This window comes from Cricetulus griseus, chromosome 8, assembly GCF_003668045.3.
Source record: "Cricetulus griseus strain 17A/GY chromosome 8, alternate assembly CriGri-PICRH-1.0, whole genome shotgun sequence".
NCBI lineage: Eukaryota > Metazoa > Chordata > Mammalia > Rodentia > Cricetidae > Cricetulus > Cricetulus griseus.
Genome location: NC_048601.1, coordinates 12,160,832 through 12,221,779, shown reverse-complemented (window position 1 = coordinate 12,221,779; position 60,948 = coordinate 12,160,832). Strand labels below are relative to the sequence as shown.

Below are 60,948 nucleotides of genomic sequence, written 5' to 3'. Positions count from 1 at the left end.
AGAGCACCCGCCACAGCCCGCCGCTTCCGAGATCTAGAGGTCGCAAAGCTGAGCGCAGCCTCCGAGCACCCCCCACGCGTCGCCAGCTTTGTGCCCGGCACCCAGAAACAAGCGAGGAAAAATCATCCACGCAGACCAACAGCACCCAGCAAGCCCGCGGATCACTTTCTCCGCCGGTGGGCGGAGCCACGGGGAATGCCGCTCCAATAGGAACCTGCCCCCAGGCAACCTCATTTGCATACACAATGCAAGCCAGAAACCCAGCGCTCGCTCCCTGGGCGCCCCAGCCTCCCTCCAAGTAACCCAGGCCGATCGCAAGTGTCCCAGCTCCGTCCTGATGCTCTGGGGGCCCTGAAAAGGGCCGTTGGGTTGGGGTTGCGAGAGACCAAGACGGCCTAGAGCCGACAGCCGCGCTTAGCCGCCAAAGCCATAAAGAGTGCGGCCCTGGCGTTTGAGCGCGTAGACCACGTCCATGGCCGTGACCGTCTTGCGCTTGGCGTGCTCGGTGTAGGTGACAGCGTCGCGGATCACGTTCTCCAGGAACACTTTGAGAACGCCGCGGGTCTCCTCGTAGATGAGCCCCGAGATACGCTTGACGCCGCCGCGCCGGGCCAAACGCCGGATGGCGGGCTTTGTGATGCCCTGGATGTTATCGCGCAGGACCTTGCGGTGTCGCTTGGCGCCGCCTTTTCCGAGCCCTTTGCCGCCTTTGCCACGTCCAGACATGGTGAACAAACAATCAGCAGAGAAACAAGAGAGAACTACAATGCAGTGCGCCCAAGCCAGAGCTTATATTCCCTAGGAGCGGACCTGTTTGAAAACAGCAACCCGTGGGCGGAGCTATAGGCCCCACCCCCACCCCGGCTCTTTACTCCCTGCTGCGGTAGCTCCAATCAAGACGGGGAAAGACTCAATGTTCTCCCCCAATCTGGAAAACCCTAGCACGTTTGAAAATTTAAACAATATAAAATAACAACTTATTTTCCTCTTCTTTAGCGCAAATAAAAAGGCCCCATTATGCTTGCTATATTCAGTACGCTCCGAGTTATTTTCTAAGCAGAATGCTTATTCTGACACTACTGCAAAGTGACGCGAAAATGAATAGGAACTAGCAATAGAAATTCAGCTTAGGGTAATGCAATTTACATTTTCACGCGTGGATCTTTTGAGTGGATGGTCCCTTTCTCTTGTGACCGAGCTAAGAAAATGATTTACTCTCCTCTTCACCCTCTGTTTTGTTTTTTCTGCAGTGTGTGGATTTTCTGCTTCTCCTGCCCGGCAAGCACATTAGTATTTTCTTTTCAACCAACTGTCTATTTTTATAGCTACTTAGCTGAGCCATTGTAAGGTGTCACTTAAATAAGCTTGCATCTCAAGCTTGCATTTAAAACCCAAGGGTTCTCTCCAGGTGTGTCTCTGGAGGTTGCAGTAGGAGGATTGCCGCCAGCTGAAGACCAGGCTCAGCTACACATTTCACCCCCTCATTATTCAAAGGTCTTGTAAATTAACATTTGTCAGAAGCGTGACTTCGAGTGGACTTTTACTGCAAGTCCCCAAAACATAAAGGGGCTCTTTCGGTGTCTTGTATTTTTTCCTTTCGGAAACAGGATTTCTCTGTGTAACAACCCTGATTGGCCTGGAACTCACTTTGTAGATCAGGCTGGCCTCAAACTCAGAGATCCATTTGTCTCTGTCTCCCTAGTGCTGGAATTGAAGGCATTCACCACCACCACCCGGCGGTGGCGGTGTTACTGTTTTTAAGACAAGACTGCCCTGAAGTTTACTGCACTGAGAAGACAGCAGGATTTAAGGAAGGGTTCACAGTACTTTCCTAGGTGCTTAATGAGCCCTTAGTGAGTACTGAGCATTTTAGTAAATTGTTATTTTCTGTAGTCTTGAAGATATACCTCCCAGCAGAAAAATGTTTTCCTAAATTTTTATATTTCTAAATGCTTTTAATCTCCAGTACGTTCCAATCTTCATCAATCCCCATAAAGCAAACAGTATTTGTTGTTGTCTCTGTTAAAGATTAATTGATTCCTAGGACAACTGGAGGGAAAAAAGCCTGAGTCATTAAATTTTATCTCATGATTTTAAATCCTTGGCTCTTTAGAATTCTTACAAAAATAAGGCAAACCTGCATCTAGAATACTTTCTCAAACTCAGTAAAGACCCATCTCAAAAAAAAAAAAAAAAAAGAAAAAAAGAAAAAGAAAAGAAAGGACTTTTCTTTGATATAAACACAAATTCAAGCTGGTTTGTAGAAGTCATTCCAGTAACTGCACCAGAGGCTTCCATAGGCATTAGCTCCGTATATATATCTTGCTGAATGCTTAGGAACATTAAATAATGTATCCAAGTCAGCTGTTAGGTGGTAATGTCAGGATTTTGAGGAAGCTGTCTGGCTCCAAGATGATTGATCATCTTTACGGTGGCAGGATATATTGCTCAGATCCAAAGAGTGTATTTAATACCCCAGCTACTGTTTATTCATCCTTGTGCTAGGCAATAAAGCCATACATAAATACATGACTGGATCCTATGTAGCTCAGGCTGGGCGGGGACTCTGTTGCTAACAATTATCTTGAACTCATTCTCCTTAATATTTAAGATCACAGGCAGGCCCCATCACACTTCACTCTGAACTTTATGTCAATGAAATCAAAACGCAATTAGAATAGGCAGAGGCTAAATTTGTGGTCTTTTAACTAAATGGATACTAAAAAAAAATCTAAATGACATTTTAACTAACGTTTGACATTACAACACTTGTGTAATTTCAGAAAATATGGTAAATTGAAGTACTGCAGTGGAAAGTAATCGCTAATCAAATAAAAAAAAAACACCTTATTTTATTGCAAATGTCTCGGGCCTATAATTTGAATATATATAAGAAGAAATCGAAGCATTCTTCTTCCAGTGGCTAGGCCTATTTTAGAGCAGAGGATTCTAACGTCTTGGAGCATTGAGCGACGGCCTTCATCTCCATCTCCAAGAAATGGGATTACAGACAAGCACCATGAGCATGGCTTTCCTTAATTCCCCTTTTTTCCTCCCCTCTCTTCCCTGCCTTCCTCCCTCCCTTCCTTCCTATCAGGCTGGTCTGGATCTCAGAATAGCTAAATCCGACCTCAAGCTTTCTGGCAATCCTCCTGCCTCGTCTATCCTGGAGATGGGATTACAGCCAGTGTCCTCCCTTTCCCGGCAGCCAATTCCAACAGGACGGAGAAAGCCTGTGGACTATGTAAATTAGGACTAGGAATTTGCGCTTTTGATTGGGCCGAATCTGGGAAGGCGGGCGCTGTGCTCGGGCGAGCTGATTGGGAGCGGCTCCTGCCCGTCGCAGGCGGCGGCGGCGGCGGCGGCTGCCGAGTTTGGCGAGCTAGTTCCGGAGTGGCGCACGGCGTCCCGGAACTGGAGCTCGGGGCGCGCGGTCGAGCATGTCGGGGCGAGGCAAGCAGGGCGGCAAGGTGCGCGCCAAGGCGAAGTCGCGCTCGTCGCGCGCGGGCCTGCAGTTCCCCGTGGGTCGCGTGCACCGGCTGCTGCGCAAGGGCAACTACGCGGAGCGCGTGGGCGCGGGCGCGCCGGTGTACCTGGCGGCCGTGCTGGAGTACCTGACGGCCGAGATCCTGGAGCTGGCGGGCAACGCGGCGCGCGACAACAAGAAGACGCGCATCATCCCGCGCCACCTGCAGCTGGCCATCCGCAACGACGAGGAACTCAACAAGCTGCTGGGCCGGGTGACCATCGCGCAGGGCGGCGTCCTGCCCAACATCCAGGCCGTGCTGCTGCCCAAGAAGACCGAGAGCCAGAAGGTGAAGAGCAAGTGATTGCCCCACGGGTGCGCAGCCCGCAGCCAATAAAGTCGGTGAAAAGCGAGTAATTCGGAGAGCTGTGTAGTCGCGGGACCCACGGGTGGCTGGGTGGGGGCGCGGGCCACCCTTGAGGCCGTGTGGGAGCCGGAGGGGACCCGACGCCTCGGTTGGGAGCTCTCCCTGGAGCATCACAGTGGGCAGGAGAGGCGCAGATGTGCCGGAGGCTACTCCGGAATCGACTTTGCCTGAGACCCAGGCTTTCGCAGCGAGCAGTGGCAGGAGAGGTGTTTTGAGCGCATGGACCAGAAGTTGCCTCGCTGGCCATCCTTAGGAAAGTTGAGCTGCTTGGAAAAAGAGAAGGACATAGGGACTTAGTCATTTAAGATCGATAGCCTTCTAAGTAATAGATGCTACGTATTCATGATCTGAATACCTGCCATCTTCACCTCACACCCTGTGTCCAAGTTTCTTGAAAATGAAGTAATTTGTGCAATACGGAAGTGAGTCATGGAGTTTGCTCCCTGGACGGTATTGCATAACATCGGGGCCCTCGGTCTTTAGTGTATGCTTAGCAGCTTTTTTTTTTTTTTTTTTTTTTTTTTTTTGAGACAGGGTTTCTCTGTGGCTTTGGAGGCTGTCCTGGAACTAGCTTTTTGTAGACCATCCTGGACTCGGACTCACAGAGATCCACCTGCCTCTGCCTCCCGAGTGCTGGGATTAAAGGCGTAGCTTTTAAAATTATTTGCTCCTGCTGCTCATAGTGGCGAACACCTGCCATCGGGAGTAAAACGTCATTCGTGGCTAGTGAGTTCGAGGCCATTCCCGGGCTACTTTAGGAGTGTGTCTCAAAATATATACATGTATTTTCCCCTCAAGTTTTAGCTTCTTAATAGCCTCTTGAGCATTGTTTCTGGAAATTGGCTTGATTTTACTTAAAACTTAACCCTACTTTTAGGGATAATTAACAACTTTCCTGGAGTCCAGGGTTTTCACTAGCAGCAGAGTTGTGTAGTGACATGGCAAAGTTAAGAGCAAGGAGAAACCGGGCGTTGGTGGCGCATGCCTTTAATCCCAGCACTCGGAAGGTAGAGGCAGGCGGATCTCTGCGAGTTTCAGGCCAACCTGGTCTACAGAGCAAGTGCCAGGATAGGCTCCAAAGCTACACAGAGAAACCCTGTCTCCGAAAACAAAAAGAAAAAAAAGAAAGAGCAAGGAGAAAGCAGGTCCCTGGGAATGCTCTTCTGTTGGCCATTCCATTCCATCCTCAGGAACTCATTCTGCCCACAGTACCCACCCCAGGGTAGGTGTCCCTCTGGCTTCATGTTTTCCTGGGAGTCAGAGTTGAAGTCTTCCTCTTCATTTGCAGCAGCTGGTCCATTGCCCTCATCCCCAGTGTTGACTGGCCTCTACTTGCATTGGTGTCAAGTGGGGAGAGTACAGCTGGGAAGAGGCGGCCAGCTAGGTTGCCACTGTCCAGAAACATCCCCCCCCCCCATGGTTCTTGAAGACAGGAAAAAGGACAATTAAATAAAAATTACAAATGAGTGTCTGTCAGTATTGCTTCTCTGCTGTTTGTTGAATGGATGGTGGAATTAGTCTTCATGGTCATCTTGAAAGATGTGCAAAGATCGGGTCACACACACCTCTCATAAAGAGGCGGATTGCTCCCTCTGACACCTGAGAGCAGACTCCAGTGGCATTATGGGCAGTTTCTGGAGGTAAACTTAATAATTCCTGTTTGGAGGACTAAGATTTTTTAGTGCCGTATATTATCATTAGTTCCATTGAAATATGCCATCTACACGGACTAAGGGTTTGCCCTGTGAATAAATAATAAACAGGAGTAGGTATTTATGTGAACCGGATATGAACAAATACCTACTCAGCCTGTGGGGCGCTGATGGCAGTTAACAGAAATGTGGGCACCCAAGTGTAGCTTGATGGACTAGTGAGTTTAATTAGGGTCGGCTCCTTTAAAAGGGGTAAGGCCACACTGGAGGCTGTACCATTGAGGAAAAAACAGTAACTGAGTCCTGGGGAGGGTAAGAAAGCAGGGGGTGGGGCTTGGGAGTCCCTCCCCAACAACCATGACTGCATAAATCTTGGGGTGAAAGGTGGGATCTTGAGCCCACCCATGGCAAAGTGGGTCCTGTCTTGTGCAGGTTATCACAAATGCTGAGAGTTGACAAAGGCAGGTCTTGTGGGTGGGGTGGGGTGGGTGGGACAGCTTTCCCAAGCGGTAGGAGTTTTAAAGAATTGTAGCCAAGTGAGGTTTACAACTCTAATTGCAGCACTTGGGAGACTGAAGGAAGACCCTGATTCAAAAGCCAGTCTCAGCTACATGTTCCAAGAAAGACAGGGCTGCACAGGTAGACTGTCTCAACACAGTGAAAGTCACTCTCAGGTGTCATTAGTTCCATTAGATAGTTGTGAGTGATCCACTTGGAGCCAGTATGCCTGCAGTCACCCTTCTGTATCCATGAGTTCCACATTTACAGACTCAAACATAGCTAGGTTTTAAGTGCTGGTTTGACATTTGAGTCTAATTTACTAAAGATGAGGCATCTGGAACTTGCAAAATGTGAAGAAACAGGGGCAAAGGTGGCAACACCTAACCCATCTCTTTTTCTCCTTATTCTTAACATGAGAACGTTACTGGAAGAACACGATAAACAAGAGACAAGATGGCGACTGCCCCCATTTCCACCCAGCCTTCACTACCACTGCTCCAGAAATGTGTAGGATCCTTCCAAACACTTCTGCACTTCACAATTTCTGAAGAGTTTTTAAAAATTGAAAAACGGTTTATTGACAAACAGTTCTGCAGAACTATCCAGCCTGTAGCCCTTGATTAAGTCCTTGAGGCTAATTTAAAAGGCCAGTGTTTCAAGCGCGAGGTGTGATGAAGGCAGCCTAGCACCTTTCCCTATGGCCTGAAGTCAGACTTTGGATCATATACATTGCCTGGTTTTACTGGCACACTGACACTTTCCCTGCAGAGAAATGCCGTTCAGTGGGACAGGGTGCAGTGTGGCCAGGGTTTGTTTGCTGTTTCCCTACAAAGCCAGTTTTGACTTTGGATCCGGGAGAACTGGTTTGTTCAGTTTTGTACTTCTGGAATGCAAAGGTTTAGCCCATGCTGTAGTTGGCACTGATTGGCCATGCTAAATGTGAACTCCATGAAGCCAAAGGGCAAATGTTATGGTGATTAAGAATTTGACCTTGATAGAATGGGACTTAGGTATGAAACTTAGCACAACAGAGCAGAAATCTCCCCTCTTAATGCTGTAGGATCTGTGGGCACTAAAGGTGTGCCTAGCAACACAAGCCTGTCTGTGGGAGTCACATGAGCACTGTTTCTGTGGAAATTGTCAAAGTTCTCCTATCGGATGTTTTCTGTTGCTGTGGTAAGACCATGACCAGGGTGACTTATGGTAGAGTGTATTTAGGTTTACAGTTGCAAAGGGACAGAGTCTATGATGGTGGGAACAGCACGGCAAGAGCAGCAAGCTGAGAGTTCACATCTTGAAACCAAGTACAAAGCAGAAAAAGCAACTGGAAAGGGAACTCTTAGCCTGCCTCCATGACATACTTCCTCCAACAAAGCCAGACCCCCAAGCCTGCCCCAAACAATGCCAAGAACTGGGGAAAAGGTGTCCAAATACAGAGCCTCTGAGGGCCATTCTTACTCAAACTACCATGTCCACAGCTCTAAGGTTCTTCAGAGCCCCGTCTAAACAAAGGGGAAACCTTGTTCACACCTCTGAATTCCTGGGAAGCCAGTATAATCTTGAAGGAATTCTTCCTCTTTATCCATTTAGATTTCAGTTACCTTTTGCATTTCTAATAAAATTCATTCCCACCTAATGAGACGTGGCAGTTCCTGTGAAGTAACGCTGTAAATGTGTGCTTTGTTCTGTCCACGAACCAGGAAGTTTACACATCACCATGAAACATAAGACTGTTATCTTGGTATGGAACATTTTATTTCTCCATCAAACACTCGAGAGTTTAGGTCGTGGGAAATAACTTTAATCCAAGAATTGTACATTTTCTTCCCACATATCCTGCTTTGAAATAGGAAATGACATTGTAATCCATTTCACTAAAAGTAAAATATTACAAAATATTTACAGGAAAATATTAAAAATAACTCAAACACAAAAGTCAAGATGAAATAAACCTTTTTTCCCCCCAGAAATCTCTACTCCAGTGCCCATAGCACGAGTCAAACAAATAACTAAGACTTCTCTGATACAATTCCCAAAATGGAAAAGGGAAGAAAGGGGCTGAAATGGTGGTGTCAAAGGGAACGGGTGTTAGCAGCAGTGCTTCCGTCCTGGTCTATTGTAAAGAAACACCCTGTGCAGGGAATCCCAGCAAGGCAAGCGTTAGGAGGCTCCTGGAACTCAACTTGGAAAACACCCTGACAGTGGACGTTGCTCTTCCTAAGTTTAACCAGAGCCTCTTGTTCCACAAACCAGTGCTCTCAACAGAAGCCTGAGGCAGCATGAGAGGCTGTCACAGCAGCCCTTCCATCTCTTTCATAAACGCTTCGTAAACATCGTCCTTTGTTTGTACGGAGACTGGAACAGAAGGACCAGATCTGGGGGCTGCTTTGGCAACAGGCACAGCAGAGTCATCCTCTGACCTTCTTTGGGGAACAGCAGTGGCCCCCTTATTCTCCCGACGCACTCTCAGTGCAGTGGGCACAAACCGTGTGACCTCTGCCTTGGGATTGGTAATCTGGGGCTTGGCACTGATGGTCGCTGTGGCTTTCTTTTCGATGGTGGCTGCACTTGCATCATCCGCCTTCGGTCGCTGAATGAGACTGGGTGGGGCACTCAACACCCCTGGGTTGGGCAAGGGAGCTGGTGGGAAGAGCCCAGGTGGGGCAGGTCCAAGGGGAGGCACCAAGGGTGGGCGCATCATGCCAGGACGAGGAGGAGGGATACCTAAATGAAGAGGTGGGCAGAATGAGTATAAGAACTAATGACGCTTAACTGCCACTAAGGATGTTTAAACATAGGCTGACACAAGATAATGTTCACCTTTAGTTTGTAGTAACTGTACTCACAAGGTTTTCTTCCTCCTAATACTGTCCTATTTGAAAAGCCTAACATCAAGCTGACAAACTGGTTTCGCACACATTTCCACTCTGGCTGTCTGTCCTAGGATGCTACCCTGGCTATCTAGTGTGATGGTATCAAGGGCAGAGGTGGGGTTGATCACCCTGCACTAGTAACTTAGCTTCTATCACTCTCACATAGTGAACAGGAAAATAGTCTTAGTCCTGGCTCATTAACTGGTAATGGAAGGAGAGACTGTAACTATGCTGTCTTTTTAAAGTTCACAAACTTCTGACAGCTACGACACATACACACCTCATATCAGATTTCTACTTTCTTTTTAATTAAACAGCTGGATCATGTGGCATACACCTCTTTAAAAAAAATTTTATTTTTATGTGCATTGGTGTTTTGCCTGCATGTATGTATGAAGGTGTCAGATCTTGGAGTTAGACAGTTATGAGATGCCATGTGGATGCTGAAATTGAACCTGGGTCCTTTGGAAGAGCTGTCAGTGCTCTCAACTGCTGAGCCATCTCTCCAGCCCCACAGATTTTTACTTTCTTCAAAAGCCACTTAAGAGTGAATTTAAAGGTACAAACTGCATCAAATCTAAACTGCTGATTACCTACACTCACTCTATACACCACCAAGACAAAGAAAAGGCCTCAGCTGCTGAGTTTTAAAAGAAATCTTCACATTAAAATGCAACATTCAATGTGGTAAATAATGTGGTCACACTAAAGCCCATAATGAAATGTGTATGTCTAATTTTGACAATGGGGAGAGGAGGGAGCCCCCCTTGTGATTTAAGCTTGAAGATGGTAATTTTGAGGACCCATAGGGCACAACTGTACCTGTGCTCAGCTAAACTTCTCAGACAGAGAACCTTTGCAAAGTGTTGACTTGCTTGGGGAAGTCAAGCGATGAGAGCAAAAAACTGTAAAAGCTTACTGAAGAACACACTTCCATGTGACCCACTGGAAGAGGCTCTCAGGTTCCCTCAGATACAATGTACCCTATAACACAAACCAGGCTAGTGTCTGCTACAGAAACGGAAAACTTTACCTGGAGGTGCAGGAGGAGGTAGCCTTGGTGGGGGTCCTCGAGGAGGGGGGCCAGGGGGAAGGCCTGGAGGTGGGCCTGGGGGAGGGCCAGGGGGTCGGCCTGGTGGTGGTCCTGGAGGTAAAAGCCGTGGTAAAGGCCCTCGGATTCCTGGCATTCCAGGTGGTCTCAGGAATGGAGGAGCCCCTAAAAGGAGAAAAAAAAACAATGTCAAACAAATCGGCAATATAAAAGCAACTCACGTAGTCATTTCATTCAGAAGTCAGATTGCTTTATAAACACATAAAAGTGTGATATAAAATTCATTCAACATGCATTTGAGCACTAGGCAAAGGGCATCAGATTTGTTATTAATCTATCCCTTTAGGTCCCAGCTCTAACACATGAGAAGGTATTCACTGACACCAATGCAGACTGGCCTGGTCTGTCACTTTAAAGTACTAAAAGATGCACAACCTGTTCAGGCATCCAGCTTACATAACCAGAGATATGGACAAACAGAGAGCTTTGGACAAAAAGGGACAGCTGTCACAACTCTTGAGCTGCCAGCCATGCTCACAGAAGGGGGCGGTTTTCATTCCCCCCTTTGAGAATCCTTGGTAGCTTAGAGATGCAATCAGGAGGAAACAGAACACATCAGTACTGATGACACGTGCTGCTTTGGGGGAATAATTTCACACCGGCTTCACTGAAACAAAATGCTTACCCCTCATTCTGGGAGAGCTTACCTGGCGGTGGCCCAGGTGGGAGGCCTGTAGGTGGCCCAGGAGGCCGTAAGGGTGGGGCGGGTGGAGGTCCAAGAGGCGGCGGTCCTGGCATGGGAGGTGCCTGTATCTGGGAAGGAGGAACAGACTGTGGAGGAGCCTGCTGCTGCGAAGTGGCAGCAGACGCGCCGTCAGAGTGGGAATCCTCCTTGTGCTGCTTCTGCGACTGCTTTTCTGCTTCAGAATCATCAGACTCGTCGTCATCATCATCCTCTGAAAACTCCTCCACTTCCCGTCCTTCCTCAGGGATTTCCTGACCTGGAAGAATATTGTAAAACAGGTGAAGGGGGTGACTTGTGCTGTGGAGAAATCTTTTTGTACACTGTGAAGATGTGTTACTCAGACTGGTTTAATAAAAAGCTGAATGGTAATAGCTAGGCAAAGAGGATGCTGGGAAGAAGGGTGGAGTTGCCAGCCAGATGCAGAGGAAACAGGACGTGCAGGAGAAGAGCAAACAGCCAGAGCCACATGGCAGATGAACAGTAATGGGTTAATTTAAGTCATGAGAGCTAGTTAGAACTGGGTGGCAGCGGCGGCGGCGGCGGCGGCGGCGCACACCTTTAATCCCAGAACTTGGGAAGGCAGAGACAGGTGGATCTCTGTGAATTCAAGACCAGCCTGATCTATAGATCGAGTTCCAGGACAGGCTCCAAAGCTACAAAGAAACCCTGTCTCGAAAACCAAAAAAACCAAAACAACAACAACAAAAAACCCCCAAAACAAACAAAAAAGAGCCAGTTAGAAACAAGCCCAAGCTATTAGCTGAGCTTTCATAATGAATAGTAAGTCTCCATGTAATGACTTGGGAGCTGGCTGGCAGGACAGAGAAAGATCAGCTATAGACTTGTGCTTTGCAGCTTGGAGAACAGTGACCAGAGAATACACTGTAGCTGGGTGTGGTGGCGCATGTCCTTGATCCCAGCACTTGGGAGGCAGGGGCAAGATGATCTCTGACTTTATGGTCAGCTTGGTCTACAGAGTGAGTTCCAGACTCTGTCTCCCCAAACCAAGTAAGTATAATACATAAAAATAAGAAAACTTATTCTTAAAAACCATCAACCCAAAAGCCTTTTTCTACTATTTGAATACACAACAACCAAGTATTCTGTTCATCTGTAACTAGTGTAGCAGTATAACGAGCCCAGGCTGTTATTAGAATAAGATAGACTTGGAATTAGATGTCATTCAGGGCTGGCAAGATGGTTTGCCCCTGAGTCTGAAAATCAGAGTTCAATTCATGGGACCCATCAATGGCTGCAGCCAGCTAGACTCCTCCCAAGTTGTCCTCCCACGTGCAAGCTCCAGCTCGAGAACATATGGGCAGCCAGAACTAGTCGTTTCCATAGCTCGCTGGCAGTGAAACTCTGGGCAGCCTACCAAAGGCAGCACACCTTCAGTTTTATACAATACAGAGCCCAACAAATGGAAGAATGTATGTTAAGCAAGTAGCTCAAGGAAATATTAGAGTCATTCATTCGAGCTTCTAACCTGCCATTCGAAGCATCATGGCTTGAAGAGGAGTCAGCTCCTTCATGTTCTTCTTCTTCTTCCTTGATTTTCCAGGCATATCAGCAAATCGGACACTCAGACCTAAACGGCCAAAGAAGGAAATGAAAAAATGTCCATTACAATGCAGACACTATAAATACTAGGTATGACCATAACCCAAGACAGAAAAGTGCAGAGAGACATATTTAAACATAATCAATGCTGCGCTAATTGGTGGTATATATACTAGGATGATTTAAAACTTACAAATTTTGAAAACATTGATACTTAAAAAATATATAAACCCAGGGGCTGGAGAGACGGCTCAGAGGTTAAGAGCACTGACTGCTCTTCCAGAGGACCTGAGTTCAATTCCCAGCAACCACACGGTGGCTCACAACCATCCGTAACGAGATCTGGTGCTCTCTTCATATGTTTAAGCATGCATGCAGATAACTGTATACATAATAAATAAAATCTTAAAAAAACAAACTGAATTAGCCAATGCAATTTTAAGCTCAAAACACGCACCTTACAGCAACAATTTTCTTCAGCAATTCAGTCAAACATAAGTCATAGGAAAGATGAAAGCTGTCCAACTCATGAAACTACCATCCCACTAACCCAAGTCTATCTAACCTAGTAACCAACACAGAATATAAGAAAACTGAGCCCAACAGTGTTGTGAAAGGACAATACTTCCTAAGATGCAGGGTGCACCAAAAATGCAAGGTGATTTAGCATAGAAAATTAGCAATGTAATTTATGACAAAAGGCCACCTGAAAGATGGGAAAAATCTTAGTAATATCCTATCAGGCACTTAAAAAAATATGATTACTCTCTAATACCACCAATTCCACCACAAAAATCTCTTCGTAAACTAGAAATACACTTCTTCCACCGACACAGGCTACCTACTGGACACTGTCAAGCATTACACTTTCTATGTGTGCCGAACTGCAGTTTTAGTACCCAGGAAAATGGCTTGACTATGATAAAAGCAATAAATGTTTGATGAAAAACAAGACAGGAGACAGCCATTTGAGAAACATGCACGCTGCTGAAACATACAAGAAAATACTGGTGCCACCATCTTTATTCCAGCGCTCAGCAGGAGAGCTTAGTGATTTTGAGGCCAGCCTGGTTTAGCGAGTTCTCTGCTAGCCAGCTAGTGAGACCCTGGCCCCTCCCCACCCACAAAACCCCAACAGCAGCTGGCAGCAGAAGAGGAGAGAAACCATGTAGCCTCTCAGGAAAAAGCAGTCCATGGGGCTCTAGCTTCTCTCTCCTTTATAAGATCAGTTCCTACTGAAGAGTCTTCTATATTTTATAACACCAGGCTCATCCTGTCACTATTTGTGATAGATTTTTTTGATATTTGTAATTATGATTAAGAAACACTAGGAAAGGGATAGAGATGGCTCAATGTTAAGAGCCACTGTGCAATCCTGAGGGGACTGGAAAATCTAGCTCCCAGAGATCTAATGTCATCTTCTGGCCTCCTGGAGCGCCCTGACACATTCATCTGCACACCCACTTAACTCTCACAAATATTTGTAAGAATAATGTATCAAAACTTTTCAAACTATCAAGACAAATGGCCAGGCATGGTGGCTTATATTTGCAATTCCCAAATGTGGGAGGGTGAAGCAGAGGACCACCACAAGTTTGAGGCCAGCTTAAGTAACAGTGACACTTGTCTCAAAACCAAACCAAACCAAACCAAACCAAACTGGGCTTAAAGCTGGTCTTGACTGGCTCAGGTGGATAAGGGTACTTGTCATCAAACAAACTGATATAGTGGACTGAGAGAACCAACTGTGACCTCCATGTATGTGCCCTGGCATACGCACATACACTCTCGGACACACACACACGTGTGCGCGTGCGCACGCGCACACACACACACACACACACACACACACACACACACACACACACACACACACAAATATAAACCACATAGACACCACCTCAAATTACAAACCAAAGGAGCTGGCCATGACTGTGACTCTGTACTGGGCTTATCTGTGTGCTGATCTCACCATGGCACATACCTGACTTCTTCTCCTCAGGGTTATCGCGCTCACTGTCCTCACGGTGCCCAAACTCATCCCCCTCGCTCTCTGCATCAGATCTGTCACTGTCGCTGTCATCAGTGCTGTCATCGTGCTTGTCCTGGTCCATGTCCTCAGGGTAGCCATCGTCTTCGCTGGTACTGGACACGTCATCGTCATGACCTCGCTGAGCTGATGACAAAGACAACAAGTATGATTGTCCTTCAAAGTACCCAGAAATACAAAATTATGCTATTTTTAACTTTATAACATGTAAAATTCTGTATGCAATGTCAGCTGTCATGTACTGTGATATTTTTATTGGGTACTTGTTTTAAATACTTTTGTTTTCTTGTAAGAAGTTCAAACACATCATATTAGAAGCAATTATTTCTGTGTATAGTCACATGCACTGTCAGTAACTCTAGCCAGTTGAAAATAAGCAATTCAATCCAGTCTTAGGGATCTGTAGTGACATCTGTATGCAACAGGCTCTCACCAGGCAGCTCTGGTGGATTACCCCTGGGAACACACAGCAGTAAGTACATGGTGTCCTCACTCCCTTGTGTTCTCATTGTGGTGAACATGCTAAGTATGTTTAACATAGAAACAATCTCAAGAAGGACAAAAGGAAAAGACCCTGCCCCTTCATACCAAGTTCTGGACTATACAGCATGTCTTCATCTCGTCTACGAGGGGGAAGATCTAGAGCAAAACCCACTTTACGGCCATACATCTGCAGAACCTGAGGAGGAGGTGGGCCAGGTGGAGGGCCCGGTGGTTTTCTGCCAGGGGGCAAACGTGGAACACCATGTCCGAGGAGCGGAAGGATAGAAACTGCCCGAGTTGGCGGCCTGTAAAGAGAACTTGATCATGTTATCTATGCCTACAGTGGCGGTGAGAACGTCTAATTCCCTGTACAATTGCAATGCTCCCACTCCACATTTCATTGCTCTCACACTAATGACACCCGCACAGCCTTGCATGTCTCCCTGTACTGGCTGTGGCACCTCAGTCAAAAGCTGCCGTCACGACAGGCTTCCTTACCCATACGCAGAGGTTTTCTTAAGGATGGAGGGTGGCTGGGCACCAGGAAGCGGAATGTCCTGGATCAAGATGTTGGAAGGAGCGTGCGGCATGTCTGGCAGAGGGATGCTGTCCACTTCAACATGCTGAGCATTCTGCAACACAGAGACCCAGCCAGCTGTGCAGCACCCATCCAAACCCAGCCCCAAGAACCCGACATCCTCAATTTGTTTTCCAACTAACACAAAGATCATGAGAAATCACCTCAAGCCAAAACTGCCCAGGGAACGAAAGAAATCTATCATTTCTTCTTAAAGAATCCAAATATAGCTTATTCTTTCAAAATCCCTATAACCAGTATGATTTGAAAAAGCTTCGGTTTTAAAGAAATCCAACCGTGGCAGGGCTACTGCAACACTCTGCTCAGCAACACACATCTGTTGACAAAGAGTACCCAGTCTCTAAAATTCATGAACCTTTCTTGGGATTCTGTCTTGTATTGTTGGAAACATGCCATCTACTTCACCAAAATCATTCCATTTGGGGTTTTGATTTTCTGCCCCAGTAAAGAAAAATTTGTAATAAACTATAAAAGCTCACACAAGTGGGTATATCCTACTCCTCAACCGACTTCTGACACCTTGCAGTCAGCCAGTGTTAACAGACCTGTTTTTGCCCATTTTGGAAGTATAAGCACATGGAATATTAACGGAAAGAAGCAACACCGGCTGGGGCCTCATCCATGTTCTTTTATAGTCTCCAATCCCAGGCAAGGATTAAAGGTGTGCATCACCATGGCTGGCTCACACTGTTACTAATTTTCATCATGTGTTGTTTCTCTTTATTATCAATGGATTACTATACAAATACTTTCTGCTAGAGCATAAGGTGCACACTTAATCTAAAAACACATCTGGTCCTCTCCCAAGAGCAGCTTTACCTTAACAGCATCAAAATACTGGCTCAGTTGAGCCCTCTTCTGTTCATATTCTACTTCTAGCTTTCTCAATTCTTTGTAAATATCTGGATTTTCTTTTTCATAAAGTCGTAGAATTCGTTCAAAGGTTTCCCGCAGCTTTTTACGCTTGTCTTTCAGGACTTTCTCATTTAACTGTGGTTGTTGCACTGGGTTAAACTCTGGGAGAAAAGCAGATTATAGAACTGTAAACAAAGAGCTACTTCATCAATAACAAACTAGTTCCAGATACCACCATTTTATTTTTGAGTCCTCTGTGCTCAGGGGGATAGACCACCAGGCAATCGCATCTTCCTTCGGAACTCCCAGGCTAGCGTGCTATCTCCTGAGTTGCATTCCTAGCCCTCCCTGGGACTGGAAATGAAAGAGCAGCTTTCCCACTATCTGCGTGATGTTATGGCCTTGTCTCCTGGCTACCGCTATCCGCACACACGTGTTCCACTTTCCACCCCATGCAGCTGTTCACTAGAGCTGTGCAGGAGAGCAAGCAGACACAACAGTCCTCTGGAGACTCTCTGGGCTTCCTCCTAGAGACAGCTTTCTAGGGCTGTCTCAGTTATGGAAGCCAAGGCACACCTTTCTATTTTAATTAGTTCAGATTTTTATAAATGGAACTAGGGCCCCGATGATTAAGACATTTTCTCCTTTTTCTTCAAGTACCAGTTCAATTAAATTCTTTCCCTAAATCTTCCTATAACTTGATGATTTACTCAAATCTAGAAGATATATTATTGCACTACTCCTACTGACTAAGAATTTGAGTGCATGTCCTTTTTTATTCTGCTAACTTATTACGGCAAAGGGAAAATATAATTAAATCTGAACAATTATAAAGTGAGCTGGCCAGACTCGGCCTTTGTTGCCTAATAACATTAAGTAATCCCAACTGAATGATGGCTTCTCTCTTCTAGGACATGTGATCTCCAGCTTGCAATGGATCTTATCTCTTCACTTTATTTCCAAAACATTACAACAAAATGTCGTGTCCTATGCCATCAGGTTGCTCGGTTTTCTTAGGCCTATGCTGCTTGCCATTGGGGACCACACTATTATAGCTGTTAATAAATCTGGCCTTTTCATATACTCTTACCCATTTCATCCAATTTCTCCATGTCCCGGATAATCTGTTTGGGATCTTTCATCTTCAAAACCGCAGCTCGGACCATCATTCGTTGTTTTTTGTTCTTAGAAAAACAAAAGAGAAGACTACTAAGAGGCTGGATGCTCAGGACATTATTACTTCAATTTGCCTCAAGAATCTAAATCATTTCACATTTTCCTTTGGTTTCAAATCATGTTTAAACCACCAGGAACAGTTATGAGATTTCTTGTTCTCAACAATGTGTGGACATTGCTAAAAAGGTATGCTTTCACAGAAAGTATTTCTTTCAACCCAGTTAGACTGTTAGCAACTACCACAGGAACAACTTTTTTAAAAACAAAAAACAAAGGGCTGCTGTTAAATTAAAAAAAAAAAAAATACAATGCTGGATAGGGATATTTTTGAAAGACTCGAGAGCATACCAGAGATTATAAAAGCCCTGAATGCATTGAAGAGTGATACCAAATGTTTACCCCTCTAATTACTCTGTCAAAATTCAATAGCTAATTAGATACACAAAGATATCCACCAACACATTTATTGGCATTCATTCAATAGCTTTTAACAAAGCAGCTACATTTTGGTACATGGTAAAAATAATTACTTTCTCAAGACAGGGTCTGATGTAGCCCAGGCTGGCCTTGAACTCCTGATACTCTTGTCTCTGATCTCCACATCCCAAGTGCTGAGATTACAGGAGTGTGCTACCACAATCATCTTAAGAATTATTTCTAAAAGGCATTTTTAAATATAATTTTATATATGGGCGTGTTTGTGTGAATGTGTAGGCATGTGCTTATGAGTTCTTGTGGAGATCAGAATAGGGTGTTGGATTCCTGGGAGATGGAGGAACAGATGGCTGTGAGCCACCCAACATGGATGCCGGGGATGGAACTCTCAGATCCTCTGCAAGAGCAGTACGTGAAGCTATCCACTGAGCCATTACTCCGGCCCCCAACGAATTCTTTTTTTTTTTTTTTTAAACTTATGAGGCAGGAGAATTACATAAACAGTGTCAAACAAGCACTATGAATGGAATGTCCAAAGTTTTATCAGTCATATCAGTTTTTAAACATAGTAAACTGTCTGGTTTTCATGAGAAGTATAAAGCATCTTTTCTAGCATATAATTTACATGTTATTATCATTCATGAATCTCAATCAATATACAGAATGTGTCTGAATTCATACCTTCTTCAATTCTCTTTTCCGGGCTTCCTTTCCTAAAGAGAGGGAAAGAGACCATATACCTCAAATCTTCAACATTAACATTACCACAAGACAGCACACACTTTTTTCTTCTGAGGCTCCCCTATGCAACACCTGGATATGCACTGGCATCGGTGGCTTCGACCTGCAGACAACTGCACAACTGCAGCACTTCTAACCCTAAGAACTCCAGATGCTAAAATGTTTCTTTTCACAGAAATAACTGAACCAATGAGAAAAAGAGATTCTCAAATACCAAACTAGCGCTTAAAACTCATTTGTTTAAAAATTCCAACACAAAAAGAAAAACAATCCAATTTTATCCTGCAAGCCAACAAAGCTTGACAAGAACATGGTTTTAACTGATGTACACTCTCAACATTTTAGTCATGTGAGTTAATTTTAAGAATTCAACATGACTTCACACAACTCCCTTCTACCAATGCTGAACTTGCTTAAGCCTCGGGGAAATATTCTTTGCAGTTTTTAACTCTTCAACGTCATCATTTCACACTAATGGCACTTACGAGCTTGGTCTGTGGGGTTCATAAACTTCCCACTCTTGGTGGAGGATGTTGATCTCCGTCCCATGTTGACAATTTATATGATTTACTTCTTCATTAAAGAAACAAAACAAAAAAACGAAACCTGGAAAAAGAAAAGAACTCAGTTTTCCTGTATGTTTAACATGTCTTCCTTTTTAGAATTCCCATCAATTTCTGGAAATACCCCTCTGATTATTAATTTTGTAAGAACTTGTTCTTTGCCGGACGTTGGTGGCACATGCCTTTAATCCCAGCACTTGAGAGGCAGAGGCAGGTGGATCTCTGTGAGTTCGAAGCCAGCTTGGTTTCCAGAGCAAAGGCCAGGATAGGCTCCAAAGCTACACAGAGAAACCTTGTCTCGAAAAAAAACAAACAAACAAAAAACAAAACAAAACAAAAAAAGAACTTGCTCTTTAATTTTGAACATATAATATGGCTTTACCTTTCTTCATCACAGAAAAGCTAACATCTGTACAGTCAAGGCAACGAGACACATGAACTCTCCACATTTAACACTCTGCTATGGATTATGTAGCACTGTCAACTGAAAAAAAATTCAACTAGGAGTTTGCACTTGGAATGTGGACTGGGCCATAAAAGACTATCTCAAAACAAAACCCAACTAGAAAATGTTTTAATAATGTGATACAAACCTGGAGTGTAAGAAGTCAACAGTTCATTTCCTACACCCTTCCCCCTTTATATATAAGGTGAAGTCAAAGAGAAGTAGTGATAATGACTCTAGGCTCAAAGACAAATATATGTTCTCTACTTTTCTCCTTGGCATAGGCACTGTTCATTCAAAACCCCACAGATGGTAAAAGGTAATTAATTTAAACATACTTAATTTAGACTCAATACCAAGTCAAATATGACTCATGACTTTCAAGCAAAAAAAAAATGAATAGAACTTCCCAATCTTAATATTAACATACATACTTTTCTTACTAACACATATGACTCTTGATTTATTTTAAGGTAACTAAAAGTGGCAGGTCACTGTAGGAAAATAATTTCAAAGCTTGTATTAGTATCAGTTCTTCTATTCAAAATGGATGAATGTTAACTTTAAAATTTAACCTTTCCAATAATACAGTAAAGAAATGTTAGCCGTTGAAACGATGTGACATTTGGCTACAGGTATTCCCCCTTTGCACACCCAACCAGTCGACTTTCTTTCTTAAAAAAGACACCTTTGAAGGTAGGGAATAGGTAGATCCCGAGACAACTTTAACAGACTCCCACAATTGTAATTCCCTTGGCTCCTCTGTGAAGACTTCGTAGGGTTTTTTTTCTGTTTGTTTTGTTTTGTTTTTCTTTCTAGTTAATGCTTCTCTCACCAAGGGATCAACTGCCCGGAGACTATTTCACTATAAAAACGTTTCGTTATCCGAAAAGAGGAGGGGCAGGATGATGGGGAGAGGAAGGGAAAAGAAGGGCATTGATTATAGAGAACTAGAAGAAAGGAAGAAAGGAAGGAAGGAAGAAAGCAAGCAAGCAGGCACGGATACAGACTTCTATAGCTTTCTATTTTATATATTCGGGTTCACCTTTTGACCTTTTTTTTAATTTTTCTTTGCCCCCTCCCACAACTGAAAACACGGCAGCCGCGAGCCGCTGAGAATTTTTCCGAGACCGCACGGTCTTGGTCTACAAGCGCGACTCTCGTCAGCGCAGGGGCGCCCGGGAGAGGACGGGGCCGCGGGCCCCCGACAGCGCAGGAGCCGGGGCCGCTCGCCCGCCCGCTGGCCCGCTCGCCCGCAGGCCGCCGCCGCCGCAACCGCCGAAACCATGGCGACGGTTGATACCGACTCGAGCGGCCGCACGTCAAGCCAAGCGGCCGGCCGCCGCCAACGGGAAGCGGACCAACGCAGCGGGCGGGCCGCGCCCGGCCGAGCGCCCGTCGGCCGCCGCAGCACCCCGGCCCCGGAGCCCTCCCGCCCGCGGCTCCCGCGACCCCGGCCCGGCCCGGCGGGGGGAAGAGCGCGGCCCCCGGCGCTGGGGTCTGAAGCGGCTGCGCGGGCCCCGGAGGCCGTGGCGGGAGCCGCAGCGTCGCGACCGCGCACACTTACGCCACTGCGGGGCTCCCGGGTCGGCCAGGCCGGGTAGCGGGCGGTGCCGGCGTGCTTTGGGCGGCGGGGCCTTCACCTCTGCCTCTCGGTCAACCACCCAGCCACCGCCATCTTGAAACCTCGCGCCCCTCCGCCATCCTCGCGTCACTTCCGGCACCCGCGGCCGACGCTCTCACCGCGTTGCCCAGGCCCGGGGACTATCGAGAGGACACAGCGTCGTCGGGGCCAGAGTTGCTTCCGCTCCGATCCCACGTCCGATTGGCTGTCTGTCGGCCAAGAACGCCACCCCCTCCCCCGCCCCCGCCCCCTCCCGCCTCACTCCGAAGCGTCGTAGATTGACACTGGTGTCGCCCAATGAGAACCAAAGAGGGAAGGTGCCCGTTGATTGGCCGATCGCTTTACCCCGCTCGGAATTCTGACGCGGTTTCCGTTCTGCGCAGACGTCAGGTAGCGGCGCGTCGCCCGGGCGGAGCCGCGTGTTGCTTGGTTTCTGTCCCCCGCGGTGTGCTGGGGTGTGACTGGGTGCTGTCCTTCGGGAAAGCCTCCGCGGGGAGACAAGTTCCCGGATGGACGCCACGGGCGCCGAGTTTAAAGCGCCCGGCGCTCCCGGAAACCCAGCCTGTGCCGCGCCGAGCACAAAAGTCATTTCCTAGCGAGAGTCACTCATTTGTCATCTACACACGGGAAACAAAAATGTCCTGGGAGAGAAACCGGGTGCGCGCCGCAGATGTCCCCGGAGAAGGCGGCACGTGACGCTCCCGCTCCGGGGCTGCTCGTCCTTTGTGATGTCACTGCACCCACGGAATGATTTCCCCGTCGTCTGCGTCCTTCCTCTCCCTTCACACCCCGACCCTTAAGAGCCTCCCCACCCTCTCTTTCCCCCTTCAAGGAGAGACACTGGCTATGAGATCTCCGTAAAGCGCGCGCGTGGTGGTTTTTCAGCTTCATCTGAGGACCCTGCGCAGACAAAAGTTATAAGAGGGATTTTTTGACATCAGGTATTTCACAGCTATTGGTAGAGGCGTCTGCCCATGGGTAGAATGTTTTACGTTGTGGCCCCGGACGCTGTGGCATCAGTCGCATACTTAGTCTAAGCTTTGTTGCGGCCCAAAGAAAAAGTTAAATTTTGAGACAGGCCCCTTAGGAATCCCCGACTTGCTTATTCCATCAGTAGACCTCCATCTCCCCATCCTTCTGCCTCGTTGTCTTGACTGATGAAGTTAACGGGCATGAGCCATCACACACCTGGGTGTCGTATTAAAAATCCCTGGTGTCTTCTTAAATTTGATTACTCTGTGAGTGTCAGCAATAGCAAGATCTAATGGTTCAAAACTTACAAATCAGGTAGTAATAATAATAATAGTGAAAAACCCTGAAGGTGACCCAAGTTGTGAGAAGTTGAAACTAATTCATAAAAGCAGCGATTACAAAAAAAAAAAAAAAGTACATTTGAAAGAGTCATGTGGCTAGTTAAAATTTTTCATCTACTTGTAAGATTTTTGACAGATACTGAGTATTTTATTTCAACAACTTTTTTTTTGTACTCAAAAAAACAAAGCAACTATAACAAGGACATTCTCAGCATTAGCAGTATAATAATTAAGCCGGGCGTTGGTGGCACACGTCTTTAATCCCAGCACTCCGGAGGCAGAGGCAGGTGGGTCTCTGTGAGTTCGAGACCAGCCAGATCTACAAGAGTGCGTTCCAGGACAGCCTCCAAAGCCACAGAGAAACCCTGTCTCGAAAAACCAAACCAAACCAAACCAAACCAAACAAACAAACAAAAAACCAGTATAATAATTTTCAAAGTAGACCCTAAAAAATGGCTCAATGGGAATTGTTAGTTGAAGGATTTAGAAAACAAATGCTGTGTCTACAGAAATTAAGTTGTATCCATAGGCCTCCATTAGCCTCTGGCTGTTTCTGAAATTGGGTGGTAAATGACAAATTCCTAAAAGGTACAGTCTTCTTCCTTACCCTAGTATGTTTTATGCATGGATATCTGGGGTTTATTTCTTGTGTGTGTGTGTGTGTTTGTGTGTGTGTTTAATGTTCCAGAGTGTTCTGCTGCTGAAGCGATAGACATTTGGTCAATGTCAATTGCATCATAGAAACAAGTTTTATTATTTTATCCTTTCCCAAATCCATCCATTCACACTTTGTAATTAGTAGAAGCTCACAGATCCATTGTCTCCTTTTATTCTTGAAGAAAATGTTGTTTGCAGTCATTTCCAGTTTACAGACAATTGGATTTTACCTAGTGGTAAAAATATGTAAGTATTTCTAGGTCATTGGAAGGTCACAGGTGTTTGTCTCATTAGACCTAAGCGATGTTTGAAACGGGTGATAGGAATGGCCTCTGCTTTATACAGGATGTTTGAGGACATTGATTGGGAACAAGGAAATAATTCCCTATCTGCTGCTCTGTGATGTCTTTCTACCACATAGTTACGACAGCAGGGGAAGAAAACTCCCAGACAGAGACTTATCCCTTGAGGGTCCAGTAAAACCGAGGGTCACAGAAGCCGAGCATTCCAAACCATTGGCTGTATCCCTGTCCACATCAGAGGCATATGGCAATGAAACTAGTTAAACAAAGGAGCATCGAGGTGGAGAGGGAGACACAGAGCTATGCCCGTGGTGGGTTCATGACTTCATCTTATCTGGCGCGTCACGGCTCTGGTGACCTCAGTGATGGCATGGTGGTACCTTTCTGAGGCTGCCTTAAACTCCACTAGATGCTTCTCATAACTTTTGATGGCTGCTTGAAGCTGCGACCTCTCCACTGCTCCCAGGATGGCACGAAAGATTATATCTATGCCAAGACCAAGCACAGCAACTCCAATGCTACCAAGGAGAGACGTCCCGATGTGAGCTAGCACAGTGACCAGCTTGTTCATTATGCCGGTTGTGACATTTGAGCCCAGGAGTTTAACAGCCACCGCACTGGCGGCAGATGTTGCTTCCCCCAGGATGACAGAAATGACCTTTTGCACAATTGCCATCTTCTCCGTCTCCCTCTCCTTAATATCCTGAAGTTTCCTATAAAGGGTTGGCTCTAGTTTGTCTTTCAGTGCCTCGTCCACCTTTTGCAGTTCCTTTTGGATTTTTACCACGGCTTGGATAATGATGTCACAGTTTTCTTTGATAGTTCCATCTCTTTTCATTTCAATGAAGGCCAGCCTACAGCCCAAGTGGGTGTTCAGAACCCCGGTCAGCTTGTTGGTGACCTGGAAGCTGTCAGACAAACAGTCCAGGAGCTGCTGGTGAAGACGGTTCACTTCCTGCCGCCTCCTTGGGTTTTCTGGGTAGAGGAAGTCACTCTGAGCCATATTTCAGCTACAGTTTCTGAAAAATTAAACGGGAATTGTCACAGAGTACTTGTATGAGACTCTACTCAGGAGGCCTTCAGAGTAGCCACAGCTAAACGCTTTCTCTGAGAACTCATCAGGGTTGACGTGTTTGAGACAGGATCTCACGTAGCCCAGAGTAGGTATGAATTCTGATCCTCCAGCCTCAGCCTCCCATGAGCTGTGATTCCAGGCCTGTGCCCCCTGCCTGGTATATTCGATGCTGGGGTCCAAACCCAGAGCTTGATGAATTCAGCTCAAGCTTTCTACAAACTGAGCTGAATCCTCACCCATCAGAGGTTAGCTCCAGGCTACCATTCCTTCTTTCCCCATCCCTAGCCACTGCACTAAATGTGTGTCTACCAGGTGTATTTCCCAGGTGTCTAGAGTTAATAGTATAAAGACCTCTGGGTTTACAGCAACACTGATAGAAATTTAGTATGTATGTATTTGATAGTTTAAAATATTCCACACCAGGGTAGGTGAGATGGCTTAGTGGGTACCAGTGCTTGCTTTATGAACCTGAAAACCTGAGTTTGGTCCCTGGGACCCACATGATAGAGAACTGGCTCTTGCAAGGTGTCCTCTGAGTTATACACACCTAATGTGGCATTCACATACCTACCCATAACTACCTCACCCCTTCCCAATAAATAGTTTCAAAATTTAAAAAGGGAAATAAAATATTATCACCATTTTGTATCTTTATGGGCATATTGCTTTTAAAATAAAGACTATCCAAAAAACGACACCCATGTAATAGATTCTTAAAAAATTCTTCATGAGGCTGGCATGGAGGTGCATGCCTTTGGTGATGGCACTCTGGAGGCAGAGGCAGGCAGATCTCTGTGAGTTCAAGACAATCCTGTGCTGCATAACAACTTCCAAGCCAGCCAGAGCAACACAGCAAGATCCTGACTCAAAAGACAAACATTTCTCAGAATAAGAGTACATTTCAAGATGATAGGTTGAGATATTATTTAAGGAGGAGATGGACACCATACAAGGACAGGCCAGTTATAATCATGTCAGGGACTCTCTTTGTGAAGCACACACATTAAATGGTTTAGTATGGTCTATTGCATGTGGGCATTTGTTTTGTTTTGTTTGAAACAGGGTCTCACCCTGTTGCCCAGGCTCAACAGCACAGCCTCATACTCAACAGGGATATCCTACCTCTGCCTCCTGAGTGCCGAGAGCAGCCACCACACTCTGTCCGCAGTCATTACTAAGGGCCTAGAGTGAGTATCCGAAAGAAGCTAACAGCCTCTCACAAAGGCACTGGGAAGTAGCAGCAGCACACTGGAGAATAGTGCAGCTAATGGGACGGGACTGCTTGTGCTTGTTTGTGGCTCACAGCACCTTCTAGGTGCCCGGCCTACACTTTGACTTTTCTGTTAAACTCTGCAATGGTTAGTTTTATAATTTTTTTATTTTTGTGTGTGTGAGTGTTTTGCCTACATATATGTATGTCTGTGCATCATGTGTGCACCTAGAGCCCTCTAAGGCCAGAAGACACTGGATCCCTTAGAACTGGACTTACAGATAGTTACGAACCTCCATGTGGGTGCTGGTAACTGAACTCTGGTCCTTTGGAAAGAGCATCCAGTGCTCTTAATCTCAGAGCCATCTCGCTAGTCCTGCTTAAAACACACACACACACACACACACACACACACACACACACACACACACAATGTATATGAGGTTTACCAAACACTCATTTCTCTGTTTTCTGTGTTGTCTGTCTTCCTGTTTCTGTTTTACAAGGTAAGTAACTGACTTGACCAACCTATATTCTGATCTTGTTTCTTCTAGCTTCCATCCTTCTCTGTTTAAAGAACAATTATCTTGTCTTCAGTGCATCAGAACACACTTAAAAGAAGGTGGTGTTGTCCACCCTAACACTGAAACTAAAGCTAACTAAAGCTAAAGTTAATGTCTTTGAACTGCCTTTGTTGTTTGTAGTTTGCGTTTGGCACAATTTACAGGAGCGTTTTTCTTCGTCTCCATGACACACAAAGAAGAAACAATTGGTGATGCCCCACTTTCTTGACATTTCTAATCAGGTTAGGAAATTAAGACATTTATAACTACGATGTCAAATTGAAAAAATTTGGTTATACAAGATTTGTGTTTGACTTTCGTAAAGTCAATTTTTAAACAAGTCACACTTTTTATTACTCTGTATTACTATTGCCCCACGTGGAGACACCTGGTCACTCAGGAAGGGTCACACTCATGAGCCTTTGAATTGTCCCTTTACATGTGCATTTGATGGTTAGTAGGAGACTCGATGCTGCGTGGAGGACTGAGAGTTGTACTGTGTGGTGCTTGCATTCTGGTTTTCAACTGTTGGCTTCTGAATCGCAATCTGATTGCTCTACTCGGTGGAACAGAAGCCCTGCAATTAGTCAGACTTTTTAAAGATCACTGATGCCTACCGATGACAAGATGCTATGCCCAAGAGGCATTCTGGGCCATAGACTTATTACCACTTTATTCAATTTTTGACATTTTTATTACATTTTTGACATTTTAATTCGAAATGCCTGGAGCCTGTTAAGGTTGTGGCATCGCTAGGCTCCTTACAGGTGAGCTGAACACAGTTCACACACATACACCTCTGAATGGAAGATCTGGGCTTTCATGAAATCTTAGTTATCACACAGCCAGTGCTTCCTGCCAGTGAAAAAGTATGTTTGGGGAGTCACTCTCCAGTTCTGCAGCCTGCTGTCATCCCAAGTAAACAAAGTTCTGAAGACCCTGTAGCAGCCGGCTGGGGATTTGCTAGCCAGCAGGTGGAGCTCGTGGTCCTGGGAGTCCCATCTCACCCCAGCCTTTGCTGATGGAATTTTGCTTTGCTTGGTCTCCATCTGAGCTCTAGGGGGTAAGATTTGTTTGAGTGTTTGGTTGTAAAAACAGGATTTGGAGTCCAAGAGTAGATGTGCATCTCTAACTACAATCATAGAATTTAAGAGGTAGAGGCAGGAGGATCAGGAGTTCAAGTTGAAGGGCAGACTCAACTACAGTGAGTTTAAGACCAACTTGGGTCATCTGAGACTTGTCTAAAAGGGGGCAGGGAGGGGAGGAAATATAAAAGAAAGGAACTAAAGTTAATTTCATGGTACTATGCAGGTGGTTTAGTTTTACTCGAAAAGAACTACATTACAAGAGAAAGGGTTCTGACTGTCAGGGTTATTATTATTAGTTTTAATATCTCTGACTGGCATGGAACTCTTGATGTAGGCCAGGCTGGCCTTGAACTCATAGAGATCCTCTTGTCTCTGCCTCCCACATGGTAGGATTAAAGGCATGAGCCACCACACCAGATTTACCATGCTTTAAAATAACCAATTTAAATTAAAATTTAAAGTTAGCGATCAAAGTAATGGGCTTCATAATGGCATTTTAGAAGTATATCTTATGCTTCATTCTTAGTTATTTATTTGAAAAGCATTCACACAATGAAGGTAAATAGCTGCCTTTGGAGGTACAGGATATTGCCACCCAGGACGCTCAGATCACCACCCAAAAGAGAGAGAGAGACCCCCCTCTTCCTTAAGGGATCATGTCCAAACACCCGAAGCCACACCCTAAGTCATGTACCTCAAGTCTATTGGAGGAACAAGATGCCTTATTCACCCCCTCACTGCTCTGCCGCTTCTTGCTGGTCACATTTTCAAATGAAACTTTTTAGGGTACTTTATGAACAATGCCAGTGCATTGTTTCCCAAGAGCTACAAGAATTTAAAGAAAGAAATTAAGATTAAGGGGACTGACTGTAGGAAACATCACAGGGAAAGTCATATGATTTGTGTTCTGGTAGATGCCCAAATTATAGTGTGGAGAAATTAAAAATAGTAACTGATACAATAGTTTACATATAAAGCCATTATGCTAGTCTGTATAAACTAGCTAGTCTGTATAAACTTTTATACAGAAAAGACACCTGCAATTCTATCTTAGTTTGTTGTTGTTTCTAAAATTTATCTATGTACATAAGAATCTTTACAGTTATAGTAACAGTAAGATTGTAGTAGTAATAAAATTTCTCTTATTTTAGCTCATTTCCTATGCTTCTAATTTTATAAGCACTTTATTACTTAAACTATTCCAAATCTTAATCACAATTCATTAAATCTCAAATTATGTCACTGTTTTAATGAATGTTTATATGGATAGCTTATTTTTCCTCCATTGTGTTATTTCCTTGGAATAAATAGGAGAAAAGCAGCATAATAGGAATTATTTTCACAAGGAAGTAAAAGTCAATTTTCCCACCTCGTAGTTTCTGAGGATCGAACTCAGGCTGTCAGGCTTGGAAGCACATGCTTTTACTTGCTGAGCCATCTTACTGATCCTAGTTTTTTTTATTGCCTTTGGTAGATATGCAAATTGCATTTCCAAAGCTTTTATGCTGACACCCAAAGTAAATTTTTATGCCATGATACTGATCTCTCCCCAAGTTGGTCTTGTTGAAATGGCATTGACTTGGAGAACATAGGATACATTTCAGAAAGAGTCCTCTTTTTAGGAATACATACTTAGGACATTTAAGATGAAGTGATAAGACCCCTGGGTTTATTTGTCAGTAAATTGGAAGAAATAGTAGGGCAGGGTCATAGAAAAAATAAGATGAGCCTTGTTCTGTCTGTCTAAAGCTGGGTTGAAGGTTGAAGGATAGTACGTGCAAACTCATTATGCCAGTGCAATCATTGCTGTGTAGATCTGGACTTTGTCCATAGTAATTATCTGTTACATCGCTTGCTCACATGTGTGAGTACACACACACACACACACACACACACACACACACACACAGAGAGAGAGAGAGAGAGAGAGAGAGAGAGAGAGAGAGAGAGAGAGAGTAGGAGACAGGGCCAAGGCTCCGATGTTGTCACTAGTGTTCTCTCAGTATGCACTGCTGTCCGGGACCCTCACTGTCCACTTGTGAGTGCAGACAGCACACAAATAAGGCAATAGCCTTGCAGAAGGAAATAGCAGCTGCTGTCTCATCCTGAGCCTCACTTCAAATCAAAGCCCTGGTATTCAATTTTTAAGTTGATTGTGATTCGGTGATACATTTTCTGATACAAAATGTATCCTCTGGGAACTATCTTGAACAAAATTCACAAGTAATTTAGTGCAGCAAGAAGGCTATCAAGTTTACCCATTCCCACTTATCAAAAGATTCCATTGTGCACTTGAGACATTTTTGAGAAAACGGTGCTCTTCCTGATCAAACTCTGTGCAGAGGCACATGGTGTATCTTAGTGTGGTTGACCTCATGGAGTACAAGCAAGTGCTGTGCATTAGCTAAAGAAAGAGCCCACCTTCATTCTTCCAAAGCCCAGTTGTGGTTCTCTTTCTGACATCCGTGATGTAGAAAGTACATATCATCATCCATACAAGCAACACACTTTTACACATGTGTTATGACATCCCTGGTTTAGGCCTTCCTAAAACCAGTGTTTTTGTTGCTTCTCTCCCCCAGTGACTTAGTCTTACCTCCTTTGGGAAAAGCCTTCCTTCTCTGGTGTCTTCAAGGAGGTGATTGTCAAAGCATGCCCGGTGACCCTCTGAAAACAAAGCAGGCACTCTACATGGCTACTCACAGATGCTGTTAGTCCAGAGCTCTGCACTCTTGGCTCTCAGAGTATTAGAATGCTCATAGACTTTCCATGTCGCTTACCTTGTTGGGGTTCCTGAGTCTGTGTCCCTCTGTTGTTTAGGAGTATTGTTGAAGGGCTTTTCCATGTGGGTTCGTCTGGAAGCTTCTGGTGGAATGTGATGACCCACAGGCTTTGCTGGTCTCTGCTGGGTCCCTCTGCCTGTCTGGTTTGTAGCCACTTCCGCCTGGCTTGGTTCTGAGAATCCTTCCGTTCCCTACAATACAATCTGCTGATGACATAAGCAATGTAATTTGAGAGATTAATAAATTGGCAGATTTTGTGTATTTTCTGTTCTTTAGTTTTTGCTTTATTAAACAGAGCTATAAAGCTGAACAAAGCCAGTTTAGTAGAGATGATGACTCTTTGGTTGTAGCTCTGAGAGTCCGTCTATCTTATTAACTCTTCCAGATCCATTTTCTTTGGCTTCTGCTTCATTGGGACCTTTTTTTAATCTGTTGCTGGTGGCTTTGTTCAGATTCTCAGGACTTACAAAACCAGACACAGCCAAAAATGTGCATTCTCCAGGCTAGGAGTTCTGTTCTTCATCACTCGTTATCTTCTAACAGAGGTACACTGGTCCTGGAAGACTCAGGGACTGGATGTCTCTTTGCTCCCTGCACCCCCCCCCTTGTTCCCTCTTGAAATCATGGCTTTTGTTTCTTTAGCTGCTATTGTTTCGTACACACACACACACACACACACACACACACACACACACACCTCTAAATATATAAAATACAACCTGCTCACTCCATTTAGTGCTGCTTGTGTGTGTATGATTTCAATGCTTAACAATTGGTATTGGATAGGCAATCGGGTGGCTCATTCCTGGGGAATAGTATTTCTTCTCATATCAGCTCTCTACTTCTTTTTTTATTTTATGTGTTTGTGTGTACATATGAGCCTGCGTGCACATGGCATGTGCAGGAGGCAGCAGAGGTCAGAAGAAGGCGTTGGGTCCCATGGAAGTGGAGTTATGGGCAGCTGCAAACTGCCATGTAGGTACTGATAACTGAACCCAGGTCCTCTGGAAGAGCACCTGATGCTCTTAACCACGGAGCCATCTCTCCATCCCAGTGTGTCTATTGATGTTGTATTTGTAGGTTCAAACTGAAGGTGGGTCGTACTTCTCACACTACTTCGGACCTCATGCCCAAGGAAAAGTGTTATTCTCAAGGGACTAGATTGAGAGGCTTTGAGAGCATTAGAGTGTGATGAGGGAGAAGGGAATCAATCCCAAGATAAGAAAGCATAGAACAGGGCTGGAGAGATGGCTCGGCAGTTAAGAGCACTGACTCTTCTTCCAGAGGTCCTGAGTTCAATTCCCAGCAACCACATGGTGACTCACAACCACCTTAAATGAGATCTGGTGCCCTCTGCTGGCATGCGGGCAGAAGACTGTATAGACTGTATACATAATAAATAAATAAAATCTTAAAAAAAAAGAAAGCATAAACAAACTTAACCAGGAGACTTGAGAGGGAGAGACCCCTCCCCACCATACAGCATGCTGCTTTTCCTTGCTGCCCAGCAAGGCCTCAGGCATTTAGACCCTAGACAGTACTCAGCGTGAACCCTGCCCTCAGGCCACTCCCCCTTCTGCTGCATCTTGCTTTTCTGGCATCTGTGCCCCACATTTCTAACCCCCATTCACAGAAGGGATTGGCCTTTAGGACAGATAAGATAAGCATTCAGGTGTGGGGACCCTGTGGGTGACAGAGTTGACCTTGTCAATGTGTCCATTCCCACAAACCCAGGACAGGAGTTGGTCTGTGGTCTGTGGAGAGGTTGCCTTAAGTGTGAAGACACAGGCAATAGCTGCCATCGCTGCTATGGCAGTCTCCGTGTGCCAACCTGTGATGTCTTAGTCTGCTGTTTCCATTGACCTAGGGGGACTTCAGGAAAGTTTTGAAAGAAGTAAAAAGGGAGGAAAGGAGGAAGGAAAGAGTGTAGGGATGGGTGAGAAGATGTCTGTGCAGGTAAATGTGGAGTAGGATGGTTCTCGAGGAGCCAGTGCTGGATAAAGTGTAGATCCGAGACAGCCACACAGCACCGCTGTCATCATTAGCACCGCCACGCCTGTGCCCACGTGGGTACCACCGTCTTGTTTACCTACATGGTTGCCCTCGGCTGGTAGTGGTCAGGCAGCTCCACATGTACATGAGCCTAATTACCAATTACCCAGCAGGACTGCAAATTTGTGCATCTTGAAGTCTTGTTAGGGGTTGGCTCAGCAACTGTAAATCAGCCACCTCATGCCTTAAGTGCAGGACTTGTCTGGGAGCTACCTCCCGCTCTAATGGAAGGACTTGGGTGACACCCACTGGTGTCTGTGCTGCTTTGTCCTTGTCCTGGGATGGCAGGGGAGGGCATCTAAGCACACTATCCAGCAATCCACCAGGCACTGTAAGCCAGATAGGAATGAAGAGGAAAGGGGTGGGATAGACTGATAGTCTCTGGGCTGTTGGGGGTCCTGAGAGGTTCTGCCCTCCAGCTCCAAGTGAATTTGTATTTGGGACAGCACACAATATTTGATTATGTATGCTACCAAGGAGTGTGGTGAGTTTCTTAGCCTCAGAGATAAAATAATTTTAAAAAGGAAGCCAGAAGAAAACTTAAGAACAATTTCATTGGAGAGAGAGAGAGAGAGAGAGAGAGAGAGAGAGAGAGAGAGAGAGAAGCTTACAGGAGAAGGATGTGGTGTTGAGTGCTGTCAACTTGGCAGAATCTAGGATCACCAGAGATAAAAGCCTCTGAGAAAGTCTGTGGGGGTTATCTTGATTATATTACTGTGGTGGGAAGACTCACCCACTGTGAGTGGCACCATTCCCTAGATCCTGGACTGTGTAAGAATGGAGGGGCTAAATTGAGTCCAAGCTGCACTCCCTGCTCTCTGCTTTTTCTGGAGCTCCTGCTTCTGTGATATCCCCACACTGACAGCCTGCCCACAGAGCTAAGACAAGTGCTCTCTCCCCCAAATCTCACCACATCGACAGCAAGGAGCTAAGACAGTGGAGATGGGTAGGAAAAAGAGAAAGAAACCTGCTGGAAATAAGTTTGTGAGCATTTGTATGGGGAGGGGGAGGAGAGGGAGGGAGAGAGGGGAGAAGGGAGGAGAGAGAGAGAGAGAGAGAGAGAGAGAGAGAGAGAGAGAGAGAGAGATATGAATGATGATCCGAGTGTCAAGGCAAGCAGGACTAGGGTTTGTGTCAGTATCCAAAACAAGGGCAGAGAAAGTTACACATTCCGAGGTACAACTCAGGTCTGCAAACCTTATAATGGCATATATTATCACTAAATATCAAATATTCCTCTCAGATTTTTCTCATTTTAAAAGGTGATTTTTAATTTCACTGTTGTTGTTATTGTTGGTAGTGTGGAGGCATGCACTTGCTACAGTGCACATGTGAGAGCTCTCAGGGTCCCTTCTCTCCTTCCACCAGAGTCCTGGGGGTCAAACTGAGGTCACCAGGCTTGTGGGTGGCCATCTTCCTAGTGCCAGGACACCTTTGTACCAGGGCTTTTAGTGTATCTATCTTCCTGAGGTCACAGCTTTGAGGGATTCTATCTCAGTGATTGGTAAACTCAATTGGATCAACTCCCTTAAGGAAAGGACAATAGAACTTCTCTATAATTTACATTCTTATGGGCAGTTTAGAATGTCATGTCGCTCAGGGCCAGAAGTTGAGCTCAGATTTCATTCTTTGCCCTAAAGTCACATAACAAAACAGATCAGAGTAATTCAAGATAGGTTAAAAATCAGATTTACAAACTACCATACCAGGAAGAAATTACTGCCTCCCCCACGTTTCTTTTTGTGAAACATGGTCTCTACATGGCTTTGGTTGTCCTGGAACTCACTTTGTAGACCAGGGTGGCCTTTAACTCACAGAACTTCACCTGCCTCTGCCGGAATTAAAGGCATGCATCACTATGCTCAGCTTGAAATGGCAAAGCCCTGTTACCCTACCCTCCTCCTCTCATAGAGAAGTTTGAATCTTAACATGCAATTGTATGCTTCCTCCCTCTTCTGTAGTATTTCCAATTCTTTTTTTCTCAGATTTTTTAAAATTTGAATTAGAAACAAGATTGTTTTATATGACAGTCCCAGTTCCCTTCTCCCTCCCATCCTCCCCTACCACCCCCCCCCAATTAAAACCCTACCTATCACATATCCTTTCTGCTCCCCCGGATGGTGAGGCCTTCCATAGGGTGTCATCAGAGTCTATCGTATCCCTTGGGATAGGGCCTAGGCCCAGCCCCGTGTGTCTTGGCTCAGGGAGTATCCCTCTATGTGGAATGGGCTCCCAAAGTCCACACCTACGCTAGGGATGAGTACTGAACTACTACAGGAGGTCCTGTAGATTTCTGAGGTTTCCTCAATGAAACCATGTTCCTGGGGTCTGGTTCAGTCCCATGCTGGTATCCCAGCTATCAGTCTGGGGAGCAAGAGTTCCCCGTTGTTCAGGTCAGCTGTTGTTCAGGTCAGGGTTTCACCAGCCTGGTCTGGACCCCTTTGCTCTTCACTTGTCCTTCTCTGCATCTGGATTCCAGTTCAGTTCAGTGATTAGCTGTGGGTGTCTGCTTCTACTTCCACCAGCTGCTGGACGAGGGCTATAGGATGACATATAAGTCAGCCATCAATCTCATTATCAGGGGAGAGCTTTTAAGGTAGCCTCTCCTCTGTTGCTTAGATTGTTAGCTGGTGTCATCTTTGTAGATCTCCAGACATTTCCCTAGTGCCTGATTTCTCTGTAAACCTAAAGTGACTCCCTCTATTATGCTATCTCCATTCTTGTTATCTTCTATTCTTCCCCCGACTCAACCTTTCTGCTCCCTCATGTCCTCTGCATCCCTCCTCTTCTTCCCTTCTCATTCTCCTAGCTCCCTCTCCCCTCTTCCCATGCTCTCAATTTGCTCAGGGGATCCTGACCCTTTCCCCTTCTCCAGGGGACCATGTATGTCTCTCTTAGACTCCTCCTTGTTTCCTAGCTTCTCTGGCAGTGTGGATTGTAGGCTGGTAATCCTTTACTCTGTCTAAAATCCGAATATGAGTGAGTACATACCATGTTTGTCTTTTTGTGATGGGGGTACCTTGCTCAGAATGGTTTCTTCTAGTTCCATCCATTTTTCCTGTAAATTTCAAGATTCCATTGTTTCTTTCCGCTGAGTAGTACTACATTGTGTAAATGTACCACATTTTTTTCTATCCATTCTTCGGTTGAGGGGCATCTAGGCTGCTTCTAGTTTCTGGCTATTACAAATAGTGCTGCTGTGAACATCGTTGAACAGATGTCCTTGTTGTATAAATGTGCTTCTTTTGCGTAAATGCCTAAGAGTGGAATTGCTGAATCTTCTAGTAGACTGATTCCCATTTTCTTGAGGAGTTGCCATACTGATTTCCAAAGTGGCTGTATGAGTTTGCACTCCCACCAGCGGTGGAGAAGTGTTTCCCTTTCAACATGAACTGTCATTGGTGTTTTTGATTTTAGCCATTCTGACAGGAGTAAGATGGTATCTCAGAGTTGTTTTGATTTTCATTTCCCTGATGGCTAAGGATGAGTATTTCCAATTCTAAGAAGGACAAATGTGACATTTCCCCCTTTGTAAAAATAGTGTGTTACCAGGGAAACGACAAATGGGATCTGAAGCTGGTGATGAGAGGGAGGGTTCGTCTTCCACGGCCTCGAAGCCTGCTGATGCCCAGCTAGCTACCCAACATGTAGGTGGTACACACTCAGCAAGACTTTCCTATTCTACCCTCTTAATGATTTCTGTTACTCTTTTTAGTAAAGCCCAGAATCGTGTCTGCTTCAGCTTTGGATAGTTTTCCCATCCTTGTCAGGGCTTTGTATTTAAAGCATGTTTTTAGCCTCTTCATGGTGGCCAACTCCAATTTTAGTTTTCATTTGACTTCTGCTTTGCTTAACAGGGCTGCAATTTCTTGGTTGGAGAAATGTCTTTCCAGTCAGAAAAGGACAAACAGAGACTGATTCAAGCTGCCAAATTATTCTTCTTACACATAAAAGATCTGGTATCCTTCATAAATAAGTTTGTTGAACTGTTTAACCTCAAGATGAAGACTCAGATCCGCCCAATGGATCTGAATGAAGATAGTTACATTAAAGATTTCTTTGAACAAATGGTCAAAAATTTTAAAGAGATGCAAGCTATGGTTGATAAAAAGCACAAACAAATGCAAAAGGAGTCATTGTGTTTCAACATGGTGACTGCTGTGGAGAAGTGTGCCACCGTGAGTCCACACAACACAGCGAAAGAAATGTTCAAAAATATCCAGACACCAGTTATTGCCTCTGTGCTGAGAAGTCCTCTCCTTGGGAGTCTGGAAACTTCACTTTCACTCCTGATAAAGTTCCCCATCATGGGTCTTCGATTAAGTGACTTATATAGAGAAGAGACCAAAAAGCAGCGAGGTGCCGCCACAACTGAGAAAAGCACGAGTCCAGAAAGTCCCCAAATCATGCCAGAGGATGCCTTGAGAAAGCTGCGAGATGCCCTAAGAACTGAGGATGTCGACAAGCCGCTGAAAACAGCTGCAGATGAACTGGAACAGTTTGTCAAGACTATGGAGCCAACCTTAGAGTTTCTTAAGAAAGCCATAAAGATCATGGAAGGGGATATCTGCCCATTTGGGGAAGCCGGGGCCAAGTAGAGGTGCACTGAAAGATGTGTTCCTTCCTATCTGAGATCAACCTGAATTCTCTAGGCTTTTTGTGGCACTTCGTGCATTCCGTTAATGCTCATGTGAGGTATGTTAGAACTTAAGTGCAGAGAGTCATCACCCGACAAACCACTTACCTGTAGCTCTGCTGTGTTACAATAAAAGGGGCAACCAAAGAAAGCCTGCTCTAACACAGTGACTAAGTAGAGCATCCTGCTGTAAAGACCAAGGCAGTATTACACCCGGGGATAATTAAAGCAACTGATCTCTCCCTTTTACAAGTCTGTCTCCAGTTACAACAGTGCAGGTAGTGTTGGCATTATCCTATGGTAACCTATTCACTACCTTACTGTAATCTGTTCATTATCATATAGTAATTAGGAGGTATGACTGTCCACTCCTGGGAAACATACAACCCATGCTTTGTCATTTATACTAATATAGAATAATATTGGAGTCTGGTGGTCACCTTGCTGGGATTTCCCGGTTTCCGCATCCCAGAAGAAAAACTGGACAGAGAAATCTGTACTATAGCAAACACAGACATTCATTAAGAAGGGGTATGCTTTCTGCAGAGGAAGGGGGCCAGAGCTGAGAAGGACATTAACTGTTCAGTGGTGGTGTGCTGGGAGGGATGTGACCCTTGATGCTTAGTACCAGCTTTCTCACATGACTTTTTTTTTAAAATGTGAATTGGTATTTGGTCTGCATGTCTGTGTAACAGAGTGGGATTCCCTGGAACTTGAGTTGTGAACTGCCATGTGGCTGCTGGGGATCGAATCTGGGTCCTCTGGAAGTGGCCCCAGTTTTGCACACATTTTTTGTATGGGCTTTTTCTGCCAATGCTGTCCTATCTGTAACATGTCCACATGAGTCAGTCTTCCTTTATGCCCCAATGTTTGGTTCAGGTTTTTCCTGGACCTCTCTCAGCCCTATTCTCCTGCCTCAGTATAATTTTTATAATGTCTAGTGTCTTCATTAGAACTAAATATTCCTGATATGATTTACTTAGGACTAAGTAAAACAAAGGGGTGTAATGTAGTTTTCTTGCCTACATGAATAGGACCAGAGCACATAGTTTGTTCTCACCTATTTCCTTTAAGGTCTTAAGATAAGGGGATACTAGTAGTTAAAAAAAAATAAAGGTAGTTTTGTCAGGGTGGACAGAGAAGGACCCACAGCTCCATTTACTCACAGCAGACCAAAGAGTTTCTCTAATATTTTAGGGGACAGCACATTGGGCCAAACTAGTATTTGTGGCTTCAATGCAGAAAACAATTTTAGGACTCCCAGTATAACAGAGTAGGGCTTAATAAAGATTGATGGTTAAGACAAAAAGGTTCCCAGAAGGAAAGTAAGCCACACCCCAGAGCATGGATGCAAGCTTCCCCAAGAAGGGTCAAAGTTTATTAAAAAGAATATTTTTAATACAAACTTTAAACATGGTGGGAGGTGGGGGACAAGTGTGGGTATGAAAGTCACACTTCAACCTGAGCATTGAAAAGGAAGTGGACACAAAGTCCCACCCAAGCCAAGTTCTTTGTAATTGACATCTGCTGGGAGAGGGAAAATCATTTTTTCCAATGGAGTGATGCTGGGTGAATCAACCACACCCCAGGGCAGGCCCCAAGCCTAGGGGTAGTTGACCAACACAAAACAAACTCTGTGTTCTTTTGTGTGCTTTTTGTTTTGTTTTTACTTTTGTCTTATTGGTGTTTTGTTTGTTGTTTTGATTTTCCTACTTTTGATAATTTTGAGAGGAGAGGGAGAGAGAGAGAGATAGAGAGAGAGAAAGAGAGAGAACACATGAAGTTAGTAGGATCTGGGAAGGGTTTGGGGGAGTGGAAAAACATGATCAAAATATCTGACAATTTTTAAATAAAAAAGTAAATTATAAAAAGAGTCATACTCCATTCTTTGCAATACTTCTATGCAGGCCTTTGGTGAGTGTGAAGGTATTATCCTCAGACATTTCCAAGGAAGCTAAATAAGATGACAGGTGGTTCCTGAGGTCTCCTCACCTGTCTAGCTGTAGCTGTAGATCTCAGAGAGGCCGGGAGATGCGGTAACTTTACTGTAGACGAAGTTAGCAGTCTCATTTGACAATCCCAGGAAAAGTCCTGAGAAGGAAGGCCCTGCCCTGCAATCTTCAGTTCCTTTATTTCCCAACTTCTCAGTTGCCAATATTTTTTTACACCTTGAGGTTCCAGAAGTTCAGTAAAATGACTGTTGAATTTTGTCAAATCCAGATTAGATAGAGCTGGGGATAGCTCAGCGGGGGAAATTGCTTCTCTTGTGTGCACCAAGCCCTTGGTTCAGTCCTCAGCCCTGAGTGTGGTGGCACACACCTGTGAGGCTAGTGCTCAGGAGGTGAAGATAGGAGGGTCGTCCTAGCCTGGGATGTGTAAACCTTGTTTCAAAAAAACAAAACAAAACAAAACAAAAAACCCCCCAAAAAAAACAACACAACAAAAAAATCAAAAAGAAAATGAGTTAATTCAAAATAAAGTCAGCTAGAATTAGATCACTGGACAACTAAACCCCCAAGTCCTGATTTCCAAAGCAAATTATCTAGAAATTTTATTTCACTGTTCTTAAAAAATATTTATTTTTTATTATGTTATGGGTGTTTTGCCTGTATATATGTACATGTGAACATGTATGTAGAAACCCTCAGATGCCAAAGGGGAGCATTGAATTCCCTGCAACTGGACTTTCAGACTGTTGTGAGTGACCATTTGGATGGTGGGAATTGAACCGGGTTCCTATTCGAGAGCAGCAAGTGTCTTGACTACTGAGCCATCTTTCCAGCTGCTCTTCCGCTTTTTCAATAAAAGAGTACACATAGAACCTCAGATGGGCATATTAAAGAAAACACTGCACTATGGCATAGAAATAAAATATTAAATGAATTCAGGATATTTTTACACACATACACACACACACACACACACACACACACACACACACACAGAGGATGCTTAGTTATTTTAATGAAATCACAATGAGAGATAGTCACTATGTGCCTTGTCTAGTAGTTTCTTTAAACAGTCCATATCAATTTATTTTTTGAGCATTAGTTTTACCTATAGAAGATACCCCAGACTAACAGGAAGAGAAATGAGATATTACAGTGAAATATCTAAACTAATCTATAGTTTCGTGTGTGTGTGTGTGTGTGTGTGTGTGTGTGTGTGTGTGTGTGTGTATGAGAGACAGACTATGTGTGTATGTAACTGTGTGTGTGTTTGCACACACATGTGTAGTGTGTGTGTGGTACTCATGTGGAGGTCAGAAGACAGCTTTCAGGAAGCTCCTTCTACCATGTAGATTGTGGGAATCAAATTCAGTTCATCAGGCTTAGCAGGAAGTGCCCTAACTACTGAGCAATCCTGCCAGCCCCACACTGTGTGGCTTTAAGCGTTACCTTCAGCCATCTTACTCCTTTCTCTGCCAGATCTATTTCTTGGCTCTATAAATTCGAGGACCATGCCTGCTTTGCCTTTCCTTTCTCAGCTCTTTCCTACCCCCCTGAAGCGGCATTGCACCCACTCAAACCCCCGTCTCTGCTAGAAAACTTCTTACCCAGGGCCCAGTGGCATCTCATTTTCTCCCCGTTTCCTGCCTATGGTTTGTACTTGCTTGGACCACAGCACACTGCCACATACAATGTCTTACTGTCTTCCTTCCCTCCTCTCACCCTTTCTCTAGACGTCCTACGGCCCGGCTCAAATGCTGTCTCCAGCCAAAGCCTCCCTGGTTCTTCAAGGCATCTTTCAAGACCCTTGGATCCTCACAAACATAAGACTTGAGTTTTCTTTCTTTTGATATTCCTCTTGTGACTTGTTCTTGTTTCAAAATTTCTTCTTAGAGATTACAAATTTGTGAGAGATCTGGTCAAGTACATTCAACTTTTAGAAGTAAGAAAAAGTTTATCCCTGCGGTGCTTTCTCTCTCTCTCTCTCTCTCTCTCTCTCTCTCTCTCTCTCTCTCTCTCTCTCTCTCTCTCTGTGTGTGTGTTGTGTGTTGTGTGTGTGTGTGTGCGCGCACGCGCACATGGCATGCATACGGAGGTCTAACGGTAGCTTTGGGAGTTGGTTTTCCTCTCCAACCTTGTTTTTCAGGCGGGTGGGGGGGGGGGTCCTTTTTATTTTTTCCTAACATATCTGTTCAGCTGGCTGCCTGTGAGCTTCGAAGACACCCCCCTGTCTGGTTTCCATCTCACAGTAGAGGTAGTGGGTTAAAGGTGCACATGACGGTATCTGGCTTTTTACATGGGCTCCAGAGACCATATTGAGGTGGTTAGGTTTGTGCAGCAAGCCATTTATCTGCTGAACCATTTTGCTCACCCTATCCTCAGCTTCTAACCCCCAAGCTCCTTTGCATATCACATAGCTCAATGAATGCATTTATGTGGCACAAAAAAGAAATACATGCCAGGTGTTGGGTGACTTTTCCTGCTGTGTCATTTCACTGCTGACCCCCAGCGCTCACGGCTGAGCTGTTCCTAGACAGCCACCAAAGACCCTATGCAAAGGTTAACAGGAACTGTCTGTGGAAATTCTTGTTCCTTGTGCTGGATATCTTTATGCCAACCTGACACAGGCTGTATTCATTTGAGTGGTGGGAACCTTGATTGAAAAAAAAAAAAAAGAATGCTTTAATAAGATTGGGATGTAGGCATACCTGGAGTATTTTATTAATTAAGTGATTGATAGGGGAGGGCCCAGCCCATTGTGGGTGGTGCCATCCCTGGGCTGGTGGTCCTGGGTTCTATAAGAAAGCAGACTGAGCAAGCCATGAGGAGTCAGCCAGTAGGCATCTCTCCTCCATGGCTTCTACTTCAGCTCCTGCCTCCAGGATCCTGCCCTTTTATAGTTCCTGCCCCGACTTCCTTCAATGATAAACAGTGCTGTAGAAGAATAAGGCGAACAAACCCTTTCCTCTCCAACTTGCTTTGGTCACAGTGTTCTGTTGCAGCAGTCGTAACTCTAAGTCAGACCTATTGGTCTGGAACTCCCAGCTGTAGGACGACAGTGTGCTTATGGGTGGGTGGTTGCCATAGCTAGCTATCCATTCTGTTTCTTGGATTATAGCATGGCCCCTCCCACACTCCCCTCTGGGACAGATGAGCTGATTTCCACTTCGGATGCTTTTTGTCTCAGTCTTCTCTAGGGGCTAAGAACTGCATAATGTAGTCAGAGTTCAAAGTCACCCAGCACTCCTTACTCCATTCACCTCAATGGCAGGGCCTTTGGAGATCAGGTTCGAACTTAAGCTGTGCACTTGCCGAGGGAGAGGCTGGAGCTTGTTTCCAGTTGTGAATTTTGGTAATTTACATTCTGCATCTCTTAGTACATATTGGAGCTCAGATATTCCAGTAATTTGATAACCAGTGTTTTCCATATTCTCCCCTTGACTTCCACACACATCCCCCCCCCCAACATATACTTTCCTATGAAGATCTGAAATAAAAATTTCCATCTAGTCTCTAAAGTGACATGCCTAAATTCCAGGTTTTTTAAATGATGTTTTAGGAACATGCATGTTGGAGCTTGCTACAGACATGGTTGAGATTTGCTAGCTGATAGAACGCCTTGGTCACAAGACAGGATTCCTACTACTGATCTTGTTGAGTCAGACTCTTACAGAGAGGTAGCAAAGAAAGAATGCGGGAGCTGCAGCCACTGGCGCCCTGTGGCTGCGTAAGTGCAATCGCAATTGTCCTGCACCTGGAACTGCCCTGGTGCCCGGTGGCGGCATCCTAAGAGGGGCTGCGAACTGCCCTAGCCCTGAAGGGTGCAAGCAGCACCGTCCACCACTATAAGGAGTCACTGCCTGTCCTTCCCGACACAGACACCCCTTTCGCACGGGAAGAGTGTCTGTCCTTCCCTGTTTTGGAACAAACAGTCCGGTGTATTGAGATCAGGCTCTACTGTCTTTTCCTGTCTTCCTTCTCCCTGTGTTGCCTGAGACATCTAACACCACTATATTCCATTTTTCTCTCTTAGGTTTCCACGTGCCTTCCCCCCCCACCTCCCTTTTAAGTCTACACTGGTTTGATCTTGAATGCTGACAGAAATCTCTGAAGAAAAAATAGTTTGTTTTCCTGCTCCTGTCTTCTTTGATTTGTTACTAACTTAAAATGTGAAAGTCTGTACTCACGACCCTCCCCAGTTGCTTGAGATAGAAAACAGCCCAGATTATGTTAGCAAAGACAGCGTTTATTGCTTCCTGTAGAATGAAGCTTAATGTATGCCCCAGACACAGTTTGGCTCCAGAGGCTCCCCACACCCTCTCACCTGTCTTAATTCTTTCCATTTCTTAGCTCTGCCTCCATTGAGTTAGTGCCTCAGGGAGGCAAATTCTTCTCTTTGTGGCAACTCCGAATGCACATGTACTCGGTTTCTGCTAATCACCCCCCCAAAAGAGATTCCTGCTGTGCCCCTGAAACTAATCTTGAAATCATACCCTGGTTGTATCTCATAGGCTCTAATTGGATCTCTCTCACCATGGACCTCTGACCAACTATCAGGCAAGCGGTGTCCTGATTGGATAAGAATGCGTCTGGCAAAGAGGACACCACACTTGAGTAATAGTGTGATAAAGGCCTTTTCCAGTTCTCCTTAGGCAGCTGCAGCGGGAGAGTGGTCCTTTGTGAGGTCCCTGCCAGGGCAGAGCAAAGAAGTCACATCAGGGCCCATGGTCTGACTGGACTCCGGTCTCTTCTGTAGAGTGCCTTGAACATTAAGACCTTGTGGTTTGAATGTTAATGTGTTTGAGCACTTTGTCCCTTGCTGGTGGCTCTGGAATCTTCAGGAGGTGGAGCCTCGCTGGAGGAAGTAAGTCATGGAGGGGGAGGGGCTTGAGGTTTGGGACCCTGCGGACTTAAGCATCTGTAGTGCCTGGTGCTCCCGGTGCCATGCCTTTCCGGCCATGATGATCTGTACGTTTATAAGTAAAGCTTTCCTTCCCAACTTGGAGCTTCTGCCTTTGTTTGGTTTTGGTCACAGCAACAAGGAAGTAACAATATAGATCCCTTTTAGTGGGGATTTGAGACAGTCGTCGGCCTTAGTTAGGGCTGCTTTTGAATAAACTTTTCTTCCACCAACTTCTGTCTCCCGTGTCGTCTGCGGTAGAGTGGGAAGTGTGGACCTCAGATTCTGATAATCTGCTAACTCTGATAATCACAAGTTTAAATAGTGTCTTTAAGAAGGAGCCAGTGGATTCCTTTGCTCTCTGGTTTTGGAAGAGATAATAACACTGACCAAAAAGAGGCAAATAGTAACCATTGGATCAGGGGTGCATTTCTTGCTGGAAGCTGTGGAAAAAAAACAAAACAAAAAGACACAACTTAGAGATGAGTTAGATTGGAGAGATTTTTAAGCATTTATTTTTAAAGCAGGGCATGGTGGCACATGGCTTTAATCCTAGCACTTGGCTGCCCGAAGTAGGTGGATCTCTGAGTTTGAGGCCAGACTGTCTACACAGCAAGTTCCAGGCCAGCTAGGGCTATGTGGTGAGGCACTGCCTATAAATAAATAAATAATAAATAAATAAATATCTTTACACACACACACACACACACACACACACACACACACACACACACACACACAGGTCTGAGATGGGATCTCTCTAGTAGTTCTGGCTGGTCTGGAACTGGCTGTGTAGATGAGTAGCTTCTAACTCACAGAGATCCCTCTGCTTCTGCCTCCTGTGCAAGGTTTGTTTGATCTGAAATCATGTGTTTGCGTGTGTGTCTGTGTGGAACATGTGTGGAACACATATGTGTGGAGGCCAGAGGTCGAACCTGGGCATCTTTCTCCATCACTTTGTTTTTTGAGACTGACTGACCCTGAACTCACCGATTGGCTAGAATGGTGGGCCGTGCAGCTCTGGGGTCTACCCTCTCTGCTTCCTGCCCCTACAGTGCTCAGTTTAAGATGTGCGCCCCCACATCTGATTTTGTAAAAATATGCGTCCTTTACTGACTTAGCCAGCATCACTCATCCTTGATGGACATCTGCGAACCTGTTTAACCCTCACAACAAATTTAGGAGGGCTTTGTTTTCCTCGTCTTCTTTTGTAATTGATAACATTGTAGCAGAGGGTGTGAATGTCCCATGTGAGGTGAGGGCAGCAGAAGCAGCCTCACTCAGGCAGCTTCCTCTTTGAGAGGCTCTTTCCTCAGACACCTCTGAGACTAACTCTCCTCCCCGCACCCCACCCCTGCATGCCCCTTTCTTCCTGGCATCTCCTCTGTGATGCTTTCCTTAACCACCCATTTTAACATTGCAGCTCTCCCCTACAGCATGCCCCAGCCTCTGATCCTGCTCAGTTTTGTTCCATAGCACTTACCACTCACTAACCTACAGTTTATTTTGTTGTCTGCCTCGTCACACTGGAATGGAAATTCCCTGAGGGCTGAGGCGTTCACCTAGCCATTCCCTTGCTAGGATAGTTCCACAACACAGGACATGCTCAACGAATATTTACGGGATGCATGGCTTCTAGCTTCATCAGACACAAAAGTGATGTCGCTACCCTATAATCCTGTCCATCCTCTTTCAGCCCTCTTCATAATAATTAAAATAAGCATTTTTATTAGTTTTAACTGTGGCATCTGCGTGTGGCTCCTGGGTATGTACAGGCGAGGGCAGGTGCCTGAGGAAGCCAGAGGCATCAGAACCCTTGGAACTGGAGTTGCAGGTAGCTGTGAGCTGGCTGATGTGGGTTCTTGGAAAGCAAACTCAGGTCCTTTGGCAGACCGGTACATGTTCTTAATTCCCTTGGCCTCCATAATCTCATAGGGGGTGGCACTATTAGGAGGCGTGGCGCTGTTGGAGTAGGCAGGGCCTTGTTGGAGGAAGCCTGTCACTGCATAGAGGGCGGGCTTTAAGGTTTTCCATGCTCAGTTGTAGTTGACTTCCTGTTGGCTGTAAGATGCAGCACTCTCAGCTCCTCTAGCGCCAGGTCTGCCTGCACGCGGCCATGTACCACCATGATGACAATGGACAAAATCTGGGAACGGTAAGCCGCCACCTCGATTAAATGTTTCCTTTATAAGAGTTACTGTGGTCATGGCGTCTCTTCCACGGCAATAGAAACCGTAACTAACACAACTGCTGAGCCATCTCTCCAGCCCCCAGTTACTATTATTTTTTTATGCCATCCTCCCAGGTTAAATTAACTTTTCCTTCCTGTTAATCTTGAGACTGTTCCCTAGCAAAAAGTGGGCATTTAAGATGTAGTAGACCTGTGTCTGTCTCTGTCCTTACTGTCAATCTCTCTAAAGCTCGTGTTTATACTATTAACCCATTATCCCCCTTGCATGTGCAAAGGGTTTCCCAGTTTCTTCTTCTGTCTGTGTGGATAGTGGACACCCAAGTTCTTGCCATAAGCAAGCACTGTTTCCATTTCATAAGCAGAGGAACCAGCTCCGAGGTTCAGGCGTCGTCATGAGGCCTCACAGCTGCTGATGCACATGAAGGGACCAGCTCCCCATTTCGGCAGCCATAACAGCCGAACACGTGCTTGCCTGACCTTGCCTTGGTCACTAGGAGGCCAGATGCCTGCCTCGTGGCAAGGAGCCGATCAGAAGTTAGCTGGTGGCGCTATGCTTTACAGCTCTCTGTGTGCTTTACGGACAAGTGCACAGCACTGACGCACAGAGCATAGCAACCACCCTGGGAGGGCCCATGGGCCATATCAACCAGTTGACCAATCAACACAGGGCAAGCCCTCCAAGCCTGGAGGCACACTAATCCTGAGCCTGTGCATACCCTTAGACACTCCCCTTACGCTGCCCTATAAGATCTCTATGCAGACGCTTCAAGCTGTCTTTCCTAGCCATCCACCATGGCAGGTAGATGAAAGACCCGAGCTAACATGGGGTTAGCTCGTTAAACAACTATAATAAAGCCTCATGCAGTTTGCATCAAGCTTTCGACTCCGCCTGGTGATTGGGGTGACCGAGGTCCTGGACTGAGATCCTGGGGGGGCCTGAGCCTTGGGGGGGGTCTTTCATACTCACTTTTTACACCACAGTTCAGATTCAGTTCTTTCAGACCTGGTCTCAGCCTAGAGCTCACTATGTAGTCCAGGCTGGCCTTGAACTCATAGCAACCCTCCGTGGAATAATCCTTTACCATGTTTAGATGCATCACTGTGATTGGTTCAAAAAAGAAGCAGATGGGCCAATGGCTGGTCAGGATAAGGTTAGGCAGGAGAGCCAGACTAAAGACACTGGGAAGAAGAAGGACGGAGTCAGAGGAGTTGCCAGCCAGACACGGAGAGGAAACACGAGTTGCAAGATGAGAGGCAATGTCACGCGTCAGGATGTAGGTTACTATAAATGGGTTAATTGAAGTTAATTGAAGAGCTAGTCAGCAATAAGCTGGAGCTGTCGATAGAACTCTTATAGTCAATAAGTCTCAGTGTGGTTATTTGGGAGCAGCTTCGGGGGACACAGAGAAACTCCGCCTACAATTCTCCTGCCTCAGCCTCCCCTAGTGCCAAGATTACAGTCCTAAGACATTATCAGCAGCTCTAAATTACTATTATTATTATTACTATTATTTTTTTACCCATTCCCCGAGACAGTCACTCTACTTCCAGGTCAGTGGTACACTACAGGCAGGAGGAAGGTATTTCTAGAGAACTGAAGCCCAGAGTAAAACGAAACAGGGAAGAAGCTGGATGTTTGACTCCTGCCAGCGTCAGAGGGCCTTTCCATGCTGTCATTTTCTTCTCATCAGACTCTCACAGGGCAAGTTTAAATAATGGCTTTCCTAATACATGCACAGCAACAGGTGCAGAGACCAAGCCACTCCCCCAGGACCACGACACTATTGCTTGTCACTGGCAAAGATAAAACAGGTAAAACTAGCTGCTACAAAAAGCTGGCTGTGTTTTTCTAGAAGCATGCTGAGAATTTTGATGACTTGAAATATTTTGACATAAATCCTTCTTTGTAAATCCAGTGATAAAGAGCAGATTGTGTAGTGTGTGTGTGCGTGTGTGTGTGTGTGTGTGTGTGTGTGTGTGTGTGTGTGTGTGTGTGTTTGGCATACATTGTTTTACTGAAAGGAATTACTCAAGGGAGAAAAACAAATTAACATTTTGTTGGCATAGTTTGAATCCTTTAATAAACATGAAAACATATTACTATGGTAACCAGTGTAGATCATGTGAGGGGCCACAAAGTAATTAGAAGGGAGACAGGGTACTTTAGAATAATGTAATTTTTCTTTTTCATATTTTCTCCCTTGATTCTGTTTTGTTACCAGTTTGAGTCCTTGCCTTATCTTTGAATGATTCAGGTCCTTGGTACTTGACCGGGGGCTGCAAGTTCGAAAGACTAAACGGGTTTATTTTGACATAAACCAAAGGACTGGGTAAGGTTTTGCTTGTTTGTTTTTAATATACTCTTTCTCATTGAGACAAAGACAGTATCCCAACTGGTTAATTTTAACATTGTTTTCTTTTTCTTGTTTTGTTTTTGTTTTTATTTGCTCTTTCTTGAGGCAGGGTCTCCTGTAGCACAGGCTAGTCTCAAATTCCCTATATAAACTAAGACTGACCTTAAACTCCCAACCCCAGCTCTTCTTCCCAAACACTGCGGTTAGAGGCATGTGCCACCATGTCTGGCTGTGTGTTGTCTTTTAAAGAATCTGTCTCTTGCCAGGTGATGGTGGCTCTCACTTTTAATCCCAGCACTGGGGAGGCAGAGGCAGGGGGATCTCTGTGAGTTCAAGGCCAGCCTGGTCTACAGAGTGAGTTCCAGGACAGGCTCCAAGGCTACAGAGAAACCCTGTCTTGGAAAAAAAAAAAAAAAAGAAAGAATCTGTCTCTTGAGTTACAGGGAAGAGGAGAGAGAGCAAGCTTGCCTGGCTCACAGGGGCTTTGGGGATGTGCACTAGCGTGTGGCTTTTGCTATGGAAAGATAATGGAAGAATGAGAAACAGTCTTGGGAGAGGATTTGTGTTTCCTGAGGAATTAGGTATCAGTGTTCCAGAGCATCCCTGAGTTTCCCAGACAGACCTTAGTGGGAGAAGTGAGCCGTAGCAGCTATCTACAAAACTCAGGTCTGGGGAGGGTGCATTGACCCTACTTAGGAAAAGAAATGCCATGATAAAAATCTGTGGCGTTAAGTTAGGTATGATGGTGCATGCCAGTAATCCCAGCACTTGGGAGGCAAAGGCAGGAAGGTCAGGAGCTTGAACAGACAGAAAGTTCTGGGACAGCCTCTCGAGACCTCGTCTAAAAAGAAAAGAAAGCAATTGGTAGCACCCCTCTCCTCCCAGGGTTCTTGTGTGGATCGTTCAGATACAGTTTCAGAAGTGGGATAACTAGAGCATTATCAATGAACACAGACGCCCCAAGAGCATCCCCTAGTGTGGTGGTGGCAGAAAAAAAAAAAAAAAAAAAAAAACGAAAACACTGATGCGATCAGCTGAGAATGTTCTTAAGCCAGTTACATTTTCCCCATCAATCAAGATAAGTAGGTGCTAATGGTGTCCAATCCAAGATCATACTGTCCTCAGACACTCTGTCCTCAGCTAAAGAGAAGGTGAGCAGCTAGACTGTGGCAGATGAGGCTGGGGGAGGGGGTCTCACAACACCAGGAGGTGGGCCAGTCTCCTCTTTACTTTCCTTCAGAGTCTGTGCTCAAAGGAGGAAAGACCTCCCCACACACACCTCCCCTGCAGCAAGTGCCTGTGTCCCTCCTTTCACCCTTCCAGACACTTCCATAGTTGGGGCAGCTGGGAGGACACCAGATGCTAGTGCCAGCTCTTAGATGACATGTCTCTTCCCTTTTCAGTTTCGGAAAAAAAAAAAAAAAAAAAAAAAAAAAAAAAAAAAAAAAGTCACCTAGAATGTAGTGGTCCACCCACTTGCAAGGCCACCAGCCCTTCTAAGTTCACTTTGGGAGGCTACACAAACTTGTAATTGACACATTTCGGAAAAAACGAATGTCTTTTGTTTACAGTACAAAAGAAATGATTACATATTGCCAGTGACCACACTGTAGGCAATTCATGCTTGACTATAGCTCCTTTCTCCTGAGAAGGGGTTGGACCTCCTGCCATAATCTTCTTCAGCTCTTCAGGAATTAGAACTACTTCTAGACTCGTGACTTATACAGTGACTGGGAGACAGAAGTTTCAGTCCTCCACCACGATCCATGTACTCAACAACAGGAGGCTGACCTGTCTGTCGGGCACTAAAATATCCAGTTAACACCAACGACTTACCATTTACCATCTGCTAAGGAATGTTTAAGTAGTTTAGCATCTTACTTTATTAGATCTTCATAAAAGCCTTATGGGGTTATGTGATAGCTCTCCTTGGACTCAGGGCCCCGAGCATGCTATACACCCACTGTAGCCCGGGTGCTCATCCTGTAGAAGAGAAACTTAAAGAGCTTAAGCTACTTGGCCAAGAACATGTAGCTAATGAGTGGTACAGATGATTAAGGAGTCACACAAGTGGATCTGGGGTCAAGCTGCCCAATTCCCTGCCTTGCTCTTGAATACCTGGTTCCCCAGGCCCTGTCCACAAAGGGAAACACAAGGTCATCCATTTTCATAAGTCTGTTATGGTTTCAAGTATGCAATGAAGACAAACCAAACATCCAATGTCTAATAATATATGTGGCTATCCCAGTTAAGTCTTAACTCAAGACTGAGGTTAAAGTTGTGTTTAAGTGGTTTCATGACAGCAGAGCTGTGTGTGTGTGTGTGTGTGTGTGTGTGTGTGTGTGTGTGTGTGTGTGGCAGGAGGAGGGGGTCCAAGCATCTTCTCTCTTCTCTCTCTCTCTCTCTCTCTCTCTCTCTTGCAGTACTGGGTAGCAAACACAGGACCTTTGCATACTAAGCAAGTGGTCTCCCATTGATGTTTTGTTCTGGAATACTTTTCTTTGAAGTTGACAGAATGGCAACACATATTCCTTAGTCTCCTATATATGTTTCAAGTTGATGTTTTTCCTTTTCCTTTTTTTTAGACAGGGTCTCATGTATCCCAGTCTGGCCTCGAACTTGCTATATAGTTGAGGATGGCCTTGACCTTCTGATCATCTTGCTTCTACTCCTAGGCAGGTGTGCATTAAGAATCCTGGAACCTGGCTAGGTGTGTCATTACTCATTGCCAAAGCATCGTTCTTTTCTTCATATTCTTCTGCACTTTTTCATGCTCTGACAAACACAACTTTCTTGGATCTGTGGAGCCAATATTCATGCCATCTGTATTGCTGCCAAGGGCAAGAGGGAGGAGATAACAATATTGACAGGTCACCTCTCCCGGTCTGTATGTGCAGACAGAGGGAGCAGGCTAGACCTCAGCTTGGAGAAGTCCTGTATAACACTGCAGGGAATGGAACTGAGCAGGGCTCAGTCCGAGGTATGAACAGCAGGGCTGATGAAGGAGTGGAGAGAGACTGGGAAATAACCCAAAGGTAGCTGATGCAGCTGGCTTGTGACTGACTCTGTGCCTGCACTTGTATGTGGGGGAGGACCATTGTCCTGCATTGGATAGCACAGAACTTGCTACAGAACTGACCCTTAGTGGAGAACTGGGTGGCAACACGAAGGGGGAAAATGGGATCACTAACTTTTTTTCTAAAGATCGTGTTCTTCTTTTGTCTTTTGTGATATCTTGAATATTTCTTTCTTTCTTCCTTTCTTTCTTTCTTTCTTTCTTTCTTTCTTTCTTTCTTTCTTCCTTTTTTTTTTTTAGGTTGTTTCCCACAATATCCCCAGAGCTGTTTTGAAAACACCGACCATTAAATTGTGTATGCTGGTTAGTGTTTTGTCACCTTGACATAAGCTAGAGTAATTAGGGAACTGGGGACTCTCAAGTGAGGAAATGCTTCCGTAGGACTGGCCTGTATAGGCAAGTTTCGAGTACCTTTTCTTAGTTATTGATTGATGGCAGAGGGCCCAGCCCATTGAGGGTGGTGCCATCCCTGGTCTGGTGGTCCTGGATTCTTTAAGAAAGCAGGCTGAGCAAGCCATGGGGAACAAGCCAGTCAGGAGCACCCCTCCATGGCCTCTCCATCAGCTCTCTGCTCCGGGTTCCTGCCCTGACCTCCATGGATGATGGGCTGACTGCAAGCTGTAATATATAATAAATCCTTTCTTCTAGAAGTTGCTTTTGGACACACTGTTTATCACAGCAATAGAAACCTAGGACACTATGCACTTTCAATGATTTGCTTATTTTATGTTACGTGTAGGAGTGTTTTGCCTGAGTGTGTGTGTCTGTGTACCACTTGCATGCCTGGTGCCCACAGGAGCCAGAAAAGATACGAGAGCTGGAGCTGGGGTGTGAGTCACCATGCCAGTGGGTAGTAGGAGCTGAGTCTGAGTCTTCTTCAAGAACAGTCAATACCCTTAAGCCCTGAGCCATCTTTCCACCCGTTTTATGGAGAAGGGCTCACACATCCTAGGATTGCCCTGAACTTGCTGTGTAATGAGATGTAATGAGAGGGTGACTCTGGACTTGTGATCTTCCTGCCTGTAACACCACACCTGGTTTTATGCCACATTGGGGTTCAAGCCAAAGGCCTTCATGTTGGTCAGCATCCTCCCAGCTGAGCTACAACCACAGCCCTGAACCTCCTACCTCTTTTTGTTGTTGCTTCTGTTTGGTTTTTTGTCTGTTGTTTTTGTGATAGGGTCTTCCTAATAGCTCTGTCTATCTGTCTGTAGAGCAGGTTGGCCTTGAACTCACTAAGATCTACCAGTCTGTCTCCCAAGTGCTGGAATTAGAGTCATGTGTGCTACCACGCCTGGCTGTTGTCTTCCATACTTCTGATGACTTCTTATCACCTACAGTGTAAGGTAGACACAAGGCTGATCAGGTCCACCAAACCCTACTGCCTGGATAAGCTCCCTAGTCTTTTTCTAGGCCTCTCTCCTTCCCACACACGACGCTCCAGCCACAATTGGCTCCAGAGGTCCCCATGATTTCACTGTATATTTTCTCTCTCTCACTGAAAGTCTCTATGCCCATTTCAAGTGCCACATGGCTGTCTCTGGGGAAGCCCACCTCACTTTCTCCCGAAGGAGAGCATGGACTAGCTGTCACTCACGGCTCACACATCTGCTGTATCACTTGGGACTTTCAAATTTGTAATTAGTTTCTGCTTTCATTGTGCGTTAAACTAAAATTCCCCCAGGATAATGATTTTGTTTGGATTCATTCTGTGTTACCAGGGTATCCAGTTGTAACAGAATAGAGTTAATAAATACAAGACTATAAAGCAAAAATCCTACTCTTTGTGTTCATTTGAGAGCTTCCTATTCATATAATGACCCTGACCTCCCTCCTGAAGAAAAAAGTTTGAGAAGGTGAAAAAAATGTTGCGTATTGTTACTTTAACTATGTAAAGGTGTGCCGCGTTTGTTTCTGCTGCAGAATATTGCTTTAACTATGTAAAGGTGTGCTATATTTGTTTAATTAGGCAAAGATGTGTTGCGTTTGTTTTACTTTGCCTGCATAAGGTACCTGATTGGACTAATAAAAAGCTGAATGTAACACAGTAAATCCTCCTTTATCATCAATTTTACTTTCTCAAAATGTTATCAGTTTCTAGTCAACTACGGTCTGGAAATTATCCTTGAAGAATTCCAGAAACATCAAAACAACTCATAAATTTTAGATTAGGCATCATTCTGAGTAGCAAGATGAAATCTTGCGTAGTCTTGCTCCGTGAGGATTGGGGTGGGAATCACACTTTTGTCTGCGGTTTCCACTCTGTATATGCTACCCGCCCATGTCACACCTTTGTTGTCCTCTCCTCACAAATGGATTGCATGTGTCACATGACAACAAGAAGAGAGAGTAAACTACAATAAGATATTTTGGGGTGGGGAGAGTGAATATTTAAATAACCTTTGGCTTATCATAAACTCAATTTCATCATAGGTATGTATGTATAGTAAAAAAAAACACTGTGCATATAGGGTTTGGTAGTACCTGAGGTTTGTAACCAGTCTCTGCGGTTGCTGGAACATACCCCCATGGGTGTGTTACCACTGCAGAGACTTTTCTTCTTAGAGGATGGGAAATGAAGCAGAAAGTACACTTAATCTGTCAGTTCAGTCATCACTGGAGGCCAGTATCCCTGTTTCCATGCCCCCCACTCCAAGGAAATGAGGAAAACCGCCTACAAGCAAAGACTGATAAATACAGATGTAGAGCAGGCTTACCTTTTATCAGCTGGCAGTTATATGTGCTCAGGTTCCCAGCAGACCGCAAATTTATCAACTCTCCTTTGGGGCTGTGGCTTTTATTTACAACTTCAAATAACTCGTAGGGGGGGATCAAGACTTCCTTCCTGAGAGAGAAGTCTTGCACAGAGGTACCCAGGCATGTAACCATAGTAAACAGGGTTTGGTTTCCAGACACCCGTGTCTCCTCCCTTAGCAGGGAGGCAGAAAGGAACTGGCCGAATCGGACAGTGGCACCGACATTGACTTCAAACCTCACGTTCTTCATCCCATAGTGGACCTCATAGCACAGGTCCCTGTTCTTTGTGGAGCTCTCTTTCCTCAGCAGCTGGATGGCTGAGGTGAGGTAGTAGTGCAGATACTTGAAGTGGAATGACTGTCTGTACTGCCCGGGAGATGCCCCGGCCCTGGCCATAGCTGTAGCAAAGTCAGAGCTCACATTGCGATTGGAGGTGTAGACCAAGATGGCCACGGCGTGTGCGGTGGTCATGTTCTCTGGGAGGGTCCCCTCTTGGTTCAGCCAGGTTAAGTGGGCTTTTTGCCACGCTCTGGAGTAATACTTATGAGTGTCTATTTCTTTCATGAAGTAGTCTCCTTGGCTTAGCTCCTCCATGACCTGCTTGCTACAGCCTTGATATTGATCATCAAAGGAGTCTGGTGTCAAGTCAAGGTCGACCTTAAGAGCTGCCTAGAAGAAAAAGGAAATCTTGATTCTCATTATTCAATGCAGATTGTTGTGTCCTACAGTGTTTTACATGGAATGGCCAAGCTGTGTCCGTCCATTCCTACCTGGCCTGGATAGTCATAAAAGGCTCATCTCCCCAGGGAGGAAGGGTTCTGTACTGTAGAACTCATAGTGTTTCTACATTTTGAATTTGTTGAAGAAATAAAACTCTAACCTTATAGTTTAATTATACTTGTGGTTTAATTATACTTTCCACATCCTTCAGTTTCTCTTCATATTCCCTCATGGATGTCACAATGAATGTTAAGAGCTGGGTGTAGTGGCTCATGTTTATAATCCTAGCCTTTGGAAGGCTAAGATAAAATTTCTATGAGTTTGAGGCCTACCTGGCTACAGAGTGAATTCAGGGCCAGTCTGGGTTATAGTATGGGACCCTGTCTCAACCTCACCTAACCCAGTTCAAACAAAATAATCTGTTGTCTGTCTGTCTGTCTGTCTGTTTGTCTGTCTATCAATCTATCTATATACATACATACATACATACATACATACATACATACATACAACACCTTGCTGTGCACGGGCATGTTCTTGGAGGCCAGAGATCAATGTCATGGGTCTTCCTCTATTTTTATCCACTCTAATTTTTGAGACAGGGTCTCCCACTAAGCCAGGAGCTCAGCAGTTTAGCTGAGTGGTTGGCCCAGGATCTCTGGAGATCTGGGGAATCTGCTTGTCCCCACATGCCTTTCCCACTGCAGCGCTGGGATTCTAGGTACACATTCCACCACACCTGGATTTTATGTGTGTTCCAGGGACTCAAACGCAGGTCCTCATGTGTGTGCATCAAGCATGTTAACCCCTGAGCTTTCTTTCCAGCCATCCTATGTTGAATCTTTTAACTCTATTGAAGAAAAGCCTTGAGTGATAAGTAGTGCCAGATTCTCCGAGAGAGACTGTCTTCTTGCTGACTTAGATTCTGGAAATAAAAAAGAAAATCTAAGGCGAATATGGAAGCTGAAATATCATCCTTCTTCTTCAATCAATAAGGCCACCTAGGTGCATACAGGTTTGGGTCTGGTGGCAAGTTGGCTTAAGAGTAAATTCCAGATGCAGTCAGACTTGTCTCCACAGTTGCTGGCAGGACTGGGACCTCTCTGATAATATCTTGTCATGGGGTAAAAGCCCTCATGCCTTAGACATTAGTAACCAAGTCCCATCGTGGAGAGCAGAGCTGAACTCTGTGTGTGCAGTTATTCTTCCAAATCTTCCCAAGAAAGCAGTGTTCGCAGGCGGGCAGGAAAGTGAAGAGAGGGACAGCGCCTAGGGGAGTCCCTCCTCTTGTAGTGAGGGGCTGGAGAGCATGCTCCTTTGTGCTGGGGAACACTTGAGTATTGCTGAGAGAGTGCTGAAATGAAGCTAGCGACTTGAAAAGAGGGTCACCGGGCCCCATCAGCTCATTACTGAGAACCTTATTTGAATCACCTATGTTCAAACAGATGCTTATTTCTTGGCAAAGCAATGAGGCTTTTCTCATGAACAGTGCTCATCAAAAGGCAAGATTCTGTCCAAGGTCAGTGTTGTTGGGAGTGGAACCAGAAAAGCACACGATTTGGTATTTTTAACTCTGATTTAGGGTGACATGCTGTCTAGTTGCATATTATCTAGTTCCAGCTTTTAAGACTGATTGAGTGATGTTAACCAGTACATCAGATTTTAGAATAAGCTTCCATTCACCTAAGCCAAGCCAAGCCTCACATTCTGTCAGATATTACAGTGACCTCTATCTATCACACTTTTAACATGGCACCAGATCTCAAATATTTCCCGTGTCCTCTGTTGTCGTTAGCTCCTTTTCACTACATAGATCTTAAGTTAGAATACGCGAAACTCCATAAAGTCTCTATACGTCGTTTCAAGTCAAAGAGACTCTTTTCACATGATTTGCCCTTTGGAAACAGTATTTTAACACTCACAGAGTCAGGAAAATAGCTCCACGGTCCTTACTTCCATCACGCCAGATTTATGAATGATAAATTTAAACTTATTTTTAATACCAATTGTTCCCCCCACTCTTCACTAACGTCATTTGCTCTAGGATTGCCAGTGCCTAAGTTTTTAAGCACCTAGGTGACCCCCAGGTGAATATGCTATTGGAGTGTAGGTCACGTGGGCCACAGAGAGAGAAACTTTTTGATTGCTCCTACCTTAGTGCTCCCCGCGGGTGCCTGCAGGGCGCAGAGCAACAGCAGCAGCGGTGTGAGCTGTCCTCCTGGAAGCCTCCGCCTCATCCTCCGGTCCTCAGTACTAGGTAGAAGCCTCCTCTTGGATCTACCGGTCAGTGGACAGCAGCGGCTGCTGTGTGTGTCAGAAGCCCACGGCTGCCCTGAAAGCCACATCCCGAAGCGCACTCCAGAGCCCTCCTTTGGCATTCTAGAGGTTCTGCTCCTGCCGCAGCAGCAGCTGGGACTTCTGTTGAACATCAACAACCGGCAGCTTCCTCCTGCTCCTTTGTAAAGCCTCTTCAAGAGTGAGATGCGAGCGGCACACAGAGATTTCCAACGCGAGTCAGCTTCAAATCTTAAAAAGGCAAAACCCCTCCGAGCCCTATCTAGTCGGTATCCAGGGGAATGCCAAGGGTTTGCTCAGGGTCAGGCTCTGCAGTTCAGCCTCAGCTTTCCCAGAATGGCAGGAACAAGCATGCACGGTAGTGCTTGGGGCCAAGTTCCATTATCTGGAGCCCCAGGCTTGCATTGTGAGCAATACCAGAGGCATGTGCAGAGCAGCTGGGGAGATGCAATCTTAAGGTGGGCCTGAGTCAGGCTCATCTGGTGCTGCAGATAGGCCTGCCCTGGATGGCCCTAAAAGTTGTACGTGTTTGCTGGTTTTCCACAGTGCGTTTGAAACACCCCCACGTGGAGACGGTGGCTACTGGGTTCAACGCTGTGAACATTCATTTCTTCTGAGAACTTCAGATCCTCAGTCATGTTATTCCGTGATGAATCCCTCACACAGGATTTAAATCAGCACTTCCTCTGTTTTGCTCTTTCTGCTCAACTCCGAATTCCCTTCCATTATTCCCGACTTTTCAGACTGCACTATCTCTCCGACATTTTCTATTTGTGTTTCCTGCCTCTTATCTAACTGTGAAGAGAAACCAAACCCTCTTCTTGTAAATCCTGCTCTCACTTGCTTTTTTTTTTTTTTTTTTTACAACTTTAAAGACTGGTCTGTTGAAGTCTTTGAAGATCCTGGCAGTTCTCACTCAACAGAAGCTCAGAATATATAGAGAGGCATAAAAGAAGAAACACAAGTTATCCAAAACTCCTTGCTTGGAGAAAGCCACTATTTTGATTGAAATTTTGTCTTTATACCCACCACCCACCACCCACAAGCACACAAGCATAGCAGAAGTGAAGCCACGAGACTTTGTATACTGCTTCTCCTTAACATTTATCTATTATTTATTTATTTATGTTGTTGTTGTGGTGGTGGTGGTGTGTGCGTGTGTGTGTGTGTGTGTGTGTGTGTGTGTGTGTGTGTGTGTGTGTGTGTTCAACTTGAGTATCTTCCTGTGTCATTGTCCACCTAAGCTTTTGACCCAGGCTTTCACTGAACCCGGAGCTCATAGATCTGCATAGACAGACTGGGGAACCTCCTGACTCTGCCTCCCCAGCACTGAGATTGCAGGCATTCACTGTGTTCAATTTGTTGTTGTTGTGTCTTGTGAGTTCTAATAGAGTCAAGCTCAGGTCTTCATGCTTGCTTGGCAAGTGCATTGGCAGCTGAGCCATCTCTGCAGGCCTATTGATTAAGTTTTCAAGAGATCTTTGTTTCTGAGACAGGATCTCATGTATCCCAGACTGGCTTCAAACTCACTATAGATCTGAGGATGATGACCTCCCTTGCTCATATATTCTCTGCTCCCTCTCTTTGCCTGGATCCCCTGTGCTCGGCCTGGTGCTTGGTTGTGGATCTCTGCATCTGGTTCCATCAATTACTGGATGAAAGCTCTATGATGATAGCTGGGGTATTCACCAATCTGATTACTAGGGAAGGTCAGTTCGGGTACCCTCTCCACTACTGCTAGGAGTCTCAGCTTGGGTCATTCTTGTGGATTCTTGGGAGTTACCCTAGCACCAGGTTTCTCCCTAACCCCACAGTGGCTCTCTCTATTAAGTTATCTCTCTCATTGCTCTCCCACCTCATACTTCCCTTTCCACCATCTGGTTCCCTCATGTTCTCATTCTCCCTCTCCTCACCCCCACCCCCATCCCCCAGTTTACCCAGGAGATCTCATCTAATTTCCCTTCCCAGGGCTATCCATGTGTCCCTCTTAGGGTCCTCCTTATTACCTAGTTTCTCTGGAGCTGTGGCTTGTAGTCTAGTTATCCTTTACTTTACATCTAATATCCACTTGTGAGTGAATATATCCCATGTTTGTCTTTCTGAGTCTGGGTTACCTCACTCAGGATGATTTTTTCTAGTTCTATCCATTTGCCTGATCACGATGGAGAAATCTACAGAGGCAACTGAACCAAGCTCATGGAAACTCATGAACTCTAGACTGACAGCGGTAGAGACTCCAGGGGACCAAACTAGGCCCTCCACATGAGGGGGACAATTGTGAAGTTTGAACTATGAGAGGGGCCCCTGGCAGTAGGACCACAATACAAACCTGGTCTGTGAGCCAGCTTGTTGGAGCCCATTCCCTATGGTGGGATGCCATGCTCAGCCTTAAGGTATGAGGAAGGCCTTGACCATGTCCCAACCTATTATGTCAGACTTTGTTGACTTCTCATGAGAGCCTCTACCCGATAGGAGGAGTAGACTGGGGATGGGCTTGGGAGAGGTAAGGAGGTCAGGAGGAAGGGTGGGAGGGAGAACTCTGGTTGGAATGTAAAATGAAATTAAAAGAATAAATAAATAAATAAATAAATAAATAAATAAAAAGAACTGAGGATGCCACCCAACTTTTGATCATCCACCTCTACCTCCTGGGTACAGGGATAGCAGAGTGAGCCATCATTAACCTGTTTGTATCATACTGGGGACCAAACCCAGGGCCTTATGCTAGGAAAGCTCGCTACCAACTTAGCTACATCCATAGCCTTCACCTTAACATTTTACTGTAAACACTTCCCTCATAGTTTAATATTTATCAAAATGTGTGTGTGTGTGTGTGTGTGTGTGTGTGTGTGTAGCTCAGAGTTGCCTTGAATTCTTGATCCTTTGTCCTGACTCGAGAGTACTGGTATTACAGGTGTACGCAGCAACTCTAAGCTTAAAATAAAGTCATGTTTATTGTTTTCCACTAATACCTAATACTTCACAAAATTATTTTGTTGGCTCACAATCAAAATGGAGACATTAGAACTAGAGAAAATTAGGCAAGGGTAAACATAAAAGAGCATATTATTAAGAGGTGAATTTAGCCACTTTCTTAATTGACTTTTTAAAAATGACTTAAATATTTTATTTTACTTTGTAACTTCTTCCTCTCTCCCTTCTTCTCTCTGTCTCTCTCTCTGTCTCTCTCTGTCTCTCTCTCCCCTCTCTCTGACAGAGTCTAACTCTGTAGCCTTGACTAGCCTGGAACTCTCCATGCAGATATAGACCAGGCTGCCCTCAAAGTGACAGACATTCACCTGCCTCTGCTTCCCCAGTGCTTTGATCAAAGGTGTTTGCCATGGTAGCCAGCTACTCTGTAAGTTTTATCTTACAACAATTTTGAACTGACAAGGAATTGTGAAATAGTGCAATGAAGCCTGTGTACGTTGTCCCAGTTTCTTCCAGTAGCTGTGTCCCATCAAAACCAGGAAACGAATACTGTAGGTTGTGTGTAGCTGTGAGGCATTTCATCAGGTGTGTAGCCTTGGGGAGCTATAGCCTCTTTCAAGATGTAATACCAGCGGCTGGAGAGATGGCTCCATGGGTAAAACCCCCTTGCTGCTCTTACAGAGGACCTGGGTTTGGTTCCCTGTACCCACATGACAGCTCAAAGTGACCTGTAACTATAGCTACAGGGGGTTGATCCTACCCTCTTCCAGCCTCCACAGGCAAAAGGCACTCAAGTGGTGCAGACAGACATACATGCAGACAAACCATCCCATACAAAGCAAACAAACTGT

At 45.2% G+C, this 60,948-nt stretch overlaps 6 protein-coding genes across 6 annotated transcripts; 2 read left to right on the top strand and 4 right to left on the bottom strand.

Moving 5' to 3' along the window:
• Positions 1 to 269: 269 nt before the first annotated feature.
• On the bottom strand, positions 270 to 769 carry LOC100755357 (histone H4). The gene has a single exon (XM_035448538.1). It carries the CDS (start codon positions 724 to 726, stop codon positions 415 to 417), a length of 312 nt encoding a protein of 103 aa, XP_035304429.1. The 5' UTR covers positions 727 to 769; the 3' UTR covers positions 270 to 414.
• Positions 770 to 3,349: 2,580 nt separating this feature from the next.
• LOC100757684 (histone H2A.J) lies at positions 3,350 to 3,883 on the top strand. The gene has a single exon (XM_027429911.2). The coding sequence runs from the start codon at positions 3,441 to 3,443 to the stop codon at positions 3,828 to 3,830; it is 390 nt and encodes a 129-aa protein (XP_027285712.1). The 5' UTR covers positions 3,350 to 3,440; the 3' UTR covers positions 3,831 to 3,883.
• A 3,896-nt stretch (positions 3,884 to 7,779) lies between these two features.
• Positions 7,780 to 21,354, bottom strand: Wbp11 (WW domain binding protein 11). Its single transcript, XM_027429910.2, has 12 exons — positions 21,189 to 21,354; positions 19,099 to 19,219; positions 18,554 to 18,585; positions 17,352 to 17,445; positions 16,226 to 16,422; positions 15,307 to 15,440; positions 14,914 to 15,113; positions 14,260 to 14,451; positions 12,202 to 12,303; positions 10,678 to 10,971; positions 9,953 to 10,135; positions 7,780 to 8,770 (listed from the first exon to the last, which is right to left on the bottom strand). Exons 2-12 carry the CDS (start codon positions 19,160 to 19,162, stop codon positions 8,337 to 8,339), a joined length of 1,926 nt encoding a protein of 641 aa, XP_027285711.1. The 5' UTR covers positions 19,163 to 19,219; positions 21,189 to 21,354; the 3' UTR covers positions 7,780 to 8,336.
• Positions 21,355 to 23,842: 2,488 nt separating this feature from the next.
• On the bottom strand, positions 23,843 to 24,520 carry Smco3 (single-pass membrane protein with coiled-coil domains 3). Its single transcript, XM_035448988.1, has one exon. The coding sequence runs from the start codon at positions 24,518 to 24,520 to the stop codon at positions 23,843 to 23,845; it is 678 nt and encodes a 225-aa protein (XP_035304879.1).
• An 11,649-nt stretch (positions 24,521 to 36,169) lies between these two features.
• On the top strand, positions 36,170 to 37,019 carry CUNH12orf60 (chromosome unknown C12orf60 homolog). The gene has a single exon (XM_027430004.2). It carries the CDS (start codon positions 36,170 to 36,172, stop codon positions 36,884 to 36,886), a length of 717 nt encoding a protein of 238 aa, XP_027285805.1. The 3' UTR covers positions 36,887 to 37,019.
• Positions 37,020 to 43,178: 6,159 nt separating this feature from the next.
• Art4 (ADP-ribosyltransferase 4 (Dombrock blood group)) lies at positions 43,179 to 57,256 on the bottom strand. The gene is made up of 3 exons (XM_027430005.2): positions 57,025 to 57,256; positions 54,112 to 54,820; positions 43,179 to 44,216 (listed from the first exon to the last, which is right to left on the bottom strand). Exons 1-3 carry the CDS (start codon positions 57,247 to 57,249, stop codon positions 44,104 to 44,106), a joined length of 1,047 nt encoding a protein of 348 aa, XP_027285806.2. The 5' UTR covers positions 57,250 to 57,256; the 3' UTR covers positions 43,179 to 44,103.
• Between the last annotated feature and the right edge of the window lie 3,692 nt (positions 57,257 to 60,948).

Excerpts from the sequence above, each read along its gene's own strand:
- LOC100755357 (XM_035448538.1), bottom strand. The coding sequence starts at position 726 with ATGTCTGGACGTGGCAAAGGCGGCAAAGGGCTCGGAAAAGGCGGCGCC.
- LOC100757684 (XM_027429911.2), top strand. The coding sequence starts at position 3,441 with ATGTCGGGGCGAGGCAAGCAGGGCGGCAAGGTGCGCGCCAAGGCGAAG.
- Wbp11 (XM_027429910.2), bottom strand. The coding sequence starts at position 19,162 with ATGGGACGGAGATCAACATCCTCCACCAAGAGTGGGAAGTTTATGAAC. Across the intron at positions 12,304-14,259 it reads CCCTGAGGAGAAGAAGTCAG|GTCTGAGTGTCCGATTTGCT; the intron begins GTATGTGCCATG and ends TTGGCCGTTTAG. Across the intron at positions 10,972-12,201 it reads CATGATGCTTCGAATGGCAG|GTCAGGAAATCCCTGAGGAA; the intron begins GTTAGAAGCTCG and ends ATATTCTTCCAG.
- Smco3 (XM_035448988.1), bottom strand. The coding sequence starts at position 24,520 with ATGGCTCAGAGTGACTTCCTCTACCCAGAAAACCCAAGGAGGCGGCAG.
- CUNH12orf60 (XM_027430004.2), top strand. The coding sequence starts at position 36,170 with ATGTCTTTCCAGTCAGAAAAGGACAAACAGAGACTGATTCAAGCTGCC.
- Art4 (XM_027430005.2), bottom strand. The coding sequence starts at position 57,249 with ATGCCAAAGGAGGGCTCTGGAGTGCGCTTCGGGATGTGGCTTTCAGGG. Across the intron at positions 54,821-57,024 it reads CACCCGCGGGGAGCACTAAG|GCAGCTCTTAAGGTCGACCT; the intron begins GTAGGAGCAATC and ends TTTTTCTTCTAG. Across the intron at positions 44,217-54,111 it reads TAACTGCCAGCTGATAAAAG|CTTCCAGCAAGAAATGCACC; the intron begins GTAAGCCTGCTC and ends TTTTTTCCACAG.